This window comes from Amblyomma americanum, chromosome 6 (genome assembly GCF_052857255.1).
Source record: "Amblyomma americanum isolate KBUSLIRL-KWMA chromosome 6, ASM5285725v1, whole genome shotgun sequence".
Taxonomy (NCBI): domain Eukaryota; kingdom Metazoa; phylum Arthropoda; class Arachnida; order Ixodida; family Ixodidae; genus Amblyomma; species Amblyomma americanum.
In genome coordinates, this window is record NC_135502.1 from 72,957,696 (window position 1) to 73,029,784 (window position 72,089).

The following is a 72,089-nucleotide window of genomic DNA, read 5'->3' on the forward strand; positions in this document are numbered from 1 at the left end:
CACGTTTCCCGCCGCTCACTTTTTACATGTCTTTGAAAGATTTTTCCTCCTAAGTTTGAAAACTCTAGCCTTGTTTCATTTTCTCTTATTCTGAACAATAGAAAAAAAAGCCCTACTTTGGGAGACTTCAATAACGCTCCGCTGACGAAACGTTGCGCAAGAGTGGCGCAGATCTCACTGAAAAATTAGCCATGTGTAGTAAATAACGTTTTTTTTTCATTGTTTTTCTTTCTCTTTCTCACGATATTCTGCTACAGACGGCTCTCAACTTTTAAAAAAATGTTTTTCTTTTAGTGTAAAACAAGAAAAAGCTGTATCAGAACAATAGCTCGTCTGAACTTCGACAGAAAGCAATTATCTGTGCAGCGAGTAATTTATTAAAAATTGATCCGGTCCAGGTCATTCGTCACTGACAAGCTCTTGACGCTAAATACAGGTTTAACCAAGTAGAAGAACCTCAGTAAAGTTTCTTGACATTCTTTCGCATCGTTCGATCTTACTTTCGCTCCAAAAGTACAGTAGCCTGGCCCTTTACGTCGAACTTCATCTTGCCCACAAGTCTTATGTAATAGTGGGCTATATAAGTTTTTGACAGAACTGTTAACAATAAGATATCACTTGATCTGTCTAAGTTTTGTCTCGCGATGTGTCATTTCATTTCCGCTGATTTGACCCGTTAAAGAGCAGGTAACCAGAAAGATCAATATAAGAAGAATTCCACGCTTACTTTACCCACACAACTTTAACCCATGAAAAGTTAATTTAACATATCTGAAATGTCCATGAAAAGCAGGTTCCTTTGGTTTGGTTTGGTTTGGTTTGGTTTATTGAGGTTTAACGTCCCAACGCGACTCAGGCTATGAGGGACGCCGTAGTGAAGGGCGCCGGAAACTTCACCCCCTGGGGTTCTTTAACGTGCACAGACATCGCAGAGTACAAGGACCTCTAGAATTTCGCCTCCATAGAAATTCGACCACAGCGGCCGGGGTCGAACCCTTTTATTTTGGGTCAGCAGCCGAGCGCCATAACCAGTGAACCGCCACAGCGGCTAAAAAAAAAAAGCAGATACCTACCTAGCGATGTACCAATAATACAAAAAGAGCGTGTTAAAACCCTCTGTGAAACATACAACGCTACAGATCAGCTGTCGTCGCGGTTGCTTTGGGATTTTACTGAAGCCAAATGAGCGCATGTTTAAGGTTCTAGCTTCTCATTCTGCATATGCGAGCCTGTGATGCAAAGGACAGCCTAAATTTCATTTCAGTTTGATCACCCTATGTAGGGCAACGATGTGGGCACTGCAGTAGTTCAAGAGAAGGGAAAAAAAGAATCTGATTAGGAAGTAGCAGGGTTTATTATTTCTACATCACCTTTCTTTCGAAGTTGAGGCTAGCAAGGCATGCATCAACTCGTTCATTTTCCAGCAATTCCAAAAAAAAAAGAAGAAGAAATCCCGGCAGAATAGCGAACGGGCACACTTTGGTGCGCCAGTGACAGAAGCGTCCAAAAAGACGGGAGCGCACGCGCCGAAGGCTTAGAACGCGAAGCATCGCGGACCGACGTATGAGCACGTCATACACGCTGCGGCCTCAAACGACGCTTCTTTGCTCTTTCGCATCTAATAACGACGCGGACATCCTCTGCGCCTGCATAACCGAATAACGGTGAAACCGGCTGCCTGTCAGACGGGCTTCGCGCGCTGCCGCTTCTTTTTTTTTTCTCTCTCTCTCTCTCGTTTCCTTTCGTTTTGCTCGCGCGCACATTCGAGACGTGAAGCGACGGACAGCTCGCTCTCCTTGGCCCCGAAAAAAAAAAAAAAAGAAGCAACAAGGAAGACGCGAGTCGGCCATGAGCGCGTCTGCCTAGTTGTTTGTTGGCCGCTCGCCTCGGATCCGCCGTTGGGCCGGGGCTAATATGCGCTGCCGGAAAGCCGTCTTCGCGGCAGCAGCGGCGACGGCCGCGCGCTAAGGGCCCGCGCTTGTCAGCGAGCGGCTTGCTTTGAATGACGAATAGGTCCCCGAGAACGCGCGGCGATATCCGGAGGCTTGCGGGCGTCCTTCGATCCGACTTGTGTTGCTGTTGCGTCGGCTTCTTCTCTTGCGGCTGGGATGACGGGAGCGACAGCCTCTTGTTGCGTGATTGGCCTGATTGTCGGGACAGGCGCGGACGCGTTCCCCTTCCGAGGAGGAGAAGGCACGAGCTTGCGGGGAGCGAATGTCGATGCTCTTGCGTGTGAGCTTGGAGTGGGTACAGGGGCAGTGCTATTAGGAACAGGGCGCGTGGTTTCTTTTTGTTGCTGTTGGCTTTTCGTGCTGTTGTCATTTTGATGTTGTTGATGTTTGATGGTAGTTTTTTTGCGGTGATGAGGCATTGCCTGTGGCCGCTTTGATAGATGCGAGACAGTAGCCTCCAGTTCATTACGCTGGTGCGAGAGTCTATCCTTCCTTCTCCTGCGATGTATTTACGCTATATGAACTGCCCCCTGCGCATTTCCGCGAAATACTGTTAAGGATTTTGCTTACTTGAACAAGGGTGCATATTTGCTCAACACACAAGCACAAATTGTGTGACAGTTCTTTTTTACGTTTATTTTCTTTTTTATAGGGGAGGGGGAACACTTTGCCTGATGATGCCGATTAATATGTGCGCCTGCGAAAGGTGGTAACATGATATTATATGTGAAGATGGGCTTGTGAACTGAACGAAAATTCGCTTTGAGATGTGTATTTTATCATGATGGAGAAAATGAACAAGCTTTTCTTGAGCTCATCTCTTGCAACGTGAGCCCATCGTATGCAATTGTATGGCCTTTCTCGCAGTGAGTGTTATTTTGTCGGCCTTTTGTTACTATTTTCTGCACCATGACGAGTGAAGAAGTAGCCGACGCCAACTTAAAGAGCATCGCGATAAGAATACGTGCAAATAAAAAATGGAAGGAGCTCCTCTCTTCTTAACGGTTACGTCGGAAGGACACTGCCGAATCAGGGTCGAGTTGACAATACTGAGTGCACCAACTGAACCACAGGCATCATCATCCCTACCATTAGAATCTTAAGAATTTGGCTTTATACCTGATACCCAGCGCCCCTCTTATATTACGGTTCCTTTCAATGTCTTTTGGTCGATGCCAGATAATCAGATCTCAGACTTACCAACTCGGTTGTAGAACCTTGCTTCTGCGCTACCCTGATGGCGCAAGCATTTGAGAATAGTAATGCACATAACACGGAAAAGAACTTATTTCAAAAAATTTCCTGTAGGCTAATTTTAATAGCATTAACATTTAAGCTGCGTGACTTACACGCTGAAAGCACTCACTTATAACTACTTTTTGCTTTTTACGGGAGGGGGTATGTAATTCATCGGCAACTTCCTAGCAATATTTAACTGACCCCTAACGGCGCAGCTACAGGACTAATAAAAAAAAAATATCACGGGCTGCATAGGTTGGGGCTAATCGCGAATTATCTTGCGGTAGCACGGTTTTGCGTGGTTTCTCTTGACTTTATATGGTAATTTGCTTGATTTACACTAGCTTACCTTGGTTGATATATGAACAAGATGTAAGTTTCCGTGATATTGCATCATTGCTGCAGTAGAATTGTTCCTTCACTACATTCATAGATACCTGGCAGTCCTCATGCCTTCCCTGGCGCAGTGGTGGGTGCAGCGGTTAAGCGATGCGCCACTGCCCTGCGATGGCAGGTGCTGCCACCGGCGGGGCTTGTGGGACCCAGGTTCCTCTCCCCGACGAACCTCTCGCGACCAATCATTAATTTAACTGCCACCTGTCATGGCGGTCAGTTTGCTCACAATCCGGTGGGCAGGTTGGGATGATGCCATAACACCACGTGACCAAGGTGGCCCACCTAGGGGTGTGTGCGTGCGCGCGCGCGCGCGCGCGCGCGCGCGCGCGTGTGTGTGTGTGTGTGTGTGTGTGTGTGTGTGTGTGTGTGTGTGTGTGTGTGTGTGTGTGTGTGTGTGTGTGTGTGTGTGCGTGCGTGCGTGCGTGCGTGTGTGTGTGTGTGTGTGTGTGTGTGTGTGTGTGTGTGTGTGTGTGTGTGTGTGTGTGTGTGTGTGTGTGTGTGTGTGTGTGTGTGTGTGTGTGTGTGTGTGTGTGTGTGTGTGTGTGTGTGTGTGTGTGTGTGTGTGTGTGTGTGTGTGTGTGTGTTTTACTCGCAGATGGTACAGAAAATCCCAGCGGTGGTAAGAAAAATAGGGTGATGTCATCAAGAGACCGTATAACACACAAAGCCGAGCATCGCCAGTTCAGCCAATCGTATGCATTCATGAGGGGATATTCGTACCAAAATTTAGACGTAACCGTAATGCAACAGTAATGCTCTCGCATTCCCACACGTTAGCAGTCTGAAGTGTCTGTGCCGCAATTTTTTGCTGACACCATCACAAGAATAGATTAAAACTAAACATTAGTTTTAAGTGTGTTTGTCATGCAAGAGTTGATCTTTCATTATCATCATCAGCAGTAGTAGCAGCGTAACTACGCCCTCTACAGGACAAAAGCGTTTCCGATATCTCTGCACTTAAATTGGTCCTGTGCCACCTGCGGCTACCTTATCCCCGCGCGCTTCAGAATCTCATCCTCCGGCCTAACTTTCTGCCGCCCCTTGCTACTTTTGACTGTGCGGCGTCAGCGCACGTTAAAGAACCCCAGGTGATCGAAATTTCTGGAGCCCTTCATTACGGCGTCCCTCGTAGTCTGAGTTGCATTGCGACGTTAAACTTCCCTAAGCCGTTACCCTTAACGGGCATTGATTATCTCGCCTTCGCATTACATGCCCTTACCCACTTTTTTTCGTCCTGTATCTTGGCTTTACACTCATCATTGCTCTTTCAAAAGCTCGCTGCGTTTTCCTTAGCTTTAGCTGAACCCCTTTCATTAGCCTCCATGTTTCTGCCCCATAGGTGACTAGCGGTCAGATACAGCTGATACATACTTTCCTCTTGAGTGACACTGGTACACAATCATTCATGATCTCAGTGTACCTGTCAAATGCAATTTATTTTCATCCTCCTAATTATTTTGTCTCGTGGTCCGGATAGGTGTTCACTACCAGCTTTACGTAAATGTATTCCCTTACCACTTCCAACGCTTTACTGCCTATTATAAGCGGCCGTTCTCTTCTGAGACTGCTGAACGAACTTTAGTTTTCTGCATATCAGTATATAGACCTACCGTTTTGGTTTGCCTGCAAGGGTCTTCGATCATATTTTGCAATTCGCCTGTGAAGTTACTCAGCAAGGCAATGTCGTCAGTGAATCGCATATTACTAAGGTATTCTCTACTAACTTTTATCCCCATTATTTCTATTCCAGATCTCTAGATACATCCTGTAAACATGCGGTGATTACAAGTGAAGAGATCGTGTCTCCCTGCCCGACCCTGTTACTAATTAGAATTTTATTCTTTCTCTGTGAATGACTGTGGTGGCTGTGCAGCCGCTGTCAGTATTTTCCATTACATTTGCATATGCGTTTTCTACACCCTGGTTCTTTCAGTATATTTGATTTTATGATGTTACTAGCAATGGCACTATACTTTTGAATTTAGAGATTACTGATATGTCAATTCTGGCTTACTCAGATTGAACCAAGGTGCAATTTTTAAAGCAACAAAGAGCGATGAAAATGGAATACTTTAGCCGCTGGTGCGCCAAGCGACCACCGAGCCAACCAACAGCTTGGTAGGGCTTTGTGCGGGGCAAAGTACGCGCCAGTTAGTTCTCAGCCTTGGAGTGTCGCTTCGCTTCGCGTCCTTCTGATTATTCCTTTAGGGCTCGTGGCAATATACTTCCGTCAGTCGTCGTTGATACGCATCGCCCCTCTTTGACGCGGGTACTGCAGGCGCTTTTCATTAGCGTTTACTGGTTCACATTTCCTCCCGATTCGGAATCCTGATAGAGCTAGCCTTGACTTCGAAGAGTCTGTTTATTGGTCGCGATGTGATCAGCGTGCGCTCACTGCATTGGAATAACCTTGCGCCATTGTCATTCGGGTCATTCTCCTACGCGTACGACAGCGTTCAGAGTTTGGTTAAAAGGCCTCGTTTTCACATTGAAGGTATGCAATAAGACTCGTGTTGGCAAAAACATCCTGTTTGCCAGCTTCAGTGATATCAGCCGCTTCCAATCCTATGTATTTCAAAGAAGTCCTTCACGCTTTCTCTCCTTCTCTATTGACTCCAAAGTATATGAACAATAAGACCAGCAAAACGACTCTGAGCGTATCCTACTCCCTTCCCTGCGAAACATAGACCTGATTCGAAAAGACCAGCGCGGAAACAGACAGGGACATGAGAAGAAAAAACACTGACGACAGGATGAGCGCTGAACGAACTTTAGTTTTCTGCATATCAGTATTTAGACCTACCGTTTTGCTTTGACTGCAAGGGTCCTCGATCAGCGCTCGTCCTGTCTTCTTCTTCTCCTCAAGTAATATGGAGAAGAAGAAGAAGAAGACAGGACGAGCGCTGATCGAGGACCCTTGCAGTCAAAGCAAAACGGTAGGTCTAAATACTGATATGCAGAAAACTAAAGTTCGTTCAGCGCTCATCCTGTCGTCAGTGTTTTTTTCTTTTTCTTCTCGTGTCCCTGTCTGTTTCCGCGCTGATCTTTTCGAATCATGTCACACCAACTCGCCCAAACGGCAATTTTTATTAAACATAGACAGCTGCACATCAGGAAGTAATTGAACATCAAATGTATTTAATGATTCAGCAGAAGCGGTAACTAAGTAAAATTTATTAAAATCTATGGTTTGACGGCATATGGTTTGACGGTATAGTGGATTCATGTCGGAAAGGAAAGCAAGCCAACCCAAGGCGGTTGTTAAAAATGTTAGACTTTTCGGCTTCCGTACGGAAGCCTTGTTCACACTGGACGGAAAACCCAAAGCAAGAAGCTTAAGTGCATTGCAGTATTAGCCACAACTAGGCGTCTTGCGTACACAGGCAAAAGCCGAAACGTCTAACATTCTTGGCAACAACTTTTGGTCGGCGTTCCTTTCCCTTTTGACATGAAAAGTTTATGAACAGCAACATCCTGCGTTAAGGTTTCATGCGTAATAAATACAGCTTCTGGAGAGAGTAGTTTATCAAATACTTCGTCAACGCGAAAGGAAAACATTGAACCTCGAACGAGAACAAATGAAACAGAGATTGTGGCCTATTCTTTTCAGTGTCCCGCCCCCCCCCCCCCTTTTTTTTTCGCTTTTGCACCCTGGACCATTTATAACTACCGCCACGATTGTAATATATCCTTGATGACATGAAGAATCACGATGCTAAATTTTAAAGCTACATGAAGCGCCGTGCACTGGCTCGCTTCATCATTTGTAAGCGCCTTAAACTCGAAACCATTAGCTAATGCAGTGAGCTGAGCGTGGTAAATATCCTTCCTTGTTTGTTCGCTTATTCAACTTATTCCCATCTATTCAAGCTTAAAAGCATTGCATTAAATAGACAGCAAAAGCCTACCTTGCGCACGTGAGTGTTCAGCAGCGAAGTAGTTCCTAACCTAATCCTTCAACTAGTAGCAAGCATCGGAGATGGGTATGCGCATGTTTAATTTTTTTTTCTTACTTCAGCGGCCAGAGCGGAACTGGTTTAACTTATACAAAGCAAGAGTTCACGACCGTGAGAAAGCCGCTCCCACGGGCCACCGCCTGTCAAGGGACCGGTTCACGTCAAAGTGAAGACGTCATTAGTAATCTTGCAAGTGATTAATTTTATTCATTTCACCTCCGCATCTTCCTAGCGTGGGAATATAGCCTACCGAGACGCGCATTTTCCGTGCTATCTCTGACCGAGATATCGAACACAACTTCTATTAGCCCAAGACACCCACAATTTCGCTCGTATCGCATCCTAGCCAATATCTACAGGTGCGCACCCAACAGCCCGACTGACTGTCGCTGTATCACTTCCCGAATGTCACTGCTCCCCGACTGGAAAAAAAAAAAAGCCGTCCGTCTAGTTCTTGTGGGTCCGTCGCGAATAAGTCTCCATCTCGCGGGCAAGAAAACAACTTTCAGCTACCGTAAACAGGCCTGTACAGGAACCGGCAAAAGGAGCAGGTTTTTGACCTTTCTTTCTTTTTTGTAATTCCTTTTTTTTTTTTTTGCTGCTGGCTTTCTTTATTTTCTCTTCGTTCGCGATAGTCCTCAAAAGGCGGCAGTTAAAAGACGTCGTTCGCGGCGTCGGCCGGAACAGGTCTCATCGGCAGTCGGAGCACGCTCGCATTTGCTCCTGTGGGAACCGAACTCTCTCCGTCGCCAGTGCGCGCGGACTCCCGGACTCATGGACGCAGCCATGGCAAGCCCGTTCGAAATAGGAACCAGTCTCCGATGAGGCAGAGAGATAGCACGGAAGAGCGAGGTGGGATGCGTGTAAAGGTGGAGCGACGCGAACTCCGTTCTCACTCGAAAATCATCGAAGAGGTGGTTCCGTGTTTGCGGACACAACTACAGCGGTGCCCGTTCATAATCCTGTTATCGTAATATTTTTACTTTAAAACACTGAACGAGGAAGGAAAGAAGAGGGAGAATGTCTTCAAGCCGAGAACAAGGCAATCAAAATACGCATAGATGATGGAAACTGATCAAGCGTGATCGCAATGACAGGTACGATAACTAGCTAGATGGCTCAATGCAATCACAAACCGCACTAGCGTGAGATTAGTTTCCAACCTTGCGCACCGAAACTTCGTAATTAGCGGCGTGCTAATTGCCCTAATCGTACGAAACTACACCGGCACCGCTAATTGGAGACAGCAGGCGACTTAGGCTTAATTGTTTGTCGGTCGCACAGAGGAGTGGCGTTCACTTCCGTTAGCGCTGCCATGAAAACAACAACAATAAAAGAAGACATCGAAGGATGGCCCGATGGCGAAACGAAGCTTCGCAATCCATATACTATTAAACAACTTGTGATGAAATTGGCAGGCCGACCTGTTGAATCATGCAGGCGAGATCAGGCGGTGGATAGAGTGGCTCAATACTGCGGCTTGAATTTTGACAGTGGTGATTGATGTGTTAAAGAAGCGCGCTGACTAATGAGTTCATTTATTGTGTTGATAGTTTCAGAAAGATTGATCATTCAGGAGATGATTGCTGAGTTTGCGGGGCAGACATTTGCACTAAAGGTGGTAATTAACAAGTTAATTTTAAAGCTTACGACGAAATTAGTTCTCCAAACTTTATGCTTTTCTTTCCGTGTCCTTCAAGATAGGCAACCATGGTTCAAACAACGGGCTTTTCTAGCTACCATGGGGCTCCAAAGAACTTGTCTGCACCAAAGAGTAGAGGGGATATCGTTATGCGCCTTACCCTCTTTTTCACTATAGCCGGAGTAAAAAGGCCGCGAAGAGGATTACCTGCTGGATTCATTTTTCATCGCATCCATAGCGCCATGCCTTGACGATTTCAGCGTTATTGACTCCATGCCTAAGAGCTGCATTCTCCGTAATGCTCCTTCTGCCCTCGCGGGCCTCGAAAGTAGGTCGGCGCGTGTACACCCCGCGGAAAGCCGAAGAATCAATGCTCTCGTCCCCTTCGGTGTAGAAACATGCTTTAAAGAAAGTGAGGAACGCGAAGCTTAAGGTGGAAAGAAAAGCGGGGAGAGCTGTGTAACTGCCGCAGTTGGGACTGACAAACTTGCTTGAGGCCCTGTGTAGGATTTCGCTAAGTTCGTTTTAGAAAGCGACATTGTGCGAGGAATATCTGCAGGAAGCCGGTCTCCAATTTAATCTCTTTCTATGTTGAATAAAGAAATAACGAGCAGAAAGACAGTTTCTCTGAGGAAGCAACAAGCTTGAACTAAGTGCCGCGGATAAACTTACGAATCCCTTTATCCATTCTTTTTCCTTGTAGGTGAAAGAGTAATGCGTTCCGCTCTTAGGCTCCGTCTTGACACTTTACGTAGAGCCTCAGGGAATTCACGAAACATTTATCTAAAATTACACTTTTTATTCATGATTGGGAGTTTTTGGGAAAGTTTCAGCCATTGTGCCTGTCCTAGCATCAAGTAAGCGCTTTAAGAAGGAGTCAAAATGAATTATTAATAACCGCCATGGGTGTAAGCATATAAGGACCATTTTTTCGTTGGACAGAACGTAAGTTATACAGCATGAACAGCTACCTGTATGACTATTTAGAAATAAATAGGACAGCCCAAAGAATGCAACAGCGTAAGCTCTGATAGCGCCAACTCGTTTTGTTACTATCTTCTGCAAAACCTTCACCCCTTGTCACACTTGCAAACTTTTCCTCGCCTGCTGTCTGACACGTGAAATCTTAAGCAGCTTTCTAAGGGCATCTTATGAAGAGGGAAAATCAGTGGCGCCAAGTGGCAACTGGAATAATAGGGACGCGTTGTTTTAATCCAATAGCTTTAGCGGTCCCATTCTAGAGAAAAGCCGGCGTCCTCCATCCGTCCGTCCGCCCGTCTGCGTCACGAAAAATAAAGTGGCAATGAAATTAGTTCCGACAAAATTCGATGCAGTTGTCCTCTACCCACCGTGGCATTGATCATCGTCTCATTGGTCGTGAGATATAAAGCCTCCCGAATAAGTACCTGCAAAACTTAAGTTTGCTCATGAAAACCAAACTGGGTCTGAGAGGCCGCAGCGGTGGCTGTGTTTGAAGCAGCCACCTGCCAGGGCAGTGGCGCATCGCTTAACCGCCGCACCCCTTAGTCAGCAGTGGTGTGAGAACTCCCCGCGATGTATGAATCTATGAAAGAAAAGGAGTACTTGCGCGGGAGTGATCTTTAATGTCACCGCATGGTACTCTTCTTTCTTTCTTTTTCTCCTGTTGTATTTTTCTTTTTCCTCTTGATACGAGCTGTTTGCCTACGGGAGCCGTGATTTGCGTTATCTGCTGCCTCCATCCCTTGCCTAATCGGGCGGTGGCAAACTTTTACTTTATTAAGATCCATCTGATAGCCTATTCGTGCAATGCTGCCTGCTCCTCTTCTCATGAAATTAGAGTACCCCAGCATGCAAAAGAAAAACGAAGAAAAACCCGCACTGAAATGAACTAACCGCTGTACCGAAACTCGATTTTATGCCCCAAGTCGATGCGTAAGCGCATAGCAGGAAACGGCACTTAGTCAGGCGGGCAGAGGAGATGAAGAAATTTGCGGGGACAGGTTAGCAGCAGCTCGCGCAGGACACAGCTGATTGGAGATGAATGGGAGAGGCCTTTGTCATGCAGTGCTGACGATCGTCACCGCATTTTGTCTATCTTGTTACTCCGTACGTGGTCAGTGCGAGCGCGTGATATTTTCGCCTCGTTGGTGTGACGGTCGAAGCGTCGTGCCTCATTTCGGCAAGAGAGTGGAAGGCGCACGATAGGTCCTACGAGAAGGCGAAAAGGTGCAGGTTGTTCATACTCCTTCGTGTACGCACCTCTTGTTGCTCCAAGGGCGAACACCGTGTTTTCGCCTAAATTGTCACCACTCGTCATTCAAGTCTCAATAAAAGTTGTAAGCAAATTGTGGGAGCCACTGAAAACTTCCCTGCAACCACTGCCTACGTCGTTTACATCTTATGCTCTGCCCTCGCGCGCCCTCTTTCGCTTTGATTCCAGCTTGCGCCCTGGTTCTTATCAAAGCTTGCTTTGCGAGCAGACAACAGCACCTTCCTAATCACATTATCAGCACATCCTCATCCTTTAACAGAGGATGAGATCCTGGGTCGTGGCCAGAGCAGTCGATTGCCCTCAAGGCCTACAAGGCACTGTTTTGCTACCTGAGAGCGATTGGCTCGAGTGACAAGCTGTGGCTATACTCCTCGCCCATTCTCTCTTTCCCTTCTCAATCCCATCATTCCTCTTCCACTGTGCAGCGTAGCCAACCAATGAACACCCTTCCGGTTAACATGCCTGTATTCCCTCTCCCTTTTTTGTCTCTCTCAGTAATCCTAACTGGAAGCGAGTTGTTCCCGCTGCTGCTTCTCGCACTTTCACAGAGTTAAGCGGCGCCTCTCTTTAGAACAGGCTGCACATAGGCAGCCATTTGAAAAAAAAAGAGAGGATCCTCAGATATATTGTTTTTTTCTTGAACCACCTTTCTTTGAAGCTTTTTTTTTTTGTTTGTTTACAAAGCCACTCCCGTCCACGTCCTGCGAGGGCGCTTCTTCCGCGCAGCCATGCATTCCTGTGAAAATGCGCTTTTATGATCGATACTTATCCCTAATTAAGTGGCTACTGGCATTTTCCTTGAGGCCTGGGAGGAGGTACTGCTCAGTGTTGTACTTCTCTGGGTAGATTCAAAAGCCGCTTCATAAACAGTAGTGCTTACAAGTATAATCAAAGCTCAGGTTTCTTCCGTTGCCATTAATATTAATCTCTCTTTCTAGACGTGTCGGTTGTCGGCCGTTCAACCGTTTGCCACCGGTACTCAGTCGTTGGTGGCCCTCGGACAATAATGTGATTAATCTTTCTACCTGACATGAATACACAGCCTGCTTTCTTTACTTGAGCACTTTAATTGCGGTTTCCCCTTCTCTTCTGTCTTTGTCTTTTGTATTTGTTTCGAGCAAAGCACATGGTGATTGAGGACGTGTTGTAAGCTCGGTCAGGGTATTCGCCTTTTGGTTACTATAGCTGAAATAAAAGGAAATTAGAAAGGCAATTATTTGTCTGGTTCAGGCTGGCAGAGACAGAGCCGCGATTATTGGAAGGAAAATAGAGTGTCCTTCACATACTTTCGAAACACTGCAGAAACGCCACAGAGTAATCTTATCTGGCAAGAACTGATTTACCTTAGCTGTGTTTACCCGGTTCAAGAAATCGTAACAATAAATAGGCGTGACAGCTATTAAATGCATCGCTTCTGAAGTTTCGCATACCGTCGAGGGAAGTCACGAGACAGAGCGCTTTTCCGAGCGAAAAAATAAAAAAGAAAGACGCAAACCGATGGCTGCATTGGGGAACACCACTATTTTTTCTTTTTTAGCTTTACGATTCGAGAGACAACAAATACAGAGTTGCCCGTTGCTGGAGCCCCCTTCGTTTGCCCACAGTTGCGTCCGCTCTTTACAAGATTCGCGACCAGGTTCCCACTTCGGCCGGCAGCTTGAGCGCGCTCACGCTCATCGAAACCACTTCGCAAAACCGCTTGTCTATCACGACCACTCCAGACCGCCAGCGGGGACGTTTCTTTTGTTTTCCAATCGGCTTCCCTGTCCGGCCGCGCATGGTCAGCCCAGCCCACGATCCTCGCTGTCCACAAGTATGCCCGCGTGCCCAAAGTGTTGCGCACGCCTCATTACCTCGCTGCGACGCTGCTCCTCTCATTAATTAATGGTGTGCCGATGCGCCGGCCGGCCTCTTCGACTCTGTCGCCGCCGCCGGACAAACGACGCCGGGAGGCGACCGAGCGTTCCGAGTCCCGCGGTCTGCCGCCGTCGTCGTCGCTGCAGCGGCCCATCACGGCGTCACGTCGAAGCGGCGCTTCGTGCTCGCAGCCCGGACAGACCGGGAGGCCCGGGAGCGAGGGAGATCGGGAGAGGCTGAGGAGAGAAAAAGAGAAGAAGCGAGGCATACGCGAGGCAGAAATAAAAGTAAAGCGCGCAGAGAAGGCAGGCAAGGCAACAGCGGCAGTTGTTGGGCGTGTGTACGAGGCGCGGTAAACGTTGCCGCGCGGACCGGGCCAGCCAGCCATCCGCTCGGCGCGCGAACCTTGACGAAGAGTTATTGATGGCCCTGTTACTCTTGCCGCAGGAAATGTTCCGGGCGTCCTTCCTTCCTGCGGCTTGATGAATCGGCGCTCTGAATGTCGTTGCCTGCCTCCTATTCTTGTGCCCGATTGCTGTCGCCGCCACCGAGTTGGGGGCAAGCACATGCTGCTGCTCGCTCGCCCAAGATCGTCGTCGTCCACCGGCGATTCTCGTGCCTCCAACCGAACACCCCCTCCCATCCGCTATAGCCATACTCTGCAGCCCACCATGCTCTGAACCCCTTCTCTTCCGTGCACTCCTTGTGCGGACACGCAACCGAGCGAGACGTCGGGTTCCCAGTGCTGTTGCCCGTTTCACGACAACGTGATGCTGCTGCTCCTGTCACTGCAGCCTCCCGCTCGTTTCAGTGCACTCCTCCTCACTCACACTGTCGCCATTGTGCTGCCCGCCATCTTTTTTCTTCTTCTTATTTTAACTAGGGCTACACTATGCTGCTATGCACGCCGTTGTTTCATCCCCTGTGAAACTGCGCACAGCGGAACGTGCCAGCGGTAAACTGTATAAATGTCTAGGCAATACTGCCGCATATATATTATACTCGGTGTTTCGGGGAACGTTTCAAAAGTTCCTAAAAACGGGAGTTCGAAATAGATTGTAAATCTTCTCAGGAACAGCATGTTTGCACAATGCGCGATTAGCTCAGTCCTGAGGTTTCTTTTTTTTTCTCTCTCTCTCTTTGCCTAACTTTTGGTAACTTTGCTGCGATAATTCACTGGTAGAGACCGGGTGGCGTCTTCTCCGATCGCTTCTCTCCCGGGGAAGTCGAACAGCACGCCGCAGGACGCATTTCAATGTCCGTTGAAAGAACCTGTGCTTCCAGGCGGTATACCTTGGTCTGACTTGGGTAACAGCCGCATATGAGGCAGATGCTCTGCCTCTAGGCTACTGTAGAAATTTCCGAGACTCATGTTGTACTGGTTCTTTACCAACCCTCCACCAAGCAGGAACGTGGCTCAATACATATCGGGTCCCGTATCTGCGGGATCTGGCAGTTTCAAATTATGCAACTTAATGTATAGGCAGTAAAATTGGGAAGAAGAAATCGAGAATCGTGGAGCGCTGACTCAAGTGATCATGGACGAATTTTCGGAAAATATGTCCAATAATGCGCATAAAAACGTCAGAGCACGCCGTGCTGACCCGGCCGAGTCGAAACTGAGGCATTTATTATAGCCCTGCTTTAAGAAACAGACACTCCCAAGCACACCATGGTAGTCTCATACCTGAGATTTCCTGATTCCTGCTACAACACTGAGTAAGAAGTTGATTTTGGCCAGCAATTCAGTACCATCTTCATCTTCCTGATGGTTCAGAGGATATGCTGCTACGCTCCTGGAGAAATGCTAGAGAACGCGCTACATATTAGCGCTGCAGAGTGGCCACAAACGCATACCCGTCCGCATAGTCTTTCGATTTGAGTGGCAGACAGCCGTATTCGAGGTTCAGGAGCCCGAACACAGACACACTCGATCCAACTGCTCGTGCAGGCACCAAGGAAACTAGCTTTGGGAGGTTTTGTAAGTCTTGCGATGACCATCACGTCGCTTTACGAAAGCCTTGCCTGTAAATAGGTTCCATAGCGTCAGCAGGATTTTCTTTACCGCTCAGAGCTGTGTTGCAATCGAGCTGGTAGACAGAACGGCATTTTTTTTTTCTTTACGCTTCAAAGATCTATAGGCCGAAGTTGTGAAATATGAAGCAGTTCTGGCGGTAGCGGAACTAGTTTCGATCCCTCGCGAATGCTTTGAAGCGCGCCAAAATCACAGGATACGAGCGTTTTCACAATTCGTATTCGCCGAAAAGTATCGAGTCGTCGACGTAGTACGCACAGTAGAACGGCTCAGTTACGAAACCACAGCGAAGGGTATGTTTGTCAAAAAAACTGGTTCTTTCGCTGCCCGGACGTAAACTACAAAACTGGAGGCTTTTCGACTAACCGGAAGTCCAGCATTGAATGACTGCGCACTACACAGGCTTCCCGGAATGATCCTTCGTTCAGGAAAACTGTTTGTAGGAAGTCTTTGAAGAAGTAGTGTCCAAGTATATGAGGTCAGGATATCTTGACGAGGAGGTAATTTGACAGTTACAAGACAGGCTCATTCTTGGTTCGAGAAGCGACCTTGAACTTCTTACCTAATGCATTTTAGGGGAGTTGTGTTGTGCTAATTAATTATGATCCAGTTATTGACGTTTATTAAAAGTTTATTAACACAGTTTCTTTACAAGCCTCCGCATTCGGCGGAATGCCAAATCCCCACTCTATTGTCAGTCTACTTTACATTGCTAGATCTCGCACTGTAGAGGTTCACTCCATGGCATGTAACATGTGTTTGTGCATCCATATGAGAAGCATTAAGCCGGAGTGGGTTATGTGAAGAAATATTTTTCTTGCTTGTTTATTTCGTCTTCAGGTGAGAATGTATTAGTATTAGTTTTTCGTTGAATATTCAGGTAGTCAACGACAACGACTTTTAATTCCTCTAAAATGAACTAATCACGCGCACAACCTGGACACATTTATTATTGTGCTTCAGTATCGATGGCAGATGCCGGGGCTAGCAAAAATCTTTCCCTTCCTTTTTACTATTATTTTAATTTAAAAAACCACTACTACCACCACTTTGCATTTGTAGGATTCCTTGTGAGATGTTCTTTTGCTATGAGAAACAGTCAGAATTCGGATGGTAAGACTCAGGTATGATATGTGGATATGGGGCGAAAAAGCCTCTCGCATAAATCTACGATGGCACGCAAGGACCTGCTCACCAATGGCAGAAGCCTATCTCCTTTAGTGAGGAGTATAGTTAGCTTGAAAGCCCAGAATATGAAGGAATCGAAGAAAAGATTACACCTCCACATTATGCTATCTAATCGCACCCATACTCAAAAGCTAATATAAAAATTTTGATAGTGCCACTAAAATGTATGAAATCGTGATTTCACAAATTCTTTCACAAGTGTTGTGAAAGAACAGATCCAAGGCCTCGAACCAACTATATGCCCAAAAGACAGTAAACAATTTTCGTTTAAGAAAGGCCTTTCTTTTCTTCACGTAGCAGTTGTCAGAAACTGAGAGACTAGGAATTGTTGGACAACGACTGATGGTGTCACATCTCCACCCCCTTTTTCTTCACACAGCTTTCTCTCAGTGGCATCACGCATTTCCGCTAGAAAGTGCTGGCTACTGACAACATGTTGGCTTCAAACTTTATGTGCTCAAGCTTCATCTTGCGTTGATTCTGGCACCCCATTCACGGCCTTTGTTCTCAAAACCCCCTTATTTCGACTTTATCTAAAAAATGACGCTAAGAAAATCCATTAGACAGATGGCTATGCATAAAGACGTTCTATCTGCCGACTTTTCCGAGTTGAAGCTGATTTGTCTTGAGGTATACCTAACGGACTTTTCTGCCGTTATTTATTCCACTTCGCCTTCCGACTTTCTGGCCGCTGCCAATATTCGAAAAGTCTGTCAGCCGGAAATAGTCACTTGGCTTGTACGTGTTACCCGGAAAATGCTTGATTGAAGTAGTTTTTATTGGCTTCATTGTTCATCCCGCGCAGTTATTTGTGAAGCACAACTGAGAAGTACAGGGGATGAACAGTGTGCCTTCTTCATTAAAGCTGGCTGAAGCTGAAAAATAACTAAAATACTCCTCAATGCTTGCACATAAATTTCAACGCGCTCTCCCTCCATCGCCTTTTGAAGCGTACAAACTCGTTTTCTCGAGCTCTCAATGGCAGTGATCTTGCGTTCTTCACTAGGTTTTATTGAGTTCAGTTCTAGTTTCTTCCTTTTCTCAATCTCGGCCGTGTATGCAGCTTCCTTTGTCTTAACCATCGCTTCGCTTCGCTTGCTTCTCACTGATCGAAGGACCAACCCTCGCGGTGCTCCTCGAATCCGCATATTCAGATAAGCAGCCCGCGGGCTTTCTCTGCATACCTGGGCTTTCTTATTCCCTTATCGGCAGCCGGGATATTCTCTCCAGCGCCCGGAATCTGCCGAGCCAGCCAGGCGTCCTTATCAGCAGCCAGAATTCTCCGGGCGGGCACAGTATAGCACCGGCTTTGCAAGACGCTTGGGGCCTCTCTTCCCCTTGCGGCGTTGTATGGCGCGGGCAATCTGAATTGGGGCGTAATCCCAGGGCTCCAGGCATCCGCATCCTATTCGGACTAATTTGCATTCTCGATGCGCGCCCGTGACTGTCCCAGATTTCACTGTATAGGTAGGAAAGAACTCCGCGCCTCGCACCATTTTTACGCCTTAACGAACTGCTCGTTACAGCTTTGCACAACTTATTCGCACTCGAGTGCCTCCGAAACGCTGCACGCGAAAGCCTGCCCGCAGACAAAAGATTGCGCGCTCAGGGACAAGCCTGACTTATAGCGTGCGCGCTTCGGCCGTTATTAAGCCCGTTATCGTTCGGTGTGTATCTGGCCTCAAAGCCAAATGAATCCGGAGGCCGCCGATGCAAGAGCTCGGATCGTATCGTAATTTAGCGTGCTTCTCTTAGATTTCCAGCACGATGCGCACCGTACTCATCCGAATTTCTCGGTGCGAATACAAAGCGGAAACTCAAGTCCCGTAAATCGGGTTCGTGAGGTCGCCACAGTAGAACCATTAGAAGAGTCGGGAGCATTCCACTGATTCCATATTAGCGGTCTGGTAAGATAAAAAGGCGTGCTTGCTTTGCTTACGACCATGCATGTTGAGGTTATGTCTATTTGAAATGTACGTAGTGATATTTGAAGTAAACCTAATTGCAGCGGTTTTTCTTTTTTCTTTCCGCGATAATTAAGCTCTCAATGATCGGCGCATACAGTTTTAGATGCTCCCGCTAACTTATGTACTTTCCTAACCCTGGAAATACATGCCCGACATCTTGATGATTTTTGTTCTGCAGCGACCTTACATAGACGGATACAACTAGGAGGACGCGTTCACGATTCCGTCATGGGTTCACTGTGAACATTTGCAGTGGAGAAACTTGCAATGGTGAAGATCGGTATTCAGATTAAAAACTTCACCTGATCGTTGATTCTGGTCCGCAGGTGATTTTGTAATATTAATAATAATAACAATTATTTCCACCGTAGTTATTTAAAATATTCATCAGGCCCGTCTAAGCGAATAGCGGCTTGCGGGACTTGGCCCGTCAGTTGGCGCGGCAACACAGAAATGTTTATTGCAATCAGAATACAGCACACTAAAACCATTTACCAACAAAAATGGCACCTGTTCCAGGCAGGCGTAGTGAATTAAAAGACACACACGTCAGCGAAATACAAGCGTAACACATTCAAATCAAATCTAGATTTTTCAGCACAGTTATAGAAGTAACAGAAAAAATTTCATCCGCAGCGTCTTGCCTCGTCGTATCAGGTGTTTGATTGAGGGAACTGAAAACGAGGGACGTAACAAAGCGTGTGCTGAGAAACGTGCTCAGTTGTAAATCAGAGTACCAGAAATGACGTGGTACCACTGTGTGGGTTAAATGGGAGTGAAAAAATGGAAAACCAAGTCCTTTAAAAATATTACTCTCTGACAGCGACAACAAATTTACCGTTAAGGGTACTCTTTAAAAGGGAATCAACGCGGCTATGCCAAAGACGACGACAAGTAGCAAGTATTGTAATCCCAACACGCAGCATACCATAAGCAAGTGCATGGACAACCTTTTTTTTTTTTCCACTGAGAAAGGAACTATGTTTCTTCAAGGACAAATCAATCAAACAACACTTTTAAGTTGATTACAGACGCGGGCCAAATGCGTTTCCCAAGGCATACTCGATTCAAAGATCTCTCCCGTGTGTTTTATTGAGAGGACATATTCAACTGGGGAGCAACAACACGGCGAGCAACGATTGTTATGGACCTAGACCGGACAGGCAATCACTGTTGTCTTCAAAGGATTTCCGAAACGAATGAGTTTAGGTTGTGAAGAATTTGCTTTGAGCAAATATTGAAAAGCAACGGAGACAAAACTAGACCTTGTCGAACCCCAGTGTATACAGACACTGTGTTAATATTGTATCCCTTGTTTGAAACCACTATTTGTGATCGAGCGGAAATATTGGTCCTTAGCACATCATAAAATAGTCCACGGAATCCTAAACAATATCATTTATTTAGTAGAATATCATGGTTGACGATACAAAATGCTTTTACTAGCGCCCAGAAACAAGCCTATTCTGAACAGATTATTTTCTAATGCAGTATACAATACACCTGAAAATTCTTCCAAATTTAGTAAAGTACCCTTTCCCGCGATAAAACTATTCGGACGAGGACACAGAATGGAAAACCTGTTTGTGGAGGAATTCATGGTTTCTGCAAGAGACATTTCTATTATTTGAGATATCGGCAGAATTGAAATTCTCCTCCAGTTTTTAATTCGATCCCTTTGTCCTCCTTTGTGCAAAGGTTGCACTAGGGCCGTCTTAAATTACTTCTGGAATACAAGCGCTTCTAAAAGACCATTTACTTTGAACAAAAGAAGCCCGAAAGTTTAACAAAGTGTCCTTACAGGAGCGAGCCTGATAAGCCATCTAATAATGATCTAATAATAATCTAATAATAATCTGATAATAATCTAATAATAATCTGATAATAATCTAAGCTATCTAATAATAATAGGCTTTTATTGCTGCACATCAAATTTGTACATAAATTCGTCGGGTCCGCCCAAGCCGCAAGGGCTACTCGGGATGCACTCGATAGTCAGTTCAGCAGGTAGAACAAACAATTTACAGCAAATGAAATAAACAAACACCAAAACACATAATAATAATAATAATAATTAGTTTTGGGGGGAAAGGAAATGGCGCAGTATCTGTCTCATATATCGTTGGACACCTGAACCGCGCCGTAAGGGAAGGGATAAAGGAGGGAGTGAAAGAAGAAAGGAAGAATAGGTGCCGTAGTGGAGGGCTCCGGAATAATTTCGACCACCTGGGGTCTTTAACGTGCACTGACATCGCACAGCACACGGGCGCCTTAGCGTTTTTCCTCCATAAAAACGCAGCCGCCGCGGTCGGGTTCGAACACGGGAACTCCGGATTAGTAGTCGAGCGCCCTAACCACTGAGCCACCGCGGCGGGGTCGAAAACACATCAAATGAAGTTTTCACGCAAATATGTCTTAAGCACAGTTTTTTAATGTAACAAAACTATACCGTTGAAAAAGGTGTTGTGAAAATTGTAATTTCTGTTGAAACGACCGAAGTAAGTAAAACACCCCAGAACCGAAAATCGAGGATGTTGCCAAATGTACAAGTGGGTATATGATCAGTCTGAAAATTAGTTGACCAAAAATGTCTGGCTTTTACTGTGTTTCTAAAAAGTGCATCATGAGAATGTTGTTTTAGAGCGGAGAAAATATTTTTATCGGGAGGCACAGGTATGTTGTAAGCAATGTTGCGTAGAACGTGCATTAAAATGCTGTTAACTTTTGATCGCCATGAAGGCGAGCAATGATAGTAGACAGTGATTCCATACCTAAGTACATTATGAATAAGAGCACGCAGCACAATTTTTCTAGTTTGAAATGGAATAAAAAAAAGAATTACATAGCATGCAAGACATTGAACGAAGTTTGCTACAAACGTCTGTAAGATTAGTATTCTAAGTCACATCACTGTCAAAAGTAATGTTTAAATGTTTTACAGTTCTCGAATACAGAGCTGGTCCGAAGCCGCAGTTAGCACAATGGGACGTATGAAGAAAAAGCGGGTGATCACCAGTAAACTGTTTGTACTTGTTATAAAAGCAAACTATATTTTGCGTATATTAACAGAAATTCAGTAAAGTTCAAGCCGATCAACTAATGAAACGCCATCTTCCTGAAGTTCTGCAGTTGAATTCGTATAATGAGGATAAAAAAAAGAACACAATTTTGTCAACATACTGAAATATGCAGCACCGGTGCGCTGTGACGGGTAAGTTTTAGTATACAGTTAAAGAGCAGAGGAGACAGAACGAAACACTGATGAACAACCGAAGTTAAGAATGCTTGGGGTTAGTAAAATAACCTGTTGGAACAATCTGTGACCGCTTAGTTGCTTGTAATGTCCTCGAAATCCCATAGCATCTAGCTTCGCCAAGAGTGTCTCGTGATGTACTGTAATGAAAGTTTTGCTCGTGTCAAGGAAAAGAGCAAATGCAACCTCAATATTTTCTGAAAGCGTGAATGCGCTCAGTTATAAACACTAGGCATAAAACTGGTGAGTATGTAAACCACTTGCTGCCCTGATCGCTCCTCGTTGATCGCTGCCAAAAGTCCGCTTGTTCGTAATGAAGTATATGAATGACTTTTTAGTATTACTGCAGCGATCGAACAAAACCTCTCGTCCTGCCGTGGCACCACAAGAGACCTCAACCCTTCTTCACCACCGCTAACGTTCTGTAGGAGTGACGCACAGGCCACCTGAGCAGTATGCAGTACTGAAAAGAATAAAACACCCAATTTTTCAGCAGATGGCACAGAGCACCGGCGAACTACCAATCATATGTCCTTCCGACTTACCCATTTTTTAGTTTGAATCTTTGACACTGGCTTGAACAGCAGTGACACCTAGGTTTAGCTATTATATGTTTTACTCGTTTACAGCTTTAGTTGTATCTAACTGCTCACTCCAGGTTTATTCACACTATGCTACACTGCGACGGCCTCCATATTTCATGCGGATAGCAGTGCTCCTACGCAAGCAGGTCGGCACGCTAAGCAACGAGTTGCTTCCTCGTTTATCACCGTTGAAGCCTATAGTGACGGGAACCTAAATATTCCACTGCTGAATGGTCCCAAAAAGCTAGTCGCTAATTGCAAGGTCGGCAAATGCCTTTCTCACTTGTTGTGCGCATCTTGTTTCACTTTAGGAAACGGCGTGCATAGTTTCTCGCTGCACAGTGTTGCCTGACTGTGCCACACACTTTCTGCGGCCTTCTTTCCCAGGTTGTTTCCCAGGTCGAGAGTCTCCTTTCGTCTCCTATCGGGTCAACGGGGTCTCTGCATGGGCTGTTTATGAAAGATTTTATAAAATAAAAATAGGCTGGAAATGGGACGACGGACTGATAAAGACAGTAAATCTTATGCTGTTTTTGAGACCGAAACGCTGACGTGATAAGAATATGATGTATGAGTGAACTTGGCAGTACGACTTTGAACAGACTGGACAGAACTGATAAGAACAGCTTGATGAAGACTCCAAAAGGGGTATGCGAATTCTAGTTTAGGCCTGAAGAATGACTTATAGGCTAATAACCTGACATATTGGGGAGCGTAATGCAGGTGACGTTTTAAGGATCTTAATGCTCTATTGGCTGGTGATATCGTGTTAGGGACATGCAAACTCTAAGGTCATTAGAAAGGGTTACGCCTATATACTTATATGACTGAACGGGATTTGCGGGCAAGTCAGAGACTACATAGGAAATGGTAAAAAGATTACGACTACGTTGGAAGGATAAATGCTTGCACTTTTGTGGCTTAAATTTCATTAGCCAATGGAAACGCCAGTACTGAACAGCATTAAGATCACTTTGAAGGGATGATTGATCAGTGGGCGTAGTAATAAAACGATAAATTACACAATCGTCAGCAGACATTCGTATGTTAGAAGTCACATGTGCGGAAAGTCATTGATGGAAAAGTATCAGGCACAGGTCATGGAGGAACGCCTGACGTTGCCGGGTGGGCATTGCAGTTCTTGTAATCAACAGTAACAAACTGGTAGCCATTGGTTTGAAGCCATGCAATTTACTTCAAAATGTTGGAGTAAAAATTAATTTTGGGAGTTTTTTTTTTTCTTCAGTAAGCGTTTATGGGGCACTTTACCGAAGGCTTTAGCAGTTCTAATTATATGATGTCAGTCTGTTGATTAGAATCCAGGTTGATGTGCACATCGTGTAAGAAAGTGGCCAGCTAGGTTTCGCAGGAGTAGCCCCTGCGAAATCCGTGCTGTGCAGGATGAAAAGGTGCCAGAATCAAGAAGAGCCATAATGTGGGTGTAGATGACATGCTTCATGATTATGCAGGGTACTGTGGTCAGAGAGATTGGACGGTAATTTAAAGGTTAGTTCTCGTTACCTTATTTGTATAATGGAACGACTTTTCGATGTTTTCGTTCTTTGTGCAGTTGACCTGTGAGGAGTGACTGGATCAACAACAACCACAAGTAAGTCGCACATGTATCCTTGGTGTTTTTTGTAAATAAGTGTTAATGATATCGGTGTCAGCAATGAAGTTTTCATGTTTTCTGCCAATGATAAGACTCGTGTTGGAAATAATATTAATGGAGGCATAGGTTCTTGAATAAATGCTGGTTCTGAAGGTAGTGACGGGTCAGTATCTTTTGTAAGCACAGATGAGAAGGCTGCAATAAATATATCGGCGCAGTCTGTATCAGATTAGGTTTCGCTTGATGCATCTGCGAAAGAAATGGTACACGTGTGTTGCGGGCTGATGACTTGCCATAATTTATAGCTTCTGGTGTGGTGTAGAAAATTTCGCAGCACAAATGAAACGCAGACACAAGAGCAGGAACAAACAGGACAGGACTGTGCTGCACTTTCAACACTCGGATAGTTGGAAGTGCTGCGCGGTGCCAATGATCTGAGCACGGCAGGAACATAGCTCTGGCGAAGCAAAATCCGGACAAGAGCTTCACTGGCAGTTCGCTTGGACAACACCGCGGCGCTCTGGACATTATGCTCCCCTGACGGCAGTCCCCGTTACCAGTATTCAGAGCGTGTATTAGTGTTTATACAGTAAACATAGATCCCACCAGCCTCGAACAATCATTTCGATCACGTACACAGACTGCTTAGGACACGTCCTCCCATACGCAGTCTTCCCTCCAGCCTTGATCCCTCAGCGAGGCCATGCGAGGCGCCAACTCCGTTAATGCGGCGTCTTCGCCCCTATAAATTACGCGGAGCTGGGATTAGCTCTCGCTAATAACGTTAGACGTGCCCGGAGACATTATCTCGCCGCGCCTAACTGCGCTGTTTAAGGTCAACGCAGGCCGCACCGCACGAATCATGCTACAGCACCCGAAGACATGTCCCGGCGCATCCCAAGGCCACACCGTGATCCCAGCGACTTCGCCAGTGACCGTGTATGCACTCCTCGCGCAGCACTACTCTGATCCGGCGCACTTCGGTAAGCCGACGGATCCCGACCGTCCCGTCCGACCGCCGTCGCCAGCCAGACAGATCGTAGCCGCGTGTCCTGATGCCTCCGGATAGGGCCTGTTCCGCCGCCGCCCCATTTTGCCTCGTCTTGCCCTGCTAGGCGGTCGCAGCATGTTGCGTCGGGCGCCTAGCGAACCACGCCGGGCTGCGGGACGCGATGGATGGCTATGTTTATTGCGCGGCCACGGGTGTTTGCGGCCATCGCGGAATCAAGATTAATGAAATGGCGGAAGAAAATCTCGCCCGGTTCGTCCTTTGTCTCAATTTTGGCGCCTCCCCGCCGCATCCGCGCCAGTCGAGACAACGGCGGAAGAGCGGGAGGCCCTGCGGCGGCCGGTGCGCACTGGTCCGGCCGTTACGGGCGCAGACAACTGGCCAGAGCAGGCACACGCGCCGGGGAGCATGGCGCCAAATAGCCCCGAGGTGTGTGCGTGTGTCCTCCTCTTCGGGGGACCCGACGTCTTGGCCGCCCTTCTTCCCCGCTCTGTCAACACCGGGTGCGGGCCTCGGGAGACGACGCGGCAAGGGTTCCTGTCTTAAGGAGCGCGGAAACGCGAGCCGTGGGAGCCTGCGCGTGTCCTCGGAGGGAAAGGAGCGAGGGGAACCGCCGCTCATCGACGATACTCCTGCGTGGACGGTGCATCTCCTCCCTGCAATTCCCGAAAGTTGCCCCCGCCGACCCGTGCCTCCGCCGCAATGGCGGTGAACCGGATAGCCTTGGACTGCTGATTCTTGTGTCCGTGTTCTTTCTTTCTTTCTTTCTTTCTTTCTTTCTTTCTTTCTTTCTTTCTTTCTTTCTTTCTTTCTTTCTTTCTTTCTTTCTTTCTTTCTTTCTTTCTTTCTTTCTTTCTTTCTTTCTTTCTTTCTTTCTTTCTTCCTTTCTTTCTTTCTTTCCTTCTTTCTTTCTTTCTTTCTTTATTTATTTATTTATTCCTTCCCCTCCTTATGTTCTTTCTTTATTATTATCTTTCTTTCCTGTCTTTCTTTTTCTGTTCTTCCTTCCTTTCTTTCTGTCTTCGTCTCTTTCTTTCTGCACCAGCATGTGCATCTTTCTGATCTGAGAGTAATTTCATTGCAGTGGTTTAATTACTGCAATGTCTGATCTGTTGATATACTGGTTGTTATAGTGAAATCTTACAATATATAAAAAAAAATCCGCTCATATACTTTCCAGTTAAAAAATAATTTTATCCAGCATTTTTGGGAGTGATGTATGTTGGTAACACGAGATTTGCCACAGATCTGTTGCATAGAACAGCTACACCACAAAGCACACAAACACCCATAAAGGTCGTCAATTGCTGCTGTCACCATTTCGAATCCAGATCAGTGTCCTGAAGGACTTTTGAAGAAAGCGGGAAGCCTCCCTTTCGAAATGTCCGGTTGCCTCACGGGAATATAAATCCTTGAAGACAACCGTGTGCCACTCGTGTCCTCGTAAGGAACTCGAGAAGGCACCTCCCCTCGTAGTAATCTGGGTGGCACACAAGGTATTGATCTAGATCCCCGCACGCGCCAGCTGATGTGCAGTCTTTGCCAAAAGTAACCAGGCTGCAGGGTTTGCTTCTCCCTCATATAGTGGAGCCCTTACGGTTTCCCTAAAAACCAAAAGGTACTGCAAGGTGAGGAGAAGGGTTCTCCTTACCTGACAGTGATTTATAGCTTGCCGCATGCTATAAGTGTTCCGCTATACAACTCAGAAGCAAACCGGGCACCCTGCTTACTTTTGGCAAAAACGGTACACTCCATGGGGTGACGCTGCCGGGCCCGTCTCATGCGTCCACGCTGGGGTGCGAGCAGAACCCGTGCGAATGTGGTGCAGCAGAGGGGTTGCACTTCTGTGGAGATAACCAGGCGAACTGTATTTTGCGTCGTGAATCGGCTGCGGATCGGTGCTGCTGTCAGCTGCTGTCAGTTGCGCTCTCTAAAATCGATCCTGTGCTCTGTTGGCGGGCGAAGCTATTACCGGAGTCCCCACTGTTCGTTGCTTGCGAATATCTCCGCTTTTAAAACGTCGTTGTCCACGTCGCCCATATCAACCACTACCTCGTCACTGTTCACGATAGTTGAGACGTCCTCACTGTGCGATGAGGACGCGCTGGACTGGTCCCATGGACTGGCAGCTCCACGCCATGGCCGCCTCCTCCGCACTGGCCTCCTCCGGATGCCGCGGTCCCCTTAGAGATTTTAGAGCCGGAGAGACAGCCGGACCCTTCCGGTAGAAGCAATACCCTTTTGAAGATGCGGCCATCTTCCAACACTACTAATATAGTAAGTAAACAACAGAGCTGAGGCGACGGCAGGACGAACAACGTCTTCCTCGAGGAACGTGATTAAAGAATTAAGCTGGGCTAGTTGGTGCTTTTGATCCACAGACTGCGACATATTTATTACTAGCGTTAAAAACGCACAAAGGACAGAGAGCAGAAACACTGGTGCTTCTGTCACTGGAGCGTCTGTCCTGTGTGTTCCTGCTCTCTGTCCTTTGTGCGTTTTTAACGCTAGTAATAAATACGTCGCAGTCTGTGGATCCTCGAGGAATACCCGGACCTCTATTACAGCTTCGTTAACAGTAGAGCAACGCGAAGGTACCTCCTGCATAAAATAATTACCTGCTGCATTCAATTCAGTAAAGTAAATCAAGCTGAACACGTGTTAGCCTCCAAAACATTTTCTTTTTTTGTCTGGCGGTCGTTAGTTCAATAACCAACATTCCCGGGCCTGCTGCTTTCTGCCCCATCCTTGCCGGACCGGTGTCCGTACCTAGGACTGCATAGGGGCTGTATGTGGAATGAACGCGGAGCGCATGACCCCTCCCCATCGACCCTCATGTTCCAGGCCTATTTGGATCACATTCATATATCGATCAGAAAGTGAAAGCGCGGAAGTTTTCGGTTACGCCTTTGAAAGTAGCACTGAGAGCCTACTGGCTAAAAGTAGGTCAACAACGGACCATTGTCATAAAACTATGAGAGAAAGTTCATCCTAAAGCTCCCTTGCTGAGAGCATGAGTCATGAGCTTTTTAACGCGGTAGGGTGTGGGTCAGTACCCCCATGACTGAAAGAATTGTGCAGCGTCGGCCACCGTTTGAAGCCTCGCAGTGGACCACCTAGGTGACGTGAGCTCGTGGCGTCACCACAACCTGCCCACCGGATTGTGAACAAACTGACCACCGCGGTAGGTGGCAGTTAAATTAATGATTGGCTTCGAGAGGTTGCTCGAGAAGAACAACCTGGGTCGCAATAGCCCCACCGGTGGCAGCACCAGTCATCGCAGGGCAGTGGTGCACCGCTGCACCAGGATTGGCACGAGGATTGACAGGGATCTATGAATGTGACGTCGAGAATTACCAATTCAGGATATATAAGAAATAATCCAATTTTTAAACACAAATTGCGCTCTTTGAATTCACGTCGCAACGCTCCAGGTATCACGCATGCATTGCACTTAACGTTTCTACAAAAGCGATACCTGTCTCCCAGCAGAGCGCGCACAGCCCAACTTTCGCGGCCTTCCTCGTGTAATTAGTTTATCACCCCCGAGCCATCTACACAGATGACTCGCAATATCGCGCTTTCGCCGCGCCATATTCCGAGCGTTCGCTTTAATGCTTGTGCGAGTCTTATCTTGCATCGATCGCGAAAACGTTGGGGCTCGCTTCAAGACGCAGGTGCCATTTCGGCGCTGGCTGACAACGAATTTCGTAACTCGGGATGCATTTCGCGGCAAATTTTGGTCTCCCGAGGGAGGATGGAACGAAAGACGGTTTCGTGGATGGCTAAGGAGAGAGGGGGGGGGGGGGGGGATGGAGGTGATGTAAGAAGTGTTTCGCTCGTTTCAGGCTTGCACCCCCCCCCCCCCTTTCACCCAGTGCCAGTGCATTACGGGCATTACCGCGCGGCTCGACGTCGACGTTTGCGTGTACACGGCGGTCGTGCGAACCAGCTTCGAAAGGTTTTTTGCACGCCTCGAACGCTACTGCGGCTAATGGAAGTTGTCCTTCCCCCGCCTCTTCATGAGGCCGCGACGTCGGGCTCGGGCAGCGCCAATGTCACAGAGCATAGCGACAGTTTGACGTAAGCGAACGCAACGCCAGAAATGGAAACGCTTTTCGTTTCGCCATAGGCGCCGTCCCACCTTTACCAACATTCGAGGAAAAGGAGCATGCGCGCAGCCGTTTGTGAAACGTAACGGACCGGCGCGGATAGGTATGGGGAAAGCGTGATGAGAGAAGGCCGAGGATGGGTCGTGGTTGGCTGCTGTAAAGAGACATAATAGCCGTTTTCGCAGAAATGGGTGTGGTCTTTGCGACTTACCGGGCCATCTCATTCCCAGCAATTCTGTACAAAAGCATTTTTGAACGAAAAAGAGTTTACGAGCGCAATTTTTTTTTTCACATATTGGAAGATTTTACTATAAAATCAAATATATCCGCAGATCTTCCGTCAACGTATTCGAATATTTTTGTAAATAACTATTTTGCGATCGTCAAAAGCGTTTCTCACTGGTTTTCTACACCAGTCTTAACTGCTCCATGCGACCGATGAAAAAGCTTTGAAATAAAGACCTTGCTACACACCGGAAGAGTGAACCATTACCTGCAGTATTTCTGGAGAGTACCTTACAATTTTCCAATATACAAAATTTTTGTCCAAGGATGTTGGAAATGGTAAGAGCGAATATATGCTATGAGCAATAAAGAGCTGTTTTTTAGATGGCAAAAATAGGCATCTAACACCACAACTTAAGCACCAAACGTGCAGACACAGGAATTAGTAGCCATGCCGAAAATGCGACTGCTTTCTTAAGGAAACGAATGCGTGTCAAGTGAGGACATAAGTGAGCAATTATTTTTATTATTCGCACATTTAATCAAACAAATATGGCCGAAGTATTTGCAAGCATTCCGGCATCAAGCTCGCTAATTGCGAAAAGGCCAGCCAAAGTGGAACGCAGAAAAATTTTATGAAATTAAAAGCTTCCAAACGTCGCATTTCGCCGCACTCCGCCGGGAAAATTGAGACAGTGCACAGTGCAGAATGAGACTTCCTTCGAGAATTCAGAGATTATTCATCATTGCGATGAATTCACGCGAAGCTCACGCCACGGGTAACAACACAATGATTGTAAGCCTACTGGCATGACTAGCACCGCATCCAAACAGAACCCGCTACTGTTTTTTTTTAATACCTCCACCCACCCACCCCCCTCCCCCCTTACCGGGGCTTCCACCTCGGAGTGAAGACCCTATTTAACATCCGACAATGATTAACGCATATGGCAGGTTCTCGCAGATCATGAATGACAGGTTACCAATATCCCGCAAGAGAAAAGTGTACAACAGTTGTATCTTACCGGTACTCACCTACGGGGCAGAAACGTGGGGGCTAACGAAAAGGGTTCAGCTTAAGTTAAGGACAACACAGCGAGCCATGGAAAGGAAAACGTTAGGTGTGACGTTAAGAGCCCGGAAGCGGGCAGAGTGGGTGAGGAAACAAATGCGTGTTAATGACATCCTAGTCGAAATCAAGAGTAAGAAATGGGTTTGGGCAGGGCATGTACTGCGAAGGCAAGATAACCGCCGGTCCTTAAGGGTAACGGAGTGGATTCCAAGAGAAAGCAAGCGTAGCAGGAGGAGGCAGAAAGTTGAGGCTAAGAAGTTTGCGGCGATACGTTGGCCGCAGCTGGCTAGGGAAAAGTTAAATGGAGAGACATGGGAAAGGCCTTTGCCCTGCAGTGGGTGTAGTCAGGCTGATGATGATGATGAATGATGAACGCTTTGCTCAGACGAAGGCAAATGCTCTTGTCAAAAATGTTGGATAAGCAGGTAAGCAGAATGAGGCTACCCCTAAAACCTTATCCACTTCGTCTTGTGCTATACAGACTATGTAGGCAGTCGTCCTACAGCCAGCCTTTGCTTGTGGCCTGGTTATACTGTCCTTAAGAATTCCCTTCCTTCATCGCAATTTTTCGTTTCTCCTTTAGTGTGAAAGCTGCTGCTTTTTCGCTGAGACCTGTCAAACGGAAATGTGATTTGGTTGATTCGATCCGCACTGCTTGAACACGAGGTTCTGAATGTGATTGTAAGTCAGACCGAACAAAGCTCGCTCCATTGCTATAACGCGTTGCACAATTAGCTTTTCTTGCACGCCCGAAAGACTGCGTCGCTCAGGTTTAAAAGAAATTTTATGCAGTTCCTGCCTCTTATTTTGTATAATTTTCTTAGCTGTTCTGTAATGGGTGCCTTTGAGGTCACCAAAGCGCTTGATGGCACAGGAACTGCTTGGTGCTGTCCAGGGCTTTCTCGGCGTCTACTGCGCGCTAATTGGCAATCAGTGTTATTTTTTAGTACGTTCAGCCTATCTTGGGGAGGGAGGCGAGTACCTTATTAAGCTTTGCTTAAGATAACACCAATGAGAAATTGTAACACGTAAACACTTGTGTTAGTCCAAGACGCTTGAAGGCCAATGACCGATTGTAGTAAGTACACACTTGTGTTAGTCCAAGACACTTGGTCGGTTGAGCAGCACAGTACCGATAATATCTGGCTAGCAGAAATTCACAGCTTTTTGACCAGTTTCCTTTTCGCCAAGGCTCACTTGACAATTTTTTCTCTTCTTGGAAAAATCCAAGCTCGTCAGCCCTAAGCTGAGTTGAAGGGGGCACACGTTGGTCATGCTAGAAAATACAGTACTGCAAGTACCACAGACCTCCGGCGTCTTCCAGCAAAGAACCGCTTTGTTTCTCGCGCTGGTTTTTAACTGGGGGGTAAAAAACCAGTGTGCTGGACTTGCAACGAGAAGACGCTGTTGGTGCTGGAACCAAGATGAACCACGTTGGTATATGGTTAACCATGCTTTATGAGTCTCTAATATAACGCATGGCGCTGGAACAAACGCTGTGAGCGCTGGGACAGATTACTACCTTTTTACTCCCATATATTTATTCGTGTTTGGAGTGTAGCGCCGCCGCCGTGGCCCCGCAGTGGAACTGAATAAATGAATAGATGCAAATGGCAGCATATATGTCGCCAACGGCAGGTTTATGTAGCCATATGCAAAAGTAAAAAAAAATGAATGTGGATTAGGTCAGCTAGTCCAGGATATACAAAGCGAAGGCTGTCGGCGTTCATTGTGTTCATTGCCGTTGACAACGTTCTAGACGCCGATGATTTTGAGGAAAGGAAGGGTGTATGCGCTATGCTCTTAGCGGCTGCCCCGCGGCGGAGGATATAAGCCGCGGCGCGGCCGATCGCCTCGGCAGAAGGCGCAATGGAAGACGACGACGCGGCTGGTGGCCGCGTGTGCAGCAGGCGGCATCTTCAGAGCCTACAGGAAGCTGCTGCTACCTACCCCGAAGTAACTCCCTGGCGTGAGGCTGCCCGTCTACGTAAGAATGAAGAGCGGAGAGCTAAGCGCGTGTCGGAGACGGCCGAGGTATACGTGAAGAACGTCTCGCCAAGCGTCTTAACCTACCACCAGCCGCGTCTTCTTCTTCCATTGCGTCTTCTGCCAAGGGGCGAGCGGCCGCTCCGCGGCTTGTTCTCTGGCAAGCGGTTGTATATAGTCGGCCTCCGCGATAAGCACGCGCTTGCGGCGAACGTCAAACGATGACGCAAAGCGCGCGGCAGTGGCCACCTGCGCCGCGCGTGACGTCACTCGTGCTCCGGCATACGCCGGCTCGCGCGAAGCGCGGTGTTGACTAGCGTAGTGAAGCTTTTCGCTTAAAAACGACCAAGGCTGCTGAATGCGTCTCTGATGCGGATGAAGAGTAGGATAGCGCTAGTACGCGTCAAACGCCAAGAGCAACGAGGGTCTCTGAGAGCTATGCCAGGAACACGGACACATGAAAGCCACTGAATGCGGCAACACGTGTAGCACTTATAGCGGCGAAGAAAGCCGAAGGCGCAGCCAAGCAAAGCGGCCATTAGCGCTCTCTTCTCGGGTCACAAATTACGCCATGGAGCAGAGAAGGCAGGGCACATTCGGCAGCCAAAGACACTGGCCAATAAGCCGCGTGCGGATACCGCGATCTGTCAGCCATTCGATAGAGTGTGCAATCCCTCTCCTTCATTGCATTTAACCCTTTCACCTATTCTGGATGATCAGACTATTTTTATTTATTTTTTTTGTCTGGATTCTTCTGCTGCTTATTTATTTATTTACTTTGATCCCATTCCCGCAGGTAGGGCACTGAGAAAGAGGTGGGCAGTTCCATTGCGTTGTTGGTTCTTTAACTTAACGCCTGGAAGTGCACAGGGTTAGAGTAGCGCGCTGAGTCGGCAGGGCGTTTACAGTCCTTTGCTTTCGGAAACAAAGAAAGCGTCAAGATGCGCGCCTTTCTTAGACGTTGAGAAGCTGTCATAATTTTAGAGCTTATTTTGTCAGAAATTATACTTGTATATTCTCCGCATTACATCTCCTGCCCATGCCCATTTCTTCTTCTTGATTTCAATTAATATGTAATTAACCCGCGTTTATTCCATGACCCACTATGCTCTCTTCTAGCTCTTATTCTTGCCCTTATCATTTTCCTTTCCATTGCTCGCTTAGCTCTCTTTAAATTATTTTCAGGCGTTTACAATATCCTCCATTTACTTCTCCCCAGGTGTGTATTAGCACGGTACAAGATAACGTATACATTCCTTTTGAGGGACCTTGAGGCTTGAAGCTGAGGCGGACTAAACTTTATTGCGCATAAGGGTAGGAGATTGAGGCAGGTTAGCCAGCGTGCCGCAGTCCGTAGAGACGTTTGGCGACGCCGGCCCATTCAACGGCATTGGATGGAGTGTCGTGGTCATCGCTGGACCTTAGCTTATCCTAAGTTTCTTTAGTGGGATCGGGCAAGAGTTATGAGGAAGGCTTATAGAATTTGCACGCCTATATCATATGGTCGAAGCTATCTTTCTCACCGCAAAAGCAGCAGAAGGAATTGTTATCCTTATTTATCAATGTAGATATGTAGTTTGGGTTGGGGAGGGTCCCCTTCTGTAGTTGTCTCTACATGACCTGTTGTGTGGTCAGTGTTTTATGAACTGGTGAGAGTGTTTTCTTATTGTTTTCTAATGTGCACTGAGTTCATGGTAGATATGAGTGGCCCACCGAAGGGTTCCTTTTCCTCACTTTTCACCACCGCCCGGCCGGCTAATTCTCGAGCGTGCTGGTGGACAGCATCGTTTCTCTGATTCCCCGCGGGAGCTGAGTTCCACATAAGTTCAATATCTCTCAAGAGGCGAGATGCCTTTAGTTCTGTTAGCATTTGCGCGGCGGGGCCGGAGACTCTACGCCTAGAGAAGTTCATCATCATCATCAGCCTTACTACACCCACTGCAGGGCAAATGCTTCTCCCATGTCTCTCCAATTAACCCTATCCTTTGCCAGCTGCATCCACCCTTTGCCTGCAAACTTCTTAATCTCATCCGCCCACCTAACCTTCTGCCGCCCCCTGCTACGCTTACTTTCTCTTGGAATCCACTCCGTTACCCTTAAGGACCAGCGGTTATCTTGCCTTCGCATTACGTGCCCTGCCCAAGCCCATTTCTTCCTCTTGATTTCGACTAGGATGTCATTAACCCGCGTTTGTTCCCTCACCCACTCTGCCCGCTTCCGGTCTCTTAACGTTACACCTATCATTTTTCTTTCCATGGCTCGCTGCGTTGTCCTTAACTTAAGCTGAACTTTGTTCGTTAGCCTCCACGTTTCTGCTCCGTAGGTGAGTACCGGTAAGATTATGCTGTTGTACAATTTCCTCTTGAGGGAAATTTGTAAACTGCCACTCATGATCTGCGAGAATTTGCCATATGCGCTCCACCCCATTCTTATCCTTCTAGTTATCTCCCTCTCATGATCCGGATCAGCTGTCACTACCTGCCCTAAGTAGACGCATTCCGTCACAACATCTAGGCTCTCGCTGCCAATTGTGAACTAGAGAAGTTGCTCATCGCCAAATTCGAGTCGCTCACTATGGTAGTAGCCTCAGTGTAGGTGCAGTGTAGGTGAGCAATGCTTAAAAGAAAAAAGATTATGTAAATACCCACGAGGTTTAGATATTCTTCTTACTTAAGGTACATTCCTGAAGCATAGATAAATTTCTCAAAAAAGCTACCGTAAGTACAAATGCGCCATTTAGTTGCCCATTTGCACTTTTATGTGGCTGTGCTTCTGTAATGGCGTCCACACACACTAATATCCCCATGATGAGAACGATTAACCTGCACTGACAATCCCTTCTGCTTTTTTGATGTTTTTTTGTACAGAAATGGCACTCACTTAACATCAGTAATTCAAAGGGGCAGCAAGATATGTGATAATGATGTCCATTTCTAATAACATCGATTAATGCATGAATGTAACGTAAATTATTTGAATCCTCTCCATGCATTTTGTTCGACCATGATGCACAATGTCAGCAACACGCCAGCATTATGCATCCTGACCTATTTTCGTTGAAGCTACCGTGTAATCGCACACCATTTTTAGGCGATCGTGCAGGCAACGACGATTTTGTCTCCGTCGCTAGCTGCTAAATGAGAACTTCTCGCCCCTCGCGATTGCTTCGTATGAAGCCGCCTTTGGTAGCTCAGTGGAAGCCTATCCGTCTGGTTGGTGGTACGAATAAAGGTTTCAGATCGCTCTGTCATCGAGACCTCAGCCACTTTTCGAATGGCTAAAGGCCTAAATGCTGCCCTGGGCACACAGGGCTAAAACGTTTAGAAATTGTGCCATTAAGTTTTGCCGACCAACCATCCGAATTTCCGCCACTCACACGAAGGGATAGATGAGTTCACTTGCATAGTTCAACAGATTAGGAGAGCGTATATTAATGCACACAACTGCCATTATGTCGGGCCCATTTCTCCAAATGTGTTCTCCCGTTTCAGGGCGTGTTACTGGCGAAACGTTTCTTCCGCCGCTCGAGCGCATGTTTCTTCGGCGAGTCCACGCGCAGGCGCCGAGAAATCACCGCGTCGTCATGCGAAACCAAACCTAACGAGCCGTGCAAGTGTCTTCTAACGCGAGCGCGCGCCACAGCATCGGGCATGAGGCAACATCCGGCCGCGTCTGCCCATCGACCGCGCGTATCCACGAACAACCACCGCGCCGCAATAGCTCGTGTACACGCAGAATGAGAGCGTCGACGCATGCATGGAACGGAACCTCGGACCCACAAGTGCGTGCATGCAGCGACTGTGGCGAGCGTCGCGCCCTGCACTGCCGCTGCAGCGGAGGTTGCCTCATTCTTGACGCAACCGCGCGCGAGGTCACGTTCCTTTGGGATCTTCGTGACCCCGTTCGCCCCTCCCTCCCTGTCCAGTGGGCCCACGCCGAGGAGCCTTCGGCGCGCTTAATTGTACGGCTAGACTGGCAGCGCCGAGCGGTAGTCTTCGCCAGTCGTTAGGACGCCGCCAAACTGTCCGTTCCGCGGGAGAAAGCGTAGGGCGCGTCGCCCCTTACTTGGTTTCCTTCGTTGTTTATTTTTATTTCGCGTGTTTTCTTCTTTATTTTTCGCATCACCTTTCCCCTCTACGTCCTCAAAGTCGCCGTTCACGTCCCCTCGATACATACCGTTTTGAAGACCCCACCCCCTTCAATTCGCGTACCCTCGATGCATGCTCCCTTAAGGCTCCCCGCTGCCTCAATCGCGCGTGACGCTTGGTAGATGACAGCGCGCTTTATGCACTTCGAGGTGGCCTAGATGAATGCGTCCGATGCCTTCTTCCCCGCACATTCTCAAATGTAAGCGAAAAACCACCAACGAAGAACGTCGGGAGACGCAATTATTGCGACGAACGTGAAGGACTTTGCCCACACCTATAACGCCTTCGCTGACACTCCTCGCGAAAGGAATGAAAAGCGCGTTAGCGAACTGTTAGCGTATTTTTTTCGCTGCCAGTAATGACTTCTGCCTAAACGCGGCAGTGAAGAGAGGAATCACGTCCGATAGATTTAGGACGGCTCGGTAGAGAGTTCTCAAAATGGGTCTTTAGCGTCGGTATTGCACAGTACGATCAGCGAAGCGAAGTGCTGTCAGCGAAGTTAGTGACGACGGTAGAGTATCCTTTTTCCTCGATGCTTTTCTTGTTTGGTATATGCGTTATCACAGAACTCGCGTCGCAGTAGCTATACGACTGAACTGAACGCCGCAATCGTTGAGAAATCTAGCTGAACACTCATAACGCTTTGATGTATATTCTCGCAGAATACGCTTACCAGCATGCAGGAGAGAAGAACACAGTTTCATAACGGTCCGCTTTAATATATTTCAGTCAGCTAGTCACGTTTAGGCTGGGCGATCTAATCAAAACTTTTTCCGTAGAACCCTAAGCATCAGAGGATCGTATCGAGTGCGCTATAAACTACAATGTTCATTGCAAAATACAAGCGCGCTAGAGAAGCGCCAGTGCACATGGATCAATACAGTGAAAGAAAGGCGCAGGAAGATTGGAGTCTTGTTCAGAAGAGCAACTTGGCAAGCACTGCACATTGGGGCCGCTGCGACGAAAGGCGGGGCGAGATAAAACACTGGAGAGGGCGAGAGACTGATTACTCGCCCCTCTCCTCGCCTCGGCGATATCTTGGCGCTCGCCTCCCTTTGAACGTGCTCCGGACGTGTTCCGAATAGACGTCCCGTGTTTTCGAGCTAACAGCCTCTAGGCGAGGAGCAATACGGAAGAAGAAAAGAGATGAAAAGACAGTTTGGAAGCAGCAGCACAGAATAGGGATAAGGCAACGATATCGCGTGTTTGGACTCCGCGTGAGAACCGGCGGCTGCTTCGGCGCGAAAGCTTCACAGAGGCGCGCCTGGTTCCTTGATCTCACCGCCGGCCGAAACACACGTAGGGTTCTTCCATATAGGCAGCGCCACTCTCCCGCGCGCCAGCGGCACTCTTTGCCGTCGTACACGCGAGATCCTCGATGGCGATGCTCCTCCGTATACGACGGCTCTACTTTGGTATACGGTGTATAGTAGCTGGCAGCAAAGGGGGCAGAAGCAGCAGCATGAGCAGAGTAGAGGGGAGGGGGGGGGTGCTTTGAAATACAAGAAGCGGGCGAAACAAGAACATGTTCCGTCGTGAGTACGTGCATTGTCTCTGCGTTGTTCCAGGGGTTCTTGTATCTCGAAGCAGAGTGCTTTATCCCCCCCCCCCCCCGGCTCTTTCTCTCCCCCCCCCCCCCTTCCCCACTCTCGTCGCCTCCCACGCACCTTAGGCACGGATCGTCGAAGGATCGAACTCATCTCCTGCTCAGTATTCCGGACCCGTTAGCGGACTGACTGTTCGGCGCCCGAAGCGCAGCTCGCTACTGCCTCGCACGGCTCGCTTCATCCGTAGCCTTGCTCCTGGGCTTCTTCCCTGGGTCTTTCTCCTTCTTTTGGGAATGGCGTTGCGCGGGAGGCGGCGATTGCTCGTTTGATTCGGCGCTCAGCTCGGGCGCCTCGAACCGCGAACGTATATATATAGCGCGGACGAGTGTTGAGGGTGGAAGGGTTCCTCCCTTTTTGTGAACAGTTTGGCTCGCCCGCGATGGCTATCGCCTAGTTGTTGCAGCTGGCCGTGACTTAGTTGGTAAGGAGCCCGAAAAAAAAGCTCCGGAATGTCTTAGAGATGGACGCCGCGGCTCGAAACGCGATCAGTTTCTCGCTCCGAGTTGTATCCATCTTTTGTTCTACTCCGCATTTCTTCGCGTCTACCGCTGTTCCGTTTTTCGCAGCGTCGACACCCGGGTTGCTATTTTGTTCTCAAACACGGTTTCAAAAAGGATTCGAAGTTTAGAATTTTTCCGCTTTCGGAGAGTCGAGGCAACCGATTGGTGATCGATACGAGTGGCGGGACAAGAATACAAAACGTGAACGTTTGACCCTCCCGGGCAACCCCGGCGTGGCGATTTTCTAAGCAGAATTGGAGCCAGCTGGTCGCCTTTGTTAACAAACGCCGTCAGTGAGAATTACATTACTTCGTGATGAAGAAAACAAACACAAAAGCTCTCGTTAGAGACGTCGCAAGAAAAAAATAAAGAATTAAATCTCCATCGGGCTGAATTTGGCTCCACCTTTCCTATGCAGCACTCTTAAACGGGCACAGGTGTTCATAAACTGTGTCCGCACGCTTCGAAGATCGTATGGTCGAAAGGGAAGAGGGAGTGAGGGAGGGAGGCGGTAAGAGCACGGCTAGTGAGAGAGGACCCGCCTTTCCGGTCAGGACGCTATTTGCAACTTCGGAGCCCTTATCGAGTGGACCTGGCTGCTTCGCGAGACGTGCGCTCGTTGCGCGGCGGCCAGTAGAAGGTCGTGATGCGCCGTCCATGCGGCAAAGACGCGCCGGGACCCAGGTGCGACGCGGCCGCCACCTGTGCTTTTGTGCCGCAGGGCGTGCGCTCGCGCTGCCAAGTGCGGGGGCAGCGGCGGCGGAGCGCACCTCCACCACCGGCGGTTCAAGGCGAGTCATGGCCGCCAGGGGGCAGAGCGCCAGAGCCCCGAACCTTCTTCCCTCACGACGATCTGTTGCAGCGTGAGACTCGATTAATACGCAACCATCTTTGCTCGGGCGGCAACCTAGCATCCGGTAACTCTGTGACGACGGGTGCTCCGTATCATTACTTTCTTTTTTACTTTTTTTGGCAGTGGCCCAACGCCCGTAACGGGGCGTGGACTGAGCCAGGATGCGTCGCTTGTTTCGCTTGGCTGGTGTTAGGCGCCCAAAGAGTTAACTCTGCCGCACTGTTTATGGTAGCGAGTGTTTACTGCGTTACTTTGCGCTTGCAGGGTCTTAGTCTGCGGGTGCTTGAGGACTGATGCGTCATAAATGCGGTCGTGCCTTTAAGAAAATCTAATTTTCATCACCGCTCAAACGCCGCCCATCTGTGATTTTTTTTTGTTTCCCTGGCAAATAGAAAATCAATTTTCGGCCAGGCTCCTGATCCCTGAAATCAAGTCGGAGGATTTCGGAGAGTCGCAGTAACGCTCCCAGGCCTATGTATGGATGGTGGAGAAGGGTTGCGTTCCAGCTTTAATATCATCGACTTCGTTTCAAAGGTGGTACGTCATTTTGCATACGTATGACATCAAAGCAGACATGAGCCATGTAATTCCCTTTGTACCCAAGAGGACGCTCCTATACCGGCCTCCGCTGAGTCAGGCCTTGGCTTTGCACTTCTCTTCGGTCATCTGTCTTCAGGATTTAAAAGATGCTTCCCTGGACCCGCAGCAAGAGAAACCAGGCACTCGGCCGAGTGGACAAGACGCAGGCACGAAACAGTGGCGAAAAACCAGTCTGCGCACGCAGAGTCTCGCGTCGGACACATAATCTATGCTCCAGCTCACTCTCTCGGCTGGCGAGCGCGATGCTGCTGCAGCTGTAACCTGCGCGATGTCACACTTGAAGGGACTCGCCCGCATCTGAGACGAAGAGACGCGAACAATGCTTCTCCCCGGGTCAGAAAAGGTGACTCCAAGCCACGAAAGTGAAGCGTAGACATGTTGGAAAAAGTAAAAATGAAGAAAGCGAAAGAACGGGGGTGGTGGGGGGGGGGGGGGAGAGAGAGAGAGGTGAGGGACGACGAAAGCGAAGGCTTGGCGCACGAACTGGGCAAGCGCATGCACGCGCTCAGCTGAATCGTCCCAGAGTGACGTGCCTACAAAGAAGGCTGGCTCTCGAGAGCGACGAAGGCGGCGGCAGCAGCAAGCGACCCAGGGGCCACGCGGGGCAAAGGCTCTCTCGCACACCCTTTCCATGCCAGCGGCCCTAGGCGTCAGGTGCAAAGAAACACCAAACGCTGCGCACCGGCTAAAGCGCACACCCTGAGAAAGAAGCCGTCGTCGACGTCGCAGTGCGCACGGGGCAGGAAACAACCCCGGCGCCTCGGGAAGGCAGCAGCCCTGCATTCTCGTGTGACGAAGAAAGTGGCCGTCGGGGAGCGCGCGCCGCACGGAGAGGCATTAAACAGATTCACGGGCTATGAAATTGCCGCGGAAGGCAGTGCGGTGAGGAAGAGAGAGAAGAGGTCTTGAGGGGTTCGCGCGCGCCAGAGTGCCTCTAACTACGCTCTCCCTGTTGTGATGTTGGTAAGATGGTAGTGGAAGAGGGAGGGGGCAAGACACGTGTTTCCTTTGTTAGTTTCTCGGTTCGCTTTCTGCGTTTGTCTCCCTACGCACCGGTCGTCCGTTACGGCGCCTCTCAGAGCAGCAAGAGACGAACGAAAGCGGCCAGCGTCACCCTCTCTCTCCAACTCTCTCTCGCAATCGTTTCGAATGATTTTCTTTGCTTCTTCGTTCTGCCTGCGCACGCGGACGTTTGCGGCGGCGACCTTCCCCCGCGCGGCGCTGGCGGCGAATTCGGGTCCAACGTATGAAGATGGCGGTGTCTGATCTAATTTTCCGCATGAGCTCGGTTTCCCCTCTCGGACGCGCCGCGTGGACCCCCTTGCGAATTTGGTGATCCACGGCACGCAACGGGGCTCTTCTACCGGGACGACGACGCCCGGGCTGCAGCCTGTTTGTTTGCCCTCCTGCGGCAGAAGGCGCTTATTCTTGCTTTCCTGTTTTTCCTCTCAGTTCTAGCTCCAGGAAGAGGAGGCGGAAGGGGGAGTAGCCGCTGTCCCGCAATCTTCGCTCTCGGTTTCCCTGTTTCCGCGGACAGTCGACCGCCTCGTCGTCGCCCTCCACCTGCCCCCCCCCCCCCTCCTTTCCTCCTCCCCTTCTGCGCCAGAATCGTTTTATTAAGTCTCTGGATTTGAACGGTTTGCGCTTCAGTCGCCGCACTTTTTTGCCTCCCAGGTTCACACGGAGACGCTTCCACCGGGGCTCGACGGCGGGCAAGGGGGTGGGGGGGGGGGGGGGAAGGGCTTGGCAGAGGTGAGAGAGGGATGAAAGGGACGGGGTGTGAGGATATGAGCGCCTGCTTTGTGCGTTTCTGCGGCGTTTACAGCGTTCCTTTCCTACCCTTTTCTTTTCTTTTTGTTGACAATGGCTTTCCTTGGGAGTACGCCGGTATGTGTGTGTGTTGCCGTTCAGTACTAAAAAAAAAAAAAAAAGATAGACGCTTTTAAAAGAGAAAGTGCCGCCCTTTCCTTCTTTCGGGGCTCGGTTTCGGTCCGGTGTCGGCGACGTTTTCGCGCCCCCTGAGCCCTCCGATAGCGCGTCGCGTCGGCGAAATTGAGTGTCGGTTTAGGGAGCGCGTTGCGAGCCCGTTTAGAAGCGGTGCGCTCGAGTGTGCATCGTGAGGAAATGGCATCACGCGCCCCACACGCGCGGCTGCAGCGTTGCGCTGAATACAACTGTTCGCATTTCGCGTGCCCCCCGCACTTTCTCACTTGCGTTCTTCGTCAACTTGTTTTCTTTTTTTGTGTTTACGGGATGAAGTGCGTACGTGTACAGCCTCGACGCGTTTTCTCTGACGTCCGCGCGTGTGTCTCCGAATACCCGTGCGGAGGGCGCTCTTGGAGATGATGCTTTTGGTGAGGCTGTCTAGTTTGCTGTCCCTGCCGATCGCGGACGACTCGAGGAACCGACGCTTCTGGTTGCATCTCCTCGTCAGAGCGAAGAGAGCTTTCGCTCCACAGACTTCCTTCCCTATCCCTCCTTCCCATCTTTTCTCCTTTACACCTTCCAGAAAAAATATTCATCGATTTCAAGAAAAAAATTCGGTAGACACTGAAGACTGCTTGCCTGTGAGAATGCGAAAGCCTGTAAGTGCTGATTCATGCTACGTTGCAGAATGAGCATGATTTATGAGTCATGACTATGACTACGAGGCATAACTATGCCTACTTTGTGCAAACTCTATACTCCTTAAATTACGTTACTTGTGATGTGCTGAGTCACGCGCGATGTTTGAAAGCACCCACACACACACACACGCGCGTATGACACCACCCGGTACGCTGTACGACGGACAGCCGTAGCACAACTTAGATACGAAAGTATGGGAAGGCATACAGTTGAAGGCGCATATGTACTTGGTTTGAATTCCTGTCGCAAGCTATCCTCCGACTTGACTAGCACATGTACGCCATATGCAATGCGAAATTGTATGACACCACCAGGAACGCTGTATGAGAAACGCTTGCGTGACGATGGTGGTACGAATATTGGGAAAGCTGGCGCCACATGGTGTTCGGCTAGTAGCGAGTATATATAGACGAATGACGTATAGAAATGTCGGGAGTGAATGTCCGAGCCGTAGAGTATCTGTTACGGGTCCAAGTTAGACATTTTTGGAAATGTGGCGGAGAGTTTGAGGGATGCTTCACTCCCGCCACCAGTTGGCCCGGTATTGCACTACCTCCGGGGTCGGCCTTGTCTTTAGCGCGACTGTACTATCCTGTCTTTCTATCTCATCTCTCAACTCTACCCGCTGCGGTGGCTCAGTGGCTAGGGCGCTCGACTACTGATCCGGAGTTCCCGGGTTCGAACCCGACCGCGGCGGCTGCGTTTTTATGGAGGAAAAACGCTAAGGCGCCCGTGTGCTGTGCGATGTCAGTGCACGTTAAAGATCCCCAGGTGGTCGAAATTATTCCGGAGCCCTCCACTACGGCACCTCTTTCTTCATTCCTTCTTTCACTCCCTCCTTTATCCCTTCCCTTACGGCGCGGTTCGGGTGTCCAACGATATATGAGACAGATACTGTGCCATTTCCTTTCCCCAAAAACCAATTATTATTATTATTATTATCTCTCAACTCTCCTCCTATCTGCACGTGGTAGCGATTGTGGCTCGGCTTGAGCCAGTGAGCAGGCCTGTGCACTTTCCTTTTCTTCCTGGCAGCAACAGACAGACAGAAATGTCTGGAGTGGTGGTTCTGGGCTCGCTGTGCGCTCAAGAAGAGAAAGACAAATGTCCCTCGCCCTCAAAGGAGGTCCTTATAGCAATTGCGTCGACCTATTATCAAGACGTCGTAGAAACACGTGCCTTGCACGAGCTAACCACCTGCGATGCCACGCAAACAATGCAAGGTTGTTGACAGTGACGTCACCGCAAAAGGCTGACGCCATTGGTGGGACGACCTCCTTTGAGGGACGTTCTTGAGTTGCATCGACCTTATATAGCCACCTGGCAACCGCCTTGCGGGAGCTACTTTCTAAAGACATTCCTAAACCACTAAATACACGCACTAAAGACGAGAAGCACAGAACAGGATTAGACCTGTGCGGTACCCCGAGGTACCTATATTGTACGCATGTTCTTATGTTTGCGCAATATGCCTTTCCAGAGGAGCGGTGGATCAACAAGCTTCGTTACGCTCTGGTGAGCTACGTATTTCAGGCCTGCTTGCATCATTACATCCCACACGAATACTCTATTGCGGAATCTTCTAGTTGCTATACTAAGTGCAATAGCTGCTGTCCTCGATTGAGCAGATACGTCACTCTGAGTTATCCTAGCTTTGAAAGTCATACACTGCTGGCCTTTATTGGCACCCTGGAGGAACTCTCACCGATGCCAGTGACCTTCGTTGCATACATGGGTGACAAGCCTAGTAAACAATTACTGAGCTGATTGCATAGAAAAGCTTTGTTCGCATTCTCTTTAGGGACAAGTAGAAGGGAAGGTAGACAAAAGGGCTGGGGATATACACGAGCGTTAGGCGTAATGTCACAGTAAGGTTTAATATGGATAAGGCCCAAGCCAGGTAACGGCACGTGTGCGCGTCTACAGGGAAAAATTTTGGCGCAAGCTTATTGTCGTCGTTTTTGAGGGGGATTACACGAACCTCCCCAACACTGGCAGTTCCATACAATACTGAGAAACATTCCTTGCGCAACGCTGCTGTTCCTGGAAATTGCGACACGTTTTAAGTCAAGGCTGTCGAGTAGGATTCGTCGGATTTAAGCGAATTGGCGCGGATCATATATTACTCGCATAAAAAACGACGACTTTGTGATGTTTATATCCACGTATCAGACCGGGACAAAATATGAACGCCTCGTCTTACGTGTAACTCACCCATCCCTCCCGCCCACTGCTGGCTACCAAGCGACACAGGCATTAGGTGGCAAACACTTTACGTCTGCAGCGTGCCACACGTTTGTGTCACGGCTGCAAAGTCTGACCCCCACTAATAATATGCCTTCATTATTCGCCTGCGCATGCGTGCTGCTTGGCGCTAGCATTTAATCATGCTTGCTATAAAATCTCCTTCCTCCGAATGTATTGTCACGGACTAGGAAAATGAAACGGGCAGTGACGCGGGCTGAGCGCTTGCGCTAGGCCCACAAGCATTAAATCAGACCATTCCCATCCGTCATCACGTCTCGTTCTTCGGGATGCCGTCACGTAACAATATACACTATACCTTCAATCCTCGGTATGATTGCTTGACTTTCGATCACCTGTGCTTCTTCTACGAACGTTTACAGTTGGAATCACCTTTTCTGCATGTTCTTGGGCAGCAGCTCATGAATTTTTCGGTTAATCCTCAAAAGCCACCGAACCGGGCTGCTGCACACCTGCAAACGATGCAATGCTTCCTATTTCTCACCGCCTTATCTTCAGAGAGGAAATTCCTTTGGGTCAGTGTTTAGCCTAGCTTTCTAATTAGCGCAGGCATCAAAATCCTCCGCAATGCCCGTGATTACGAAAATAACTTCTTTAAACAGACTTTGATGAATGAATGAATGAATGAATGAATGAATGAATGAATGAATGAATGAATGAATGAATGAATGAATGAATGAATGAATGAATGAATGAATTTTTAAAGTGAATTTGTACAGTTACATCATTCGTTCGTCACGTGCCTTCAAATTAGCACTGAGTAATTCAGCCGTTGTCGCAACACGACTTGTTAACCCTGCGTTGATCAATCGCGCCCAAGTGAGTGCGGCTTTTCACGATGTCAGCTTCACTAGCACCGAGGGGATTTTATGTGTCTCGGTTCAACGGGAACCAAATTGCGCAAGCTCCCTTTCTGCCTTCTACAGCGTCAACTCGAGCATGAATGCTTAAATTGTACATCGGGTTGCACGCTCAGCCTCAACGCCTTCGCTGTTCCTGTAAAAACATCTACTGTACTCGCATTGCGCTTGCGCGAGAATAGAATGCAAATGTACTCTGCCTTCTTTATGAAACGAGCAATACATTTGCTTGAACTTACCCGCTTCATTTAAGGCTGTCGTGATTTGAAACGCTTTAGTCTTTCTTTTTCTTTTTCTTTTTTTGCTGGGCATCGTCAGCTCCCATATATAAAGCTCCTTCACCCCCGACGCAACGGGGGAAGAAAATTAGTGTAATCAGGGTTCTGATAAGCGTAATCGCAAACATCGGCGCCAGGGTTACGACACAAGGGCGAGAATTAGCAACCGCATTTTCAGCGTAGCCTTGGCACGAAGTATTTTGACACCGCCTAATTCGCGGGTCAAATATTGAACCCCGGCGCTATGATACCTCTCTTTCTGCCGTTGTTCGGTCGCTTAACGGCCGGGGGCAGCAAATATTGCAGCAATGTCGCTTGTTCGCGACCGTCGAGCTGGAATCCCGCCTCTGCAACCGATACGGCCCAGCTCAAGAGGGAAAGGGGACGGGAGAGAGAAGGGATTGAGCAATGCGGTTCTCAAACGCTGATGCAATGTAAACTTTAGAGCACCGCAGGGTGTGCTTAAAAAGATAACTCAGATAGGGCCACTGACCCGCGGACTCACTGGTCCCTAGGCAACAACGGTCAGTGATGCCGAGATATGGCCGCGGGCGCCGACTAAGCCGTTTTACGGTCGCCCTTGCTGGTGCTTCCCGCACATACCTCCGGCGCTGTCTTTCTCTAAATCACACATGTGTTCCGCCCAGGGATAGCTGTGCAGTCGACTGATCTGTGCCCCCGTTTCTGCACACGGGTCATTTCTCTTTAAGAGCTTTCAAAGATACGGGCGCGCACATTTTGAGGATGTCGAAGCTGTCGCTTACAAAGGCCGTGTTGGTTGCTACTTGTGTTGCCGCTTGTTTGTGCGTGGCTGTGGGCACTGAGCTCCATCTTCCCGATTCTTTTGGCTCTCTGGTACACCTTTGAAGTATATATAGCCTGTTGTAGAATGTCCATTGCGCTGTATCCTCTATGTGCTCTCTCTCTCTCTCTCTCTCTCTCTCTCTCTCTCTCTCTCTCTCTCTCTCTCTCTCTCTCTCTCTCTCTCTCTCTCTCTCTCTCTCTCTCTCTTTATCGCGGGTCATACGACACAGTGGCTGATTTGACAAAACCTGAGGTTAAGGATTCAATAAAGGAACTAGTTTAGATGACATTTAAGCAAAGCACGCAACGTACGTCTGCAAGAACGAGAAATGAGGCTATAAATGCACGCGCAAGCCTTTTAAATTCCGATGGAGAACCATCTTTGCAGTTTCTTTTTTTTTCTTTGTTCTGCAAAAACGCTTCTTTTACGATTACCTTCGCCAAGTGACCAAAAAAGTTTATCCTAATTTTAGTAACACTAATAATAAGTCTGGTATTAATTAGCCAATGACATTTCGACAAAGAGAACAGTACTCGCAACTACATTCTTCCGACAACTAAACACGTCAAGGTTGATAATGAAAATGTTTGGTGCCTCCAGTTTTGGGAGCAAATATTCCTTCATGTCTCCCTCCGCGTGTTCAGGCTCGCATTAAAACCTCTTAGCATCTGTATTTCTTCCTCGCAATTTGCACGGAACCAATTTATATTACAAATGGGCTCGAAGCATCTGGGCACATAACGTATATGAAACGTTTTTATCGACGCGGCAAAATGTTTTTATAAACAGTCACAGAGCTATGAATAATGGCCACTACATTCCTCCCTGCGCCTTCAATACTGTTTCTCCACTTCACAATGCTAGTGATGAAAAAAATATATAAGATGGAAAAGACGACAATTTTTCTCCCACCTGCGCTTCCCTCATCTAATTCCTTTTCGTTCGCTTTTAGAGTCTTTGATCTTGAATTTTCCTTGCTATCGTAATAAATTTCTGCCGCGGTTTCACTATGGATTACTTTTCTTTCTTTGCGTATTTTTCGAAGATTATTATTCTTCAGGCTTACCCCTGTAGCTATATTGAAATGCACGAGAGAGTCTTGCGTCATGTGTCTTGTTTCATCGTTCCTTTATGAGTTCCACCGTCGTGCTTCGCTTGCAACGCAAAATAGCTTCGGCTGAACTCCCACGTGCGGTGAAAAGGTCGCGCAGTTCGCCCCACAAATCATTCCTTGTGTGTCAAACTGTGGCTAAGGAGACCTCGGTCTTTGAGCTCAGCAGTCATACAACAACGGGTTGCGGTATACACCAGGGCCGAGCTAAGCGTACGCGCTTAAGGGCTTTAAACGGAGACACACAGAGGGAGAGAGTGAGTCGCGCAACGGCACAGCCGCGTCCTCCCCCTCTTCACCGATCGTCCTCTCAGAAACACCGAAATCTCCCGGCTCTGATAGATGGCGGCGTTTTGGCTCGTCTCCCGCTAAAGCTAAGCGGAATCACTGTTGCTCTGAGTAATGCGCGCCATTAATCACGGTAATATGCGCGCGGTGGATGCCACCACGCGCCGCGCGCATGCATGAGCAGCGCATATCCCGCGAGCAGTGGGCGAACGCGTGGCGAGACGTTGCGAATCGCGCCTTGCTTTATTCATGTTCAGGCGACTGGCTGCCCGTCGCCCGGGGGGCGTCACAGACTCACGCACCTGCAAGGAGGAGTAGGCGACGGAGGAGGGCGGAGGAGGAAAAGGAGGCATGCCGCGACAGGAAGATATAAGCTATCGGCGGGAGGTATATAACACCCAGCAAATATTCATGACGGAAACCGAGGACAACTCATCTGTGGCGTGCCCAGAGCCGCGACGATTCTTTCGACCAGAGCGTTCCTGGAACTAGGCGACAGGGTGGGGTAAACCAGGGTCCGAACTATTCTCGGCGTACAGAAAGGAGATGGGCTGTAGTCGGCAGCTCGCGTTACATCTGTCGGCAACGACGACAAGATAATGATGCCGCCAGGGGAGATAACTTCGTCAGTATATCCGCCGTGTTGGTCAACTGACACAAGCTCGCCGGTTCGATCGCGGCTTCGGTGGCCGCGTTTTCATGGAGGTAAGCTGCAAAAAACGTTCTTGTGCTCAGATTTAGCAGCATGCCACAGAAGGGCAGCTGGTGCAAATTAATCTGAGCCCCTCCACTACAGCGGAGCTACAGCGGCTCTCACAACCGGTCTAGTCATTCATTAATTACGAATAACTTCAGCGTTGCGGCTCTTTCCGTCGGTAAAGAGCTCAATGCGTCGAACAACTATGCTAATTAATTAATCGTAGAAGGCTTAGACCAATTTGACATCTTTCGTCGGCTTATTAAGGAAGAAACTTAGGACAGTCGGAAATGGCTTTTTGAATTAATAACGCTTAGCGCTTAACGAAAGAAAAACGACAGAACAGCGTCGGTCCCGTATGTATGTGTTCTATCTACATTCGGTCCCTCCTGTATGTACAGTACGTTGTTATGACCTTTATCTCTCTTAAGCTCTAGAAGTTAGGAATTTCAACTTACATGAACTCCGTGGTTTTAACACGTGCCTTAAACTTTGTCCTACAAAAAAAAAGAGCAATGATTCAGGTTAAAACTGCGGAGACCGCTGAAGATTGCGCTCTTCGTATAAGCGCTAATACTGAATATGAAATTGCCTTTGGACTACTACCAAAAGAACATTTTTAGCATAGCTAGTGCTTTGCATTCTGCAGGATAACCCAAGAAATTTTGTAATGTCTGTGGAAGCTCGTCCACTAAGACTCACTTGTGTAGTGACAGTGGCAAATAAAATGGCGAAATTGGTCAAAGCGTTCGATCTCTTAATTTTTGTTCGTGATCCTCTGGTCTTGATCTGTTTCGCGGCGAACAATAATTGCGTAATATGTGAAAGTTTATAAAATGACGTGTTTTCTTTTACTGTTGTATTATTGTGCGTCGCAGACGAGACGTGACCATAGACTCCCATAAAGGGGAGCAGAAGCTTGCGTTTATTGAACAGCCGTGTATTTATACAGTAAATTGGGAGAGGATGTGTTCCATCACCACCACGTTTCATGTGTGACAGATGTATCGGCCACGTCACACGTGGCGTAGATGCGAGGGCCGTGCTGCGCCAGATACGATGCAGCTGTCAGTTCGGTTAAAGGAAGTATTTTCGTGCGGAACGCAACTTTTGTCTCTTGCCGAGCTGATTTTAAGGAACTGACTGTTACCTGCATTTCTTCTTATTTTAGCTAAATATTCGACACTGAATGTTCCTCAGGCGGTCGTTCCCATGATGTATCCGCGAATGGGTTCGATACCCCTGTAGTTTCAGCAGCATCGTGCACATTCACGCCGCAGGGCTCTGTTTCAGGGCCGCCGTTTGTTATTAATGCGAAAGCATTAGGCTACGGAACTGTCCGCAAAATGTGTCGCCGTCTGTGGCGTCATCGGTCATGATCTGCAGAGTGGTGTGGTGAAGTATATAAAGTCAATGATTAAACAACATGAAGTCAGATTCACTAGCCATCGGTCATTAAAATTGGTCAATAATTATTGATCCTAATTAATTATTGTGTTTACGCATTGTAATTAATGAGTATAGTAAATAACGCTAATTTATAAAACCAATTATTTATGACAATTAACGAGAACAATTAATTTGTTTAATTGAAGGGACTCGTTAGTGAGATGTGGCGTCATAAGAGTGTGACGTCATCCATACGTCTGATGGCGTCACGCCTACAACCAGTCAGAGTAGAGCAAGAAAAAAGTACACATCGTCATCGGAGATCGAAGAGTGGCGATCGGATCTTAACGGAGTGGGTAAGTAGGCGTAGAAAGGCGTCGCCTAGGAGCCACCAACATTGCGGCAAATGCTAATGCTTTCGCATTTCTCCAATGCAGTCTCTGCAGTGGTCTCTAAGTTTGTTTGTTTTTTTGAAATTCAATAAGGTTTTTCCGGGATAAGCGGGCGGCTAGAGAAAGGTCTTGCGCAACACTAATTTTAGAGTGCTTGTTTGCCCTGCTAGTGGTGAGCAGTTTTTCTTTATCCTTAAAATGGGCAAACTTCACTAGAGTTCGTTCGGAGAAAAGGACCCAAGCTTATGGGCACGCTCTATGTACCTCGATTCAATTCACAGTTTCAAGTGCTATTTGGAAATTATTCCAGAGCCCTGCACTACGGCACCTCTCTCTTCCTTTCTTCTTTCACTCCCTCCTTTATCCCTTCCCTTACGGCGTGGTTCGGGTGTCCAACGATATATGAGAAAGATACTACGCCATCCCCCCCCCCCCAAAAAAAAAACAATTATTATTAGGTGCTATTTGGAAAAGGCGATTACATTTTGCTCAGAACTCGCCCAACTTTTGTCGCACTCATCGTCCACCCATCGTCCAGGCTGTTTCGCCGCGCCTTATCTCCGGAATCGTTTGCTCGAGCAGTTAATTGCTCAAACTCTTTATTCTGCTTTGATCATCGTTACAGATTCGCATTCTTCGTCAATTTTTGTTAATCTTTATTTTATATCTTCCAGCATTCTATCGTTTTCAGTCTGCTTTTCACGAATATCTCTTACTTGATCCAATGACTTTGCCTGTCCAGGTTTCAGTTCGTCCAGAGCTTCTAACAAAGCAGGCCGGTCGTCGCCAGCAGAGGCACGAATAAATGGGACCCGGTTTTAGCTCGACATCCCCGGACAGTTGCAGAAGCGGCTGTATGACACGTGTAGACTCTCTAAAAATGACAAAAAGCTGCATGTGGGCCTGACAGCACTAAAAGACCGCGGTAGTGCGTGCGCTTAGAGCTACAGTTGGCTACTTGCACAAAGAACAGCAGTGTGCGGTGAGGCGATGGCATAGTGCACGTGCCGCCAAGCCCACTGAAGGCCGTGACGAAGTCGCGGTGATTTATGTAGGGCTGGTGACGTAGAGAAGATAAGCCGGAAGTGCATGGCCATGATCTGAGGGGGAGGGAGCCGCTGCGACGTAGGGAACCGGGCATCGCTGGGGTAGAAGGAGGCGGTGGGCGGATGAACCAAGCGTCGGAGCCAAGGCATCAGGGCGCCATCGCCACGGTGCAGCCACGTCGTCCTGCAGGTAAACACCGAGCACAGGTGCGTCTCCGGTTGTCCAGTTGTCTGCACCGGAGGATCAGTAGGCCGGGACTAATAGCTGCGCAAAGAACAGCGGTGTGCGGTGAGGCGATGTCATCGCGCCCGTGGTACCGAGCCAACTAAGCCCATATGCCCATATGAACAATAAGCAGTATATTTTCCGCCGTTTTAAAACGCTCTAAACGTTACTGCTACCACAATCTGATAATTAAGAGTTGGAATGGCAGAAAAGGAAACTGATGACTGATTAAACAGCTCCTGAATAAAAATTTCCCCTCAGCTTTCATTCTAAAAAGGAACAAGTGGCGCGCACTCATACACTGACTCTTTTGTGTGTTGTTAACGCTTTCAGTGATCATTATATTGAATCCGATAGTAGCGTAACTCAAATGATTAATTATTGTCCCAACTGTATACCCTTCCTTTCTTGAGCCACGTTATTCAAAAATCTTTTCTGAGCGCCTGATGAAAAACCTAACAAAAGTGAACACACTTTCGCCACACCAGTGCAGCCTACTTCAAGATTATTCAAACGAAATTTCGCTTATAACTTTCTCAAAAAAAAAACAAGAAAACTAACTGATGAAGGATAATTTTTTGGTGTCATTTTTATATATTTTATTAAAGCCTTTGCTAATATGTGCTTACGAAAATAAGGGCTTACGAGATTTGCGCGCTGCTCATGAACTTATTCGCAGCTGTTCAACTAATCGATTTCAAGTAGCAGAAGTGAACTCCAGCCTCTCATCCACTAAAATTGTTAATGAAGGAGTTCTCCCAGCATCTATTTCAGGACTTACTAAGAGTATTTTTAGTCAGTGCTTTTTATACAAGGATGACGCCACTATATCTATATCACATCTGTCTGGTAACACACATGAGGACCAACCTAATAACAATCTAATTAGTATTCGGGCGCAGATGCGCTAGTTCTGCGTCAAGAGACACTGGCGAAGCAAGCTCTCAAATTTTCGAGCAAGTGGATGTCTTGAATTTAGCTGCGGAAAGCTTGTTTGATATTTCGCACTAAAATATCGTCATCATAAGCCTCAATGCGCCCACGGCAGGGCAAGGTCCTTTCCCTTGTCTCTCCAATTAACCCTGTCATTTGCCAGTTGAGCTCACTGTATGCCCGCAAACTTCCTAATCTCATCCGCCCACCTAACTTTCTGCCGCACCTTGCTACGCTTGCCTTCTCTTGGAATCCACTCCGTTACCCTTAAGGACCGGCGGTTATCTTGCCTTCGAATTACATGCCCTGCCCAAGCCCATTTAATCCTCTTGATTTCAACTATAGGATGTCATTAAACCACTATAGCGAGCGCTTAAATGTCCCGCGCGTGTGTGTGCAATAAAATGAGTTGAAGTCTAGCGATTCTACTCTCATTACCCTTATCTCGTTCGTGTCTCTTTGGAGGCTATGAAATATGAAGCTTGGTTTGCCACACTCCGCAGTTCACTCTCACAGCGCGGAGCAATTCTCTGCCACGCACTGCAGAGGACATGGTTGTTGCCTCTCTAGTTTCCGCGCAGAATCCTAGAGCAGTGTTGTCAGCAATCGTCAGGCGCACTGAAGGGAGTTTTCGCTCTTCAGTTACGTCAATACTGCGTTAAGAACAACCAGTTTGTTTCCTGTTAGGTCTGACAAGTTTTAAATAAAGCTGTACGGCGTCGTCGCAAGGAGAATTCGTTGGTGTAATGGCAGCTTTCTTCAGAACGCAAAAATATAGATATTAAATCTTCCAGACTTTTCATTTTCCAACAGGTATGGGTGATAACAACTGCAATACCGAGCACACTGGGTTTCAGGGAACGTTGCTCGTTTTTTCCATGATGCAGCCCGCTGTCAACAGATTGCAGCCGCCGCTAACTACCACACTTTACAAGCGGCGTCCAAATCGCGTTGGTGAGGACAGCAGATTGTTTCTGTATCGTGGAAACACTGCAACTAGGCATTGATTGCGGACTTAATTGAAAGAGGAAGTTCCGATGAATATCAACGTGTGCGCGCCGCGAGGCGGCGCTGTTAGTGCGGCGGAAAAGCCCACCGCCTTCATCAACATCATTAAAAGCGGAGAGGCTGTGTCAGTTAGGTACTGCGTGCTGCGCTACCACGGCGAAACCGTACAGCAAAAGCGCGGGAAAGCACATGAAGAAATTAACTCACATTTAATAAATCGCACTAGACGTTTTTTTTTTTTACTGGCTGTAACTTATCTTGCATATCCATGAAACAAAGCTTATGGTTTCCACGATTTTCTGTTCGTAAGAAATTTAATCGTCAGTAGCGTTTTCGTGAAATTTTGAGTTTCAGTCAACAAATAAATGATTTCTTACCGAGCGTTCACATCTGTCGCCTCGCACTGAGCATCGGTGCAGGTACTCGTTTTTTGACGGAAGATTGTGTTTTTTTATTATTATTTCGCACAGAAGAGAGCAAGTGAATGAAACCACGTGCCTGCCTCTACCGTAGCATCCCTTACCCCGCTGCTCTCAAAACCGCCTTTAAGGACTTTTGTTCTTAATAACTGCCGGGTATTATAATTTCTGTCTTTTTTTTTTTTTTTGCTGAAGCGCTTCGCTTCTGTGACACATTCATACATTGGATTTGCCAGAATAAAGAAATAAATTTGCCTTATCAGGCTGAAACTTCTGCGAGTCCTAACACGACTTTGCTTGTGCACGACGACACCCTACGACGTGACAAGATTTCGCCACAGTTTTGAATTCCTCAGTAGGTACCGCACAGGTCGTGCCCGCGATTGCATAGGAGTACGGTCACACCGCGCGGTGCTTTTGAGGTTGCTTTAATATGCCCAACGCGTGGACCGTAGGTATCAAATTCCTTATTCCTTACGCCGAAGGCCGCTGTTTGAATTCCAGACATGCGAGAGCAGGAAAAGAATAAATAAATGCTAACATCGCATTATACGCAGACATTTCATTTCAACCCACTAGCGTAGCGGTGCGCTGAGTCAGTAATACGATGCTTAGATCCTGTCTTGGCTGCTGTCGGCTTCTTTATGCGTTTTCTCTGGGACGCTCACAGGGCAAGATGCGAGCCCTTCACGTGTTCGACGCAGATAATGTTTTCGTCTTTCAGACATTAAATAGGCAAAGCGAAGTTACGCGAGACTTTACCAGGGGCCTCTTTGCTCAGCGCGGGCTTTGGAAAGCGCGCAACAACCTCGTCTAATACCATGCCCGCCTTCCCGATACTGCATGCCATCAACGCATCCTATCAGTGTTGACACGAAGCGAATCCTTCTAACAGGCATGGCCCCTTGGTGTGCTCTCTCTCCTTCCGTGTGTGCAGTTCTCTCCTCTATCCACAGAGTCTCCGGTCGCGGGCAGCTTTCTTTTTCTCTTTTGCTTTTGTTTTCCTTTCTCCTTGTTTGCTCTCACCGCCTATGGATGCTGCATCAGCTTAGCCTTTCTTTTTTTCGTCTCGGTGTGGCATCGCATATCAAAGGACGTCGTAACATCGAAACCGGCGGAAAAGGACGCCCGGCATATGCGACAGCCTGCGGAGAAGATATTAGTCAGAGTGCATCTCGAATTCCTTTCTCGTTTTTGTGCGTTCGCGTACCGCACTGAAGACATAAAACCTTGCTGCTCCATCTCCGGGATCAGAAAGACCAACAGGCCCGGCGTAAGGTGAAATCAAAGGTGGTTTAGCAAGGTAGAGGCACGTCCCAGGAGAAAAGGTCAGATAACGTATTGGCTAGCGTTTGGAGAAAAAGCTGATCTCCAAAGCGGATAGCGGCCCTGTTGCGCAATTTTTTTCGTTTTTTTTTTTTTTACTGTTACCTTCCCGGATAAAAGCTTGTCTCTATAGCTTGGGAATTCTGGGTCACCTTGAAAAGGCACCGCTGCCGGCAAGTGTCCGAAGTATTAAGTTGGTTTGAATTCCATTTCTTTGCGTTATTCGTACCATGCGGACGACGCACTGTTGCCGGGTGAATTCGGCTCCGGTTTTGAAATATCGATACATAGCACTCAGCTCTACCTAAGAGCGTAATATTCTATTCTTTCTACACCAGAAGGGCGTAATATTCAATTATTTCTATTCTGATGGAGAAAATCTGAAGATATATTGCATATCGCAGCGAAATTGCGGAATGAACCAAGCCCGCAATGGCGCCGCCTTCGGCTTATCCGTTTTATTCGGCACCATCAACAAAATTAGGCGAGCTTTAATCTTACTTCAGGCTCTGGCAGCTAACTGTATTTTTTTTTTAATCTCGTAAAACACTGCAAGAGTGGCAACTTACGCTTTACCAGAAGCAGCATGCGAACCAAAGAGTAGCCTGGAATGCAGACAGTTTCCAGTCTCCGGCATCGCGTCACCCCTCCTCCTTTTGTTCTCCTCCTCCTCCGTGTTTCTTTCTCTCTTTTTTTTTTTGAGGAAGCGCGCTGGACAAAGGGAGCACCGTAGTCACGCAGCCGCGCAGCAGAGAGGGGAGGCCCAACGCGCTCTAGCCGCGGGCCTGAAATCCGAGCCGTGGCCGTCGCGTGAGGCACACAGACCGCGCTCCGAGTCTGCAAGCGTCGAATGCGGAAGGAAAGCAAGTGTATGTGTGGGTGAGGGGGGGGGGGGGGGGGGGGGGGGAGCGGATTGCGACCGTTCGGCGGCGAGCAGCGCGGCTTTTTTGCACAATGGCCTCGTCTCCCCGGCCATTTGACCTCCTCTGTCCCTTTATCATCCTCATTCAGAGCGGTCGGCTCATTCTAACGCGTGCCGGCCGCCGCGTATTCAAATAGGCGTGTCCGACTCGCTGCTCTGTTGCCAGCGGCAGGCTCTCTCGCACAAGTCGTCACTGTGACTGGCGACTCTCGTCATCTTTCAGCCCGGGAAAAAAAAAAGAATGACGTAAGAGGGGGCTGGAGAGGTTGCGGGTGCTGAAGAGGGAATGCAGACGGCCTTTGTGTTCGCGGGGTCCTCGGTGGAAGCTCGCCGCGAGCCTCATCGCCATTTTCTCGCGCCAATCCTTTGCAACTGTCAGCTCCAGAAGCGCCGACGCCAACGCCACCACGCGGTGTGCGGCGTTGTCGCTTTCGACGCTGACGCAAAAAGTCAAACGGGCAACTATACGCCTCTCTGTCACTCCCTCTCTCCCTCTCTCTCTCTCTCTCTCTCTCTCTCTCGGCCGCTATACAGCGTGCGCCACGCTCGCGTTTCCGTTACAGTCAATGCGGCGAGCCGTAATAGATTCGGCGTGACCGGCTCGAAAGCTGCGAAAGCCGCGAGGCCTCCGCGGAGACATTGTCCGTCCTGTAGAGCTTTCTTTCTCCGCTCTTCTTCCTAGGTTCTTCTTTGTCCCTCTCTCGCTCTTTCGATGTTGCCTCACTGTTGCTGCAGCTATTGTTGTCAAGTTTGCTTGTTTTTGCTATTGTGATAAGCCCAAAATCAGTGCAAGCAATAGCTCTCAAACAAAAGAAGAAATGACGAGAAAGACAGAGAGACAGAATGCGCTTTCATTCTTGCGCATGTCTGGGAGCCCTGGCGTCAGCAAGAAGAACACAGAGCACTCTTTTTTTTTTTTCGGAGATTCTTTTCCCCTGTCTGCTGCCCGTTGTACTTTTATACAATTTCACCGCACCTGCGTCACTCACAATGTAACAAATTTTGACAAGAGGCATGCCACTATCAAATAAACATAAACGCAAGAAAAATATCTGAAACGAGACCCTACTTGTACAGCGTACTTGAGCGTAATCTCTTTAGACGCAAGCGCCGCGGGACCACTCTTAAAAATATTGCCTACTCTACGAGCAGGCTAGCTAGTAAAGATCAATCGCATCAGTGAGTGATTGATCGATACCCGGTATCTCCGCGTCAGCCGCCCTGCGTGGGCGTCAAACCTTCCTTCAAATTTTCGAGACTCTTCATTCCAGCTCTAGAACTGTTGCCAAATCACGACTTGCGAAACATATCCATCTCAGCGTAAAGCTTGTGAACACCGCCCGAACTCAGTTCTCCCTTTCAAACAAAGCGACAGCTTGCCGCAGTTGCTACGGTCGTATAGAACTGCGCTTGAACGAGAGTAGAACCACATGTACGGACTTTCAGGTTACGTGGACGCCAGCATGCTACCTGAAAAGCGTCAGCTGTTATTTAATTCCATTTATCACTGCTTGCACCGGACCGCTCGCGCGCTTTACTCATCTTCGACTATATTTGACGCTGACTCGCGGTACAGCCTTGTAGGAGGCCAGCTCGTCCGTCAATTTTCTGCCTGCTCAAGTCAAGTCAAGCCAAGCCGACGGTGCCCCCGGCCAGGCAGACGCGAACCCGCATCAGCGTAAAAGCTCGCACCGCGCAATATCCAGGTGCGTCCGGCGGTGACCGGACAGCGACGGCGCTGGAGCGCGCACCGCAGCCTGTGCGGTTCTGCAGTGTCGGCGCTCCTGAGACATAACAGAACACGGGGGAGGCAGCGCGCGAGCGCGCGCGCCGGCTCGGCTAATCGATGTTTGATGGACAATCGTGCCGGCGCGGCGCGCGCTCTGTGGCGAGGTTTACGGTGGAAGGGGCAGTTGGAAGAGGACGTGGGGGGTGAGGAACGTCGGGCACGGGCCCTCGCTGACCTCGCGCGAGCTCTCGGGAGGCATCCTCCGCCCTCCCTCGGCCCGCGCTGGCCGCTTTATCGAGTTTCCGCCGCGCAAGGAAGGATTCGGCCTGACCCACAGGAACGAGAAGGAGGAGGAACGCAGCCGCCAACTGTCCGGTCGCCCAGTGCCCGCGGGAACAACCAGAACAACGCCGCCGCGCTGTGTTCGATACGACGCCGCAGTGGCGTCGGCGTCCTTTGGACAAAAACGACCCTCGGCTCAGTTCGCGGCGGGGTTGCTTCGTAAGCAGAACGGGCCGCCTTTCATTCTTGGAAGCCTCTCTCTCTCTCCCTCCCCTTGCGAAGAGAGACGCCCTATATGGCCGCTGTTCTGTGCGGTGCTGCACGCCTTGAAGCGCCCTGCCGCTTCATTTGATGCTGTAGCTGCTTTTGTTAAAACAGTCGGTTATTTTTTTGAACCTCTTGTTCATTTTATAAACCTGCGTGCCGAAGCGGTATCATTGCAATTCGTATACCTATCGTTGTTCCGATTGTTCCGCCTTCGGGCCCATCGCTCCTTCGGCCTGAACTGGCCAGTCGGGGCCGGGTAGAAACAGTATTACTTTGATTCGTTCTCTTCTCCTCTAACATTTGCTGCTTCGCAGGGTAATGGACTTTTAATGTCCCGGAGTAATTGGACCGGCGTCCGTCTCTGCGACGGTCTGCTCCAAGCTCTTGATCTTGCGTTTGCTTGGATGGCGAAGTAGCGCAGAAACAGGGGAGACGCTGAGGCTGAGTGCTGCGTCTCAAGTTGGAAATGCAGATTGATGTCATACAGAGAGCCCGTGGGCAGAGTGCTCTGCGCTTTATTCGCTTAAGCGTTCTGAATCTAAACTCGACGTTTCTTTTTGCGAAGTTCTTGGATGGGCGTAACTGTGTTGCAAGAAGCAGAGAGCTCTAAAAGCAAGCTCCGTGATAAGGCATTTCGAGCGTGCAGTCTTAATCGGCAGAGTGCCCTTCGCTGGCAAAAAAGGAAACGATCCTAGATTTTATTTACTCCAGTTTTACAGTGACCATCACAAGCACAAACTTGTTATCCTCGACATTAGGGGCGCTCTGTCTCGGTCTTCAGTCTTCAAGATTGCAGAAAGCAAGTGCATGTGGAAAGGAAAGTCGTCCCGCATAATTCATAGTGCCTTTTCAGAAGCGAGCTTTTCGAAACTTCGTACAGATGACTCTGAATCGCGTTATCTTCCTAGATGTTGGACATGTACAAAGTAAAGCAGCCTGAACCTGCTTCTGCTTGCTCCCTGCTAAAACAGAAACAAAAAAATTGGCAGGCGGTTTAGCACGGTGAAGCATGGAATATCGTTCAATAGCACTAGTGAACGGCGGGCGGTTAGATCCTTACGTGCTGCGAATGAGGAAGCGTCCTTTGACCAAAAGGCCTTTACACTAAAGGCCTTAACCATAGAGACCTTTGACTTAAACGCCTTTTCCCGGAAGACATTTACCACGAAGGACTTAACCTTGAGTGCCTTTACCATGAGGCCTTTGCCACAAATAATTTGACCTGAAGGCCTTTATCCTGAAGGCATTTAACTTATGGCCGTCACTCAGGTGCACCCTTCACCCAGGCCTTCGCCCAGGTGGAGGCCTGCCAGGTCTACATATTTTGGCAGGCTGCCCATAACCCGGTGGGCAGGTGGGCCGCCTGCCAGAAAACAGTCTTCAGGGAGGGTCGTTCGTACACCCGAAATCAGAAAATGTGCCTGATAGTGCTATCGCACTGAACGAATAGAAAAGAAGCCCTGCATGGAAAGACGCCGAGTTAGATTGATTTCGTAGGGTTACGAGCCATCAAATATGTCATCTTCGCCGTCAGCAGGGTCAGAGGGAACATACGTAAGAAAACGTTGCAACACCTTGCAGTGTATTCCACTAGCTGCTGCGCCGGGTGACGTGCGCTCCCCGCTGGCTACGAATGCTTCAGTGGCTCCTCATCCAGCGCTATTTAATAATAATAATTGGTTTTGGGGGAACGGAAATGGCGCAGTGTCCATATATCGTTGGACACCTGAACCACGCCGTAAGGGAAGGGATAAAGGAGGGAGTGAAAGAAGAGAGGAACAAATAGGTGCCGTAGTGGAGGGCTCCGGAATAATTTCGACCACCTGGGGATCTTTAACGTGCACTGACATCGCACAGCACACGGGCGCTTTTTGCGTTTCGCCTCCATCGAAACGCGGCCGCCGCGGCCGGATATGAACCCGGGAACTCCGGACCAGTAGCCGAGCGCTCTAACCACTGAGCCACCGCGGCGGGTAGCGCTATTTCGACGAGCAACTTGTTTTTGAAATAGGGCGAACGCAGAGTGATCGGAGTGTTTCCAAGATACCGTTGTGCGCAGCATCGCTCACCCCACGTCTTGTCCACTCAGCCGTCGTGAAGCAACGTTTACTCTGCCGCTTTTAAGACACGCTGACACCGAGGACCGCTCGAACTCTGTAGGCTGGTCGGCACGGTCGACGGGTCAAGCGCATTTTGGCTTTCTATCGACTTGGAGAAATCGGCTACTTTCAGCACGCTGCGTGCATGCGCTCTCAAACATTGAAATGTCTGCTTATTTTATATTTTTTTTCACTGTGCGTATATAGAGTTTCGAAGTTTGACACGACCTTTCTAGAAGTATAAAATCTTTGACTAATCAAGGCTTAAGAATCGCTGTAGCAGAAGCGAAACCTGGGAGGAGTGGGACCGGTGGCATTTACCGAACACCTCTCACCAGTTCTTTCGCTAGGAGTGTAAACATGGAGGTAGCAAAAAAAGACTTCACTGCCTCTCTTGGCCGTGACGTCACTTGTCGTGAAGCCCGCAGAGCAACTATACCTCACCATAACATCTGCGACGCAGCTTCTGGAACGCCTGGAGAAGATGACCTCCAGAACCGTGAGACATTCACCCAGCTCTTGACCAAGGCCGTGGTAATGGAAGGGCCACCCTTTCCTTTCTCCCTAGGCGCAAATCATCTCACGCAGCAACTTCGAACACTGCCACCCTGCGAGCATGAGCCTGTCTGCATTTATTCCGGACGGCGGAATACATGCGCACTGGTGACCACGCCGGAGACGCAGCTATAGCTAAGGATGGACTGTTAGTGCAGCTATCAGCTGGAAATGTTTTTCCAGCCGGTCTCGATGTGTATAAGCCAGAAAGCAAATATTAGGTTGCGTTTAGGGAGATAGAAAATCGAAGTTCGCGAAAACGTGAAAAAAAAAAAAATCGGCAAACCAGTTGGGGCGACACTTTGCTTGAGATACGTTACAACGACGTGCTGTGGAAACGAGTTTGGCCGAGTACCACCAGGCTAAATGTCGTTGCGGCTTTCCCGTAGTTAAGCAGTGCTAAAACCCAAGCGGCACACATTATGAACCATGTACTAGTGGATGCTGTTGAGGTGAGGCTTAGCCTCTGCATAGGCTTCTTCTTCGTCGCCTGATGAGAAACTCGCCGACTCGTGCATCTGAGTTGAACTGGATGTCTCACTGGCTTCTCACTATGCGACCAGCGCGCCGCCGCCTTATGCAACTGTTGCCATCTGCGGAGCAGCCCAGGTTTCCTATATACACTCTACGGAAGGAAATAAATAAGGAGCAAGATGTCTTCCAGTGAACTCCCTTTTATAAAAGAGAGCTCGCTAGAGGGCAGCTTACTCCATTTATACACCGATATAGGTGTATTCGCAGAGCTTCTTCGTCGGGAGAAGCCACCGCAGCTCACTTTGCCGAGGTCTTTGCGAACGAGTACGTAGCAGCTGCTAGCGTTAGAGCATTGTTGTTTCATCCCCTGCGGTGGCTAAATGGCTGTGATGCCCGGCTGCTTAGCCTAAGGTCGCGGGAGCGAATCTCGGGAGCGACGCCCACATATTATGGAAACGAAATGCAAAAGCGCTCGTATGCTGTGAACGTCACTACACGTTAAATAACCACAAGTGGTCTGAATTGATACGAAGGCCTGCGCATACGGCGTCCATTATATTAGTACAGGTGCGCACATAAGTAAACGGAGCACGCGATTTCGTTCTAAGTGCGAACACGATTTCCCCATAGGGAATGAACTAGCATTGGTGGTCCATGAGAAAGCGGACTGGCGTTCTCTACCAGTATGCACACGCCATAGCTGGCAATTTCAAATAGGCAACGCTCGAAAAACGTTGGAAGTCAATAGCGTGCTACGTTTACTTTTGTCCGCGCCTGTACATTCCACATGTAGCTTCGGGACCTTAAGCTCCACATACCACAAAAACCTTGCCAGCTTTGCGGTCTTTGATTTTTAAATGTAGAAAAACCCGCATTACGCGCAGGAACAAAGGAGGAAAAAACTGAAGGCCTGATTTCCGATTTCCTCAGCGCACGAGTAACCTTATAGCACACGAGAGGAAAAAAAAGTGTTGTTACAGTTTCCGAAACGCTGTCTACCAGCCTATTGTGGCTTATTAATTGTTCCCGTCTAATGCCACTTAAAGTATGGTGTTACGCAAAGTTAAATTGGTGCAACAGTAATTTCGGCTAAGCCGGCTTCTTGCATCGTCTGTATCTATTTTATTTTTTAGTACAGAAGTAACATTTACTAAGCACCTTGGTCAACAAAGCACTTGTTAGGTAGAAGAAAGTTGGGAAGAGGAAGCAGAAATTCTGTTCGCGGAAAATTAGTTTATATTTTCGCGATTATACTTCCAGAAGCAGTTACCGCGACCTTTGGGAGCAGGCTTAGCGGATCAACGTTTTTCGCCTGAAATTGACTCGCCTACGGCCGGAGAGACTGCTTCTATTTCTGACACATCTGTAACGAGCACGTTCTCTTCATTAGTTTATTTTTTCCCCGCTAATAATTAGCGGTGCTTGCCCGAGAAATTCGGAGCCCTAGGGACGCACGTGGTTGCCAAGGGGATGATGATTCTACGTAGAAAGCACGCCGAGTTGACGCCGCCGAAATCGATTGTCGCGTCCCAGAGAAATACGCCGCGCGGCGGGTGGCCGCGCCATCTCTTGGCCTCTCTCCGCACTGGGCTCGCCCGCAAGTTCATCGCGCAGGTGGAAAGGTGTTTGCGCGGAAAGCCGCGATGCAGGTCGTTCGATGATCGGGAGATGGGAAGCTACTCTAATGCCCTGTCTCTATTAGATCACTAGATTGCTGTGCCTTGCTGCCCTAATGATCAACGAGAAATAATTGATCATTTAGCTTATTGTGACGGGTATTCGTGATTGGTAGCGTGGCAGCATAAGATAACATTTATCGATAATATCTGTGAAACAGTTACAAATTGTTTGCGGACAGCCGCGCCTCCTTCAGCAATGCATCGATACAGCCGCCGCTACGGTATAGGAGTTAGCAAGTATAGTGTTGCCATTGGCGGCGTACTTTCAATGTTAACGTTAATCGTTCATGGAATTTCCAATTCGTTCTGACAGCGTACGTGCCCTGAGGATGGTAAGGTATCGATTCGAACAAATGTCAACACTCGCTTAAAATGGCAGTGAAGTTCAGTTTCAGGAAATGTTACGCTGCTTCAGTCATAAAATACGTGGCAGCCTCCATGGAAGTTACTTTTTGCTTTCTTATTTCGAGGACATTGGCCTTCTTGAATACTGATCGCCTCTACCCCAAAATGTCAACCTCTACTTTCCCATTTCCTAAGCACCGCATTACATCTTTATTCTATCAGTTCTTTATTTCATTTCTCGAATAACTTCCTTCCATCAGATGAATACCTCGGTGGTTTTGAGGATGGAGGCTAAAACCTTTGCCATTCGATAAAGAGCTTTCTCGGACTCTCTCTATTTTGGAATCTTAAAAGCGATTTGTCTCATTTGACGATGCGAACTCGAAAGCAACAGATAGACTTCTGGAGCGCCCTAAGAGCTAGCTTTGAGGCCCTCGCTTTTCGCCCTATACGTAATCCATGCAGCTGATATCCCAAACACAACATCGATCTTGTGTGCGGATACGATCCTGTCTTTTATTTTTGTGCGCGGAAACCCAGGAACCTGATAAAGCTTTTATGTGAGCAAGGAAGCGGTTGGAAGACCGGTTGGCTATACACGTGAACACTCTCTAAACAGTGACAAAACTGACTAAGTTACGAACAAACAGAAGGGAATGTTGGTTTCGTATGAATTATAGTTAACATCTAAAGCCAGGTGTCAGCCTAAAGCCAGGTAACAAATTAAGTCAAAGTTCTTGAAGGAATGGTATCGTGAAACATTAAACTGGTCAGTTAATGTCAGACCTATCCGCAGAGATGTTAGTACGGCGAAGCTAATAATGAAACTGTTAGGTATAGTGGACTAATTTGCATTAAAAAGAAACATATTGCGTTGCAATAGACTCAGGTTTGCTATCTTTCTTTTCAATACCGTAAATATGAAATTTCTAAAACCACTTCATGCTATTGTTAAGTTGAAAGCTTCGGTCTTTTCATTTGAAACTTTTCAATTATTCAACATATTAAGCTGCACTTCATACTACCCAGACCATGAAGTAGTAGGCATGATATTGAAGATTCCCAGAAAAGACAAGTGAGTAGTGGTTTCTTTGGGAGGAATCAGTGGTGGTATGACAAGCGAAATGTTTTGAGGTCTCGGATGTTACGATGTGGAAATTGGCCTTTAAGATTATTTTGGTATTAAACAATAATCCCTTCTCATTATCTCGATTACAATGTGATGCGTTACCTTCCAGTTTTACAAGCAATGCTGATACGTATTTCTCGGGCAGCTTTTGGCATGCAAGATGATCAGCTAGTAATATGTGCAACCATATATTTTGTTCCTTTAAATGTGTTGTTCTTAGCAAGATTACTGCCTAAAAGATTCCTTTTGTATATTTGGTGCTATAATTTGCTGTACTATTTTGTATCGCGCTGTATTTTCAGCCGTTTCCCGCAAATTTCGAATGTAATGCTTAGGGAGCTTTATAACCTGGTGAGAGAGACATTATATTTTGTGGTATCCACGCACGACTCCAGTATGGCATTGGGCTGCCAATCAGACAAGTTTGCGGGCCGCTGTGTTGTGAGCACGGAGCAAGACTATATAGGAGGTGAAACTCCCGTCTGCGCGAGCGAACGCAGGCGACCAGATAGTGTCACAATTGTATGCGCCGACGGGGGCGCATGCAGTGGCGGCGCCTTGCGGCGCCTCGTTGAAGCAGCAGGGAAAAAAATAAAAAATGCAGCGCCCGGGCAGGCGGCTCCGGCGCGCGCTCAAAGCAGGCGACAAGCAGACGACACGGGTGTTTGCTTCAGCGGGCACGCCGTGACGTTGTATTTCAGTAGTTTCTTTCCAGGCCGCCAGGCGCCGCCAGCAGGATAGTGGCGCCGCGGGCTTGTGATGTTTTCTGGTCGCCGCAGACGGCGGAGTTTCCACTCCTTATAGTCTTCCGCCGTGGTTGTGAGCCATCTGCATCTCACACTCGGATACTTGACATTGGCCCTTGTGTTCAGATTTTCTAAGTGGCTTGTCGAGCTTGGTCCTCCGTAGCGCCCATCTGTCGGGCCGTTCTAAAAAGAAAGGAGCAAATGCTGCTTGCACAGGGCTGTCGAGCCATAAAGTAAACGCGGTGATGACGGAAGCGAGGGGCGCTGGAATTGGACGCTCCGGGCTATATAGCGTAGCAGAAGGCAGAAGTCCCTCGCTTGGTGCGGGCTCTGGCCTCATTCCGCTAGGCTTCGGACTGGTAAATTCCTGGCAAGCCGTTGAATGTTTTTAGGATGCTGGTCGCACCCGACGGCCAGCGTTAACGTTGTACAGTTTGAAAGAAAATGCCGTCCACCCACGGCAACGTGTCGTCGAGTCAGTGGAGAACACTAACGAGAACAAAAACTTCGTTGCCATCATCAAACGACATACCTCATTGAAAATTACAAAAATGATGTAAAATAAGGAAAAAGTGTTAACAAGTTTTAGGCTGTTGTAGCCTGCTAAGCACAAGGTTGTGTCCACTGATTGAGCACAGAAAGGGTTTGGAAGCGCTTCCGCAAGAATAACAGCAATGCTCGCCCCTGCAACAAAACTTGATCTCGCAGGACACTAACTGTGGTCCAATAGCCGGTATGACCGAGGCGACCGAGAAAGCCCGTCAGTCAGCGAACAAAAAGGAAAAAAAAATTCTTACATGCTAGTAAAAAAAAAAATGTGTATATAACAATGGACGGAACCTCTACCGCAAACGAATCCAGCGTTCGATTACGGACGTGCTGATCGAAGCCAAACCTAAAAGCTGCGGGGTTGAAAAGAACGCTATAGCGCGCGCATCCTTTAGAGCAGCGTGGGGCCCTCAGCGGGGCAGCCCGCAAAACGCGCAGCGCGCTTCCTGCTTCACCTTGACCCCTCGCGACCCCTCACGCCGGCACCTCCTCCGAGAGTCACTCGGCCACATGCCTCTCGCGCGAACACACGCATACTCACACGCACGCACTGAGATTCATACGAACGTACTTCATCGTCTACTTAAGTGCTACGAAGGTACGAACGCAGAGACATCCTGTACATAAGAGAGCGCTGTGAACACCGCCGACACCGGTTTCCAGTGTCCGTCGTGCTCCTTGTTCGGATGTTTCGGACGAGATAGTGCTCGTCTCAGCGACGATGACGACAGCGACAACCATCGTGAAAGCGCCGCCGTGTTGTGCGCTTCGCGCACGAGGCGCCGCTGTCACCGGCGCCGCATTAAACCGTCGGGGCCTTTTCAATTTTTGTTTTCTCTCTCGGCAGCAGGCGAGGGAGAAACGTCGCCTCCTCTCCCCTCTCCGCACTGCTAAGCCTCATTGTCCGCGTGCTTCGCTGGTCACGGGGTTTCTTCTCTGCGCGATAAGCTGAAGGGCGTGCGAGGCCTCAACCGTGGCCGTTGCGCGCGGTCGCCATTGTTGTCGCCGATCTTCCTGAGCGAGTTATACCCGCCCTCCCCGCTTCAAGGTGACAGGGAAGACGACGACGCGCTCGCGCCCTCCCCGTTCATTTATCGCTGGCGCTGAGAAACTGTGCCGACCTCGACGCAGCGGTTCCCGGAGGCGCTCGGGCGCGGAGAATAGCCGACGCATGAGAGCCCCCTCCCTGTGTTGATGCACCAGGAGGTGCGAGCTGAGTGGCGTTAATAACTATTCCTGTCAGATAGTAAGGGGTGCTGGCGGCACAACTCGCTTATGCTTAACTAGTGGTTTCGGTGGTGAAGCTACGAGGAACACGATGATTGTTCCGAGAGGTGCCGCTGGCTGTGCGCTTTCACGCGATCAAGTTTTTCTTATATATATTTACGTAGATATTAAGGCGAATGTTGTGCAGAGGCCGTTATTTGAAGAACCGGCGTCGTGTGTTCGAGTAAAGGAAAAAAAAAACTATAGAGTTCTATCGCTAACGCATACTTTTTCGCTCTACAGGGTTGGGTGAAGTGTTGGGGGAGTTTTTATTACTATTATTTTCAGTTAGTCGTGAAGAAGAGCACACTTATGGACATTTTCGCGGGAATAGTGATTTAGAAACTGGCCCACAGTTGATGTCCGTGCGATCAAAGCTATCAGCGAGTGCCAATCTGTAGTCAGTCGATATTTTATTTTTATAATATACTTCGTAACATATCCACGCCTACTGCGCGCCTGCCGTTAACGCCGTATATCATGCTTCTTCCTCGACACTTGTCCTCAAGTACGTACCGCAAAGCTTGGTGCGCACCATCACAATAAATGCCGGGTTTTTTCCAGCATTCTACCAAATTTAGAACCCAACGACAGACATACGAAAATATGGAGTGTGTAGGCAGATGGTTCTTGAAAATAACGAAGTGAACAAGGGAGAGGAAGGCCTCAGGGTGCTTGCCAGCGCTCCGACAAGGGGACTTGTCGCTGAGACGAAGAGAAGTCCTCTTGTCTAAACGTTGGCAGGCTCCCTGAGCCTTTGAGAAGAAGCCAAGTCCTCTTGTCGAAATGTTGGCATGCACTTTGAGGCTTTGGGACGAAGAGAAGTCCTCTTGTCAAAACGTTGGCAAGCTCCCTGAGCCTTTGAGAAGAAGCCAAGTCCTCTTGTCGAAACGTTGGCATGCACTTTGAGACGAAGAGAAGTCCTCTTGTCAAAACGTTGGCAGGCTCCCTGAGCCTTTGAGAAGAAGCCAAGTCCTCTTGTCGAAACGTTGGCATGCACTTTGAGACGAAGAGAAGTCCTCTTGTCAAAACGTTGGCAGGCTCCCTGAGCCTTTGAGAAGAAGCCAAGTCCTCTTGTCGAAACGTTGGCATGCACTTTGAGACGAAGAGAAGTCCTCTTGTCAAAACGTTGGCAGGCTCCCTGAGCCTTTGAGAAGAAGCCAAGTCCTCTGGTCGAAACGCTGGCAGGCACTTTGAGGCTTTGAGACTAAGACAAGTCCTCTTGTCGAAACGTTGGCAGGCACCTTGAGGCTTTAAGACGAAGACAAGTCCTCTTGTCGAAATGTTGCCCGGCACTTTGAGGCTTGAGACGAAGACAAGTCATCTTGTCGAAACGTTGGCAGGCACTTTGAGGCTTTGAGACGAAGAAAAGACCTCTTGTCGAAACGTTGGCAGGTACTTTGAGGCTTTGAGACTAGGACAAGTCCTCTTGCCGAAACGTTGCAAGGCACTTTGAGGATTTGAGACGAAGACGTGTCCTCTAGTCGAAACGTTGGCAGGCACCCTGAGGCTTTGAGACGACGAGAAGTCCTCTTGTCAAAACGTTGGCAGGCTCCCTGAGCCTTTGAGAAGAAGCCAAGTCCTCTGGTCGAAACGCTGGCAGCCACTTTGAGACGAAGACAAGTCCTCTTGTCGAAACGTTGGCAGGCACTTTGAGGCATTGAGACGAAGACAAGTCCCCTTGTCGAAACGTTGGCAGGCACCTTGAGGCTTTGATACGAAGACGTGTCCTCTGGTCGAAACGCTGGCAGGCACTTTAAGGCGTTGAGACGAAGACACGTGCTCTTGTCGAAACGCTGGCAGGCACTTTGAGGCTTTGAGACGAAGACGTGTCCTCTAGTCGAAATATTGGCAGGCACTTTGAGGCTTTGAGACGAAGACAATTCCTCTTGTCAAAACGTTGGCAGGTACCTTGAGGCTCTAAGACGAAGACAAGTCCTCTTGTAGAAACGTTGGCAGGCACTTTGAGACGAAGACGTGTCATCTAGTAGAAACGTTGGCAGGCACCTTGAGGCGTTAAGACGAAGACAAGTCCTCTAGGCGAAACGTTGGCAGGCACTTTGAGGCATTGAGACGAAGACAAGTCCTCTTGTCGAAATGTTGGCAGGTACTTTGAGGCTCTAAGACGAAGACAAGTCCTCTTGTAGAAACGTTGGCAGGCACTTTGAGACGAAGACAAGTCCTCTTGTAGAAACGTTGGCAGGCACTTTGAGACGAAGACGTGTCCTCTAGTAGAAATGTTGGCAGGCACCTTGAGGCGTTAAGACGAAGACAAGTCCTCTAGGCGAAACGTTGGCAGGCACTTTGAGGCCTTGAGACGAAGACAAGTCCTCTTCTCGAAACGTTGGCAGGCACTTTGAGGATTTGAGACGAAGACAAGTCTTCTTGTCGAAACGTTGGCAGGCACCTTGAGGCTTTGATACGAAGAGAAGTCCTCTTGTCGAAACGTTGGCAGGCACTTTGAGGCTTTGAGACGAAGTCAAGTCCTCTTGTCGAAACGTTGGCAGGCACTTTGAGGATTTGAGACGAAGACAAGTCCTCTTGTCGAAACGTTGGCAGCACTTTGAGGTTTTGAGACGAAGACGTGTCCTCTAGTCAAAACGTTGGCAGGTACCTTGAGGCATTAAGACGAAGACGGGTCCTCTAGTCGAAATGTTGGCAGGCACTTTGAGGCTTTGAGACGAAGACAGTTCCTCTTGTCGAAACGTTGGCAGGCACCTTGAGGCTTTATGACGAAGACAAGTCCTCTTGTCGAAACGTTGGCAGGCGCTTTGAGACTTTGAGACGAAGACAAGTCCCCATGTCGAATCGTTGGCAGGCACTTTGAGGCTTTGAGACGAAGACGTGTCCTCTAGTCAAAACGTCGGCAGGCACCTTGAGGCATTAAGACGAAGACAAGTCCTCTTGTCGAAACGTTGGCAGGTACTTTGAGGCCTTGAGATGAAGACAAGTCCTCTTCTCGAAACGTTGGCAGGCTCCTTGAGGCTTTGATACGAAGACAAGTCCTCTTGTCGAAACGTTGGCAGGCACTTTGAGGCTTTGAGACGAAGACAAGTCCTCTAGTCGAAACGTTGGCAGGCACTTTGAGGCTTTGAGACGAAGACAAGTCCTCTTGTCGAAACGTTGGCAGGCACTTTGAGGCTTTGAGACGAAGACAACTCCTCTATTCGAAACGTTTGCAGGCACCTTGAGGCTTTCCCCTCCCTTGTGAACTTTGGGATACGAATATATGATCAGATAAAGAATATACTGGGGCGAATGACAGAACTAAGAACAGCAATGCCTGTCCGCACCGCCAAATGCACAACGTGCTACGTGGAGAGGCATAAATTAGAGTAGGCAGGGAGAACTATGGGGAGATAGGCCGCATACGATTAGAGGGGTATCAGCTCTGCAACATATATAATGCTTGATAGTGCGTCTACTTGCCGCTAAATGCATTGTGCGCAAAGTGGCTGTGTTGAAATAATGAAACTCGATTACGATTGGTGAAAATCATTATGAGGTGTTTGTTTTTACCACCTGACTTCGTTCTACTGTTTGATGATGCTGCCCTCGATGAACGTACGCAGGAAACATGGACCAGGAAGGAGATTTTAAGTTTTTATTGAAACTTGGCATAGCTGTTGCGCTCCACTCCTTCACTGTTTAGACGCTGTGTTCGCTTGTTACATATGTTATTTTCTGACTGTAGTTTGATTCTATAATTCAATGAAATTTTAAATTGACCTTCTGGGTTCACTTACTTTTACTACCGGAAACACGCCGAACATTCATTACTTCCTTTTCTTTCTAAATTTTCTGTTATTTCGTTTCTTTTTATTCTCAGTATGCCCTTTTATTATTTTAATACGCTGAATGCGCCTGTGGGGATTTGTTACCCTCATGTCTGTGTGGTTGCTTTTATCTTAATCAATAATATCTCATTACCATGAAGGTTAGGGAGGCGGTACAAAACCATTTCATATTCCAGAGAGTTATGCCTAAAATGGGTTACCACAATATTGTAATTTGAGCTTTATTTTTCAGTGCCACTTTCCTTCTTTCAGTATCATAGTAAAAACTCCGGTTCCAGTCACTAAGACCTGTTTTGCTCTTGCCACTATCATTAGCCGAAATAACACACGTCCTCAACAGCCGCAGAATTCGCTCCGCTCCTGATAGATGCTTTCGCACCAAGCACTAGAGAGGTGCAGTGAAGCCAACACCCGCAAAAACCAAAGATCGAGATGTTGCCACGCTGAGTTCTGCAGGTTGCACGGTTGTGATCGCATTCTTGTGCGTGCGTGCGTGCGTGTGTGCGTGCGTGCGCGCGCGCGCGTGTGTGTG